Raw genomic sequence first — 72089 nt, forward strand, 5'->3', positions numbered from 1 at the left:
CGGCACATGCAAGACGACAAAATCATGTAGTTAGCATGATTTTTCAGGGGAATTTCATGCTGGAACATCACTTTAAACTCCTCTGATGAATCAACTTGACTGGTAGATGAAGGGAATATTATCTGCCTGGGCTTCAGGGAGGTTTTTGACATATCTCTACATGGCAGCACGCATCCATATGGAAGCAATAGTGCAAAGGGGAGGGAACCAGTGTCTTTTCAGTGATGCTGAGTGAAAAAACAAGAGGCAGTGGGCACTCTCTGAAATACAGGAGATTGCCATTGACCATCAGCAAATGATTCTTTACTGTGAGGGTGACTGAACCACGGCACAGACTGCCCAGAAAGATTGTGGAGCCTGGATCTTTGAAGACATTCAAAGTACACCCAGATAGACTCCTGGGCAAGAGGCTCTAGGTATCCTGGTTTAGGCAGGGGGATTGGGCCTGGTTAGCCCCACCAAGCCCTTCCACTCTCATTCATTCTGTGCTAGTGAATTCTCTTCAAGATGCATTTCAAGCACTTGCATGACAAAGTTCTGTGAAGACAGAGATCCAAATGGACACGGCATCTAAGTTCCTTAAGCAGTGTTCAAGAAGAATGCAAAACTCTGGGACGAGTGTCTCTTCCCTAACTGAATCCCTTTCATGGGAAAATTCCCAGCTCTAGAAAGATCTTCTGATACGCATGCTTAAGACTGACACTGGCTGAGCAAATTTCTCCCTATGTGTATCCAAGACCAGTTAGGATCTTCACCCAAAGTGCTGTCAACATAGTCACAGAATGTCTATTGTTAAGAAGTGACAACTTCCATCAGCATGGCAACTATTGGTCCACCAAATGGATGAATGGATGGGAATTATCTACTTGGGTTAAAAACAAAAAGAAAGAGTTGGTCTTTATTTATCAATTTCATTGCAATATTATAAGGGAAGAAAAAGACCTAAGTCCTTTTCTTTCTTAACTCGAGGAAAGATTTTAAAAATTCCTTGTAAAAATGTATGCTCACAATCAGACTATTGAAACCATTTGAGTTGGGAAAAGAGTTCACAAATTGTCTAGAGAGTGGCAAAGAAGCCAAGAAAAATAGGAAAGAAACAAAAAGAGAGCAGAAGCGTCAGCTTCATTGTACAAGCTCGTTCTAGAAGTGGTCTGCTGGGAAAAGGAAGCCCCAGTTGAATTTCCAATGTATTCCTGCGCTTGATTCAGTAACCGGTCAATGTAAAAACCAATCCTTTTGTACAACTTCTTCCAGCAACAAAAACTCCAACAGGTTGACACTACCATCATGCCTGTTCCAGACATATTTCCAAGAGAAATGATGATTTTCTTGAAAACCTACTTGCATAAAAGTTGCAAGATGGTGGAGGGATTCCCACATCCTCCTTCCTCCATCTGGCTTGAAAGTAGATTTGATAAAATATGCAACAAAGCACATGATTTATAAGGTAGAGTCAAATGGATGATTTGGGAATTGATCTCTTGTTGATAGTAAACTTCATATCCACTCTGTGTGACCTTTCTAAAACAAAATGTGGAGCTGAGGCATGAATCTGCCACAACAATTGTAAAGCAAACATACACACTCCCCTTCACATGCCCCCCTTCCACACACACCTAGGCACACACAGAGATCAGCATAGCAGATCATGAGCACCTTGGAAAAGACGGAAATGCTCAATGCCTCTCTTGATGGGCAAAAGAGCTGGTGCAGTAATTCAAATGCCTGGTACAGAAATTCTGTTTCATATTTAGCTCCTATTTAAAACACAGCTTTTCATTTCATTCTATTTACAGAATATTTTCATGTCATTTGCTTCTTTAAAATTACTTAGTTCTCACCTGTTGTATGTCTAGGAATATTTTCTTCCAAAAATAGAAAAAAATAGATGATATCTTTTCAGCAGAAAACATTGGTTGATACAATTTGAAACCATCATGATATGGAAGAATTGTTCTGTCCCTCTCGAAGGTGGAAGAAGCATTTGGATCACAGATCATCTACAATGAAATACTTGACATGTTTAAGATGCTTTCAATCAATTTTGATCGTCAATTGCTTCTTCGTTGTAAACAGTAATTTTTCAGTGAAGGGAAAGTGTGTGTGGTATATCTACACGATGTGGTCAAACCCAGTTCCTACTAATGGCCAGGCTGAACTCCAGTAAATAATGTCCCGAATGATATTTTGCCGCCTTCTTTGGCACTTTGTGAAATCTTACCATGATGAAGTGCTGAAACACAGAGATTTTCTCTTAGAGAGTGTCTCATGTTGTAACCCGTCCCATGGATTTTATGCTGTAATTCTTATCTCTTTTAAAATTTGCTATCTTCTGTACAGTTTTCATGAACCTTTCTGTTACAGTAGTGAAAATCACAGATAAATGTCATTTTGTACAACTTTGAATTTAGCCCAAGAGCTGAGAGAAAACTTGCTCCTATACTTCAATCTCAGTTTCTTCTATAGTCCAACTTTGTTTCTCTACCATCAAGCTTCTCCTTTGTTGCTGCTCCAAGCCCCGTCCAATACTTTCAGGGATGGGACACCCACAACTTCTCTGGGCAACCCGTTCCAGTGTTCCAGCACTCCCACAGTAAAGAAGGCCTTCCTTTCATCTAATATGTGTAGGAAATCATAAATCTAGGCATAGAGACTTGGAGTGCAAATTTGAAATTCTTTTGATTTCAAGCACATTTTATATGAATACTGACTTACAGATGACTAAAAGAGGTTGATGGGCATTTGAGCTGACAAGTTGTGAAAAAGTGCACGGAAATTAAAATTGAAACCAGTAAAATTAAAAACTTCTTGCCGTTTTCTTTTTCCTCTCCTATTCAAAATTGCATATGTCAGATATCAGTGCTTCATGCAAACCTCTCAGATGCTCTCAGAGAAAAAGCTTTTCTTTCAGACTAAGTTGCGGTTGACGTAGAACACTAGCAGGAGTGAAAGTTTTTCTGGGCATCGGGGCAGCACCTTCTCCTTGGATTTGTGTGCAGAAAGCATTTTATCCAAACTGCAAAATAGACCCAACTCTGTTCTATTCATCATTCTTACTGCATCAGGCCTGAAGACGCTGTGAAAAGTAGCCTGTGGACCTTGAAGATAGCGCATGTGAAACAGATGAGAGGTGATGGAGAAGTTGAGAGAAGAAAGAGCATATGGCCCAGTACGGACGCCAGAAAGTATTTCTTCATGTGATCATGGCAGATTGCAGGAGCCACTTGCTACTATCAAACCAGCCCGACGTGGCACTGGTGCCACCTTGGGTCTGGGAACCATCCTGCGTATCGTGGATTTTCAGGAGCCAGCCGGCCACTCCCAGCCACAGGCCCTTAAACACAGACCTCGGCCCTCTTACCTGGCCAAAAAAACTCACCTGCCCCGCTTCTGCATGGCACATTGCAGGAGCCACTTGGTAATATCAAACCAGCCCGACTTGGCACTGGTGCCACCTTGGGTCTGGGAACCATCCTGCGTATCATGGATTTTCAGGAGCCAGCAAGACACTCTTGGCCACAGGCCCGCAAACACAAACCTCGGCCCTTTTCCCTGGCAAAGAAAAGTCACCTGCCCTGCTTCTGGATGGCAGATTGCAGGAGCAACTTGGTACTATCAAACCAGCCCGGCTTGGCAATGTTGCTACCTTGGGTCTGAGAAACATCCTGCGTATCGTGGATTTTCAGGAGCCAGCCGGCCTCTCCCAGCCACAGGCCCCCAAACACAATCCACGGCCCTTTTCCCTGGCAAACAACACTCACCTGCCCCGCTTCTCGATGGCAGATTGCAGGAGTCCCTGGGTAATTTCAATCCAGCCCGACTTGGCATCGTTTCCACCTTGCGTCTGGGAATCATCCTGCATATCAAAGAATTTCAGGAGCCAGCCGGCACTCTCAGTCACAGGCCCCCAAACACAAACCATGGCCCTTTTCCCTTGCAAACAAAACTCACCTGCCCCGCTTCTGGATGGCAGATTGCAGCAGCCACTTAGTCCTATCAAAGCAGCCCGAATTGGCACTGTGTTGAAAGCGAAGGGAAGCCAACCCACCTTGTCGTTTATCAGCATTGACTCCAATTTATTGATTAAATCCGCCACTTTATATAACAGTGTTAATTAACTTCATGCATATTGCAAAATCCAAGCTCACTATAGGTTAACAGAGAAAACTCTAAGCCCTCCTTTTGTTTTACCATACCCATGATTGTTTCTTGCAAACAGGACCAGCGTTCCCACTGTGATATGAAAGTCAAGTATTGGAGAGTGCTTTTGTTACTCTTTAGAAGGTTAGAATATGCCGAAAAGATGCTAGCTGGGGACTTGCAATTAATGAATTATTTGCTGTAAGTAGGTCAAATGACATGAGCTTTCAAAAAGGAAAAGTAGTCTTATTCCACCTGCCAATTCTAAAGTAGATTAATAAGCCTTAAGCAGAAGATGGATGTGAAGAGGGATATGACATGAAAGGTTAAGCAACACTGCTGACAGCAAAAGGCTTACCTGCTGCAGATACGGGAGACAAAATACTATTTGGACACAAACATTGCTATTCAGACGACAGTAAAATTCTGAGTGACAGCAAAATTTACTCAGTCATCATGACAGTAAAATTTGCTCCCATCAAAATGTGCTCATCAATTCTTAGTGTAAGCTAAGCACCTTAAGCAAAGGGTAGTTCAAGCCTAACTGGTATTTGATGGCAAAAAAGGCAACTTGGCCTGCGTTTCTCACTTCTACTCCATTCAAAAGCTTACTCTGTCTCAGATTCCTTTGGTGGGATACCAACGCAAGCCGCCAAACTGCACGAAAATGATGATTTAAAGAAAGATAGATGAGAAAAATGGAATAATGGTTCATGTTCTTTTCCTTCCAACTGCTTTGTTTGCCCTTTGAATTTTTTGAAGTCCTTTCTGGTGTCACCATGGTTGCACTGCAGCAAGTGTTGGGCTGTAAGCTGTCCATATTGCCAGCTTCTGGACTGCCTTCAGAAAACTTCCCACTGGTTTTGTCTAGAAATCACAAGCAGTAGAGACGACAAAGACTGCAGAAACCTTCTCATCTCCTTCTAGAGCAAGACCATGTCTTTCACCCACTCTTAACTAGACAACTTTCATCAGTCACAAGGGAGTCTCATGTTCAAGAGCTAAGCAGTGACAGCTGTAAATGACAAAAAGCAGACTGAAATTCTCTTGGGACTCCAGCAGAGAGCAATGAAGGAGGTTGAATTCACCTTCTTGGGAAGTTCTAAAATGCACGTTCACTTGAGCACAGGAGCTAAGCCATCGTAACCTTTGTTGAGTATGTCTGCGTAGACAGACATATTTAGACCATGTTATTTAAGCCACGTTATCATCTCTAGCTGCTAAGCTGCACTTCTTGCAAAGTATCTGCAACGTATTTTACAGGGTGGGCTTTGATGTGTAATCCCTGAGTAATATTGCAAAGAGAAGTACTTGGGCTGTGGGGTGGGGGGGAGCCGCAACTCTTAGGTTTTTCAAATCATGGTTCCATTTGAAAGTCAAAAAAGATGTCAAACCTTTCTTTCCTAGACCTATTACCAGCACAAACTGTACCAGAATTTATGACCTGTAACTGTACCGTGGACGCTCTTTCTCTGGACTATTCCTTAAGAAACAAAGTCCTCACTAGAAAGAAAACAAAATTAGCCAAGTATTGGCCTGGATTAGTTCCAAGGCTCTGTACTAAAGGCCAAACACGTGTAATAATAGTAACCAGTGGACTAAAAGTTAAATCAATAGAGCATTACTCAGTTCAAAGACATCTTGTGTCCTAATGTTCTCACAGAAGACTGTCAAAACCTGTCTATTTTTGTGGGTTTCTTTTATCCATTTAGCTGTACCTTCTACTTCTCTCCACTGTCTGAGAACATTGATGATAAGGTTGGATGACCTCATGTCAACTTGTAGAAGTAAAGAAAGAGAAGCCAGGAAAGAAAGGCAAATTTGTTAATTGCAGGTGGAAAGAGGGAGGCCAACAAAAGAAAACAAAAGAACAGTACTAATGAAATGCTCCCCTGTCTTCTGTGAAAAGTAAAGGCACAGACAAGAAAGAACAAGTGCAAAATTCTCACTAGAGAAACGCACTTGATCTGACTCAAGTATTTTGCGGTACATTTCTTGCTGTTTTCTCATGCCAAACATATTAACCATTGAAGGTGTCCCTTTCCTCTCTCTGGAATACAGCTAGGAAGATGGCTGTGTCATTGCTGACAAGCTGCTATTCTCAGAGGTGCCCACCTGAAAGTCCTAGATCAATTGATTTGCTCTGTCACTTTGATATGGCATGACTTACAGTTTCAGCACCTGAACTTGCCAGCCCTACAATTCTTTGCCCCTTGAATGCTTAGATAGGCTCCTTGGCAACTGGCATTTGTAAGGACTTGAAACTATGCAGAATTTGCACCGTGAGATGATGCCAAATGAGTCACAGCAGTAGATTAACTGGGGCATGCAAGGCAGAGAGAGGGAAATGAGAGCACAAGAAGAGAGTACACAAGAAGAGAGTACAATCTCCTTTTTTCTGAAACACTGAAGAGATCAAAGTGAACACAAATCCTCCTAGGGGTAGTTCTTGCAAAAGACTAAGAGTTCTTTTTGTGTTCACAGGCCTGGAATATTTAGCTTTGGATGACGGCAAAATGCAGATGACAAAACGAGGCCTTGAAGTCACATCCAGTATGAAGCAGTAGGAAAGAGGAAAGCGGCTGAGAGCGTCAACCCTGCTAAGTAGTCTCAGTATTCTTCTTGACATGAGCAGAAATTTGAAATGAGTCTCTGAAAATGACAAAGGAGGCAGAAGAAAAGGGAGCGATGACTCCTCTGGCATAGTGCTTCCTAACAGGGATCTTCAAAATGTCAAGGTTGTATCATCCTTTCAACTGAAGGAAGGTATGAAAACAACAGGAAGGAAAAGGCATCCAATACTCTGGGCAGTGTACTTCTAGACAGAAAGGCCACTGATGGAAAACCAACTAAACTGGCACCAATGCAGCAGCATTGTACTAAAGCCAGAAACGTCCAGCGCTTCGTTCTCTGCCATTCCATTCAGATGCACACAGCAGCTCTGCAACATTCCTACTGATCGTCTCCTTGGCAAAGTGGCAATGAGGGTCCGTGGTGATGCAGAGTCCCCAGGCAGATGCAAAGGAGAGCTGCTTTCTTGCAAAAACCAGGCTTTTGAAACACTCAGGCCTTTCTCATTTCCATAGCTTTAAGCCATAACAAACACAATTCAACCAACCACCATGCACCACGCTGTGAACACACGACGCTTCTAGAACTTGTTGATCTACCTCGAAGTCAGCTGCCTCACCTTGCCACAGTCCTTTTCTACTTAGCCAAAGTAATGGGCCTCAGCCCAAGGCCTTCCTTTTGTAAGCTTCTAGCTCTATGCAGCAGCAAACCACTACTTTCTTCTGTGCCAAGACTTTAGGTAGACTATTTGCATCTGCCCTCCTTCCAGTGAAACCTAATGGCGAGAGAAAAGCCTCTCAGAGATGTTCAGTCATTCCATTTTCTAGACAGGCCAAATCCAAAGAGAAGCAAGCTATGGCATTGTGTACTTGCTCTTACAAAACACCTGCTGCCCTCTGACAATCAACTAGCAGAAAACCAGCCAAACTGAGACTTGAGGAAAACAACCCTTGGAAGGGAATAATGATGTGATCAATCAAGACAACACTTTTCCAGGCTACCGAGATACTGGAAATGTCAGCAAAGGCTTGAGAGCAAAGGCTGAACTAATGGGAAAAGGGTAAAAGAATCCCAAGAAAAACATGACCAAAGGTTAAAACAATTCCAAGAAGAACATAGGCAACTAACCTGTTGAAGCCTTCAGAAAAACAGTGGCCGCTGATTTACATAGGCCATTCAAGTTAATTGACCCGTGCACCTTCCACTCCTTTTTCGGCACCATATTGAGTGAATTGAGACCATGGAATCACAATTCCTTGGATTCTGTTCTTAACTTCAGGAGAGAAGTACAGCAGCTGAAGTACCTGTTACTGATGTGATACCCAGGAACACCGAGTTGACACATTTCTTTCTTGGCCAATCACAACAAGCAAGGCTAAGAGGATAAGGCTGGCTTATTTCCATGACACTTTTCTTGTTTTACAGCCTGCTCTGATTCCGGTGAAACTTTTTCAATAGCTTCTCTCTAAAAGGAGAAAGTCCAGTTCAATGTCCCGCCCTACTGCTGCAAGTATACCATTTGGTTTGTGGAGCCGAAAAAATTGAATTGGAAGGTACGGAGACCCCGGAGCTAAGAGCCGCTCGGGGCGTCTTTCGGCAGAAGCTGCGCTAAGAGAGCACTGCGACCAGTACAATCGTCTTTGCGCGAAGAAGCCGCTTCTTCGGCTCAGGGAGCCGGAGAGAGCGGCAGCATCGGAAAGGTGAAGAAGGAAGCTGTACAACACTGGGATTGTGTGCGCAGCTTGCCAACTGATAGAAAACAGTACCTTACCACTTTCCTGACTTTTCCAATCACATGAACATTCGATAGGAAGTTATTTTGGACAACTTTTCATTTCTTTATGGAAACACTTGGCAGACCGCCGTGCAACGTCCAGAACACGATGGGAGATGTTTTCTGCGCTGGCGCATGTTTTCCTTGCCAGACAGAGTGGAAAAGCTTTCTGCTAGGATGTAGACCACAAAAGACGCTAAAGACGAAGGTACGATGCTCTCCGGAGCTAAGCGCCGCTCCCGGGCGTCTTTCGGCAGAAGCCGCGCTAAGAGAGCACTGTGAGCGGTACAATCGTCTTTGTGCGAAGAAGCCGCTTCTTCGGCTCCGGGAGCCGGAGAGAGCGGCAGCATCGGAAAGGTGAAGAAGGAAGCTGTACAACACTGGGATTGTGTGCGCAGCTTGCCAACTGATAGAAAACAGTACCTTACCACTTTCCTGACTTTTCCAATCACATGAACATGTAGTGGGAAAGCTTTTTGCTAAGATGTAGACGACAAGAGAGGCTAAAGACTGGATGAGAGCAAATGACACCCATCTCTAAAAAAGGCAATTAGGAGGACTCGGAATAGTACAAACCAGGCAGCCTCCTTTTTATCCCCAGGAAGTTAATGAAGCAGCTCTTCCTGGAAAACCTTGCCCGGCACATGCAAGACGACAAAATCATGTAGTTAGCATGATTTTTCAGGGGAATTTCATGCTGGAACATCACTTTAAACTCCTCTGATGAATCAACTTGACTGGTAGATGAAGGGAATATTATCTGCCTGGGCTTCAGGGAGGTTTTTGACATATCTCTACATGGCAGCACGCATCCATATGGAAGCAATAGTGCAAAGGGGAGGGAACCAGTGTCTTTTCAGTGATGCTGAGTGAAAAAACAAGAGGCAGTGGGCACTCTCTGAAATACAGGAGATTGCCATTGACCATCAGCAAATGATTCTTTACTGTGAGGGTGACTGAACCACGGCACAGACTGCCCAGAAAGATTGTGGAGCCTGGATCTTTGAAGACATTCAAAGTACACCCAGATAGACTCCTGGGCAAGAGGCTCTAGGTATCCTGGTTTAGGCAGGGGGATTGGGCCTGGTTAGCCCCACCAAGCCCTTCCACTCTCATTCATTCTGTGCTAGTGAATTCTCTTCAAGATGCATTTCAAGCACTTGCATGACAAAGTTCTGTGAAGACAGAGATCCAAATGGACACGGCATCTAAGTTCCTTAAGCAGTGTTCAAGAAGAATGCAAAACTCTGGGACGAGTGTCTCTTCCCTAACTGAATCCCTTTCATGGGAAAATTCCCAGCTCTAGAAAGATCTTCTGATACGCATGCTTAAGACTGACACTGGCTGAGCAAATTTCTCCCTATGTGTATCCAAGACCAGTTAGGATCTTCACCCAAAGTGCTGTCAACATAGTCACAGAATGTCTATTGTTAAGAAGTGACAACTTCCATCAGCATGGCAACTATTGGTCCACCAAATGGATGAATGGATGGGAATTATCTACTTGGGTTAAAAACAAAAAGAAAGAGTTGGTCTTTATTTATCAATTTCATTGCAATATTATAAGGGAAGAAAAAGACCTAAGTCCTTTTCTTTCTTAACTCGAGGAAAGATTTTAAAAATTCCTTGTAAAAATGTATGCTCACAATCAGACTATTGAAACCATTTGAGTTGGGAAAAGAGTTCACAAATTGTCTAGAGAGTGGCAAAGAAGCCAAGAAAAATAGGAAAGAAGCAAAAAGAGAGCAGAAGCGTCAGCTTCATTGTACAAGCTCGTTCTAGAAGTGGTCTGCTGGGAAAAGGAAGCCCCAGTTGAATTTCCAATGTATTCCTGCGCTTGATTCAGTAACCGGTCAATGTAAAAACCAATCCTTTTGTACAACTTCTTCCAGCAACAAAAACTCCAACAGGTTGACACTACCATCATGCCTGTTCCAGACATATTTCCAAGAGAAATGATGATTTTCTTGAAAACCTACTTGCATAAAAGTTGCAAGATGGTGGAGGGATTCCCACATCCTCCTTCCTCCATCTGGCTTGAAAGTAGATTTGATAAAATATGCAACAAAGCACATGATTTATAAGGTAGAGTCAAATGGATGATTTGGGAATTGATCTCTTGTTGATAGTAAACTTCATATCCACTCTGTGTGACCTTTCTAAAACAAAATGTGGAGCTGAGGCATGAATCTGCCACAACAATTGTAAAGCAAACATACACACTCCCCTTCACATGCCCCCCCTTCCACACACACCTAGGCACACACAGAGATCAGCATAGCAGATCATGAGCACCTTGGAAAAGACGGAAATGCTCAATGCCTCTCTTGATGGGCAAAAGAGCTGGTGCAGTAATTCAAATGCCTGGTACAGAAATTCTGTTTCATATTTAGCTCCTATTTAAAACACAGCTTTTCATTTCATTCTATTTACAGAATATTTTCATGTCATTTGCTTCTTTAAAATTACTTAGTTCTCACCTGTTGTATGTCTAGGAATATTTTCTTCCAAAAATAGAAAAAAATAGATGATATCTTTTCAGCAGAAAACATTGGTTGATACAATTTGAAACCATCATGATATGGAAGAATTGTTCTGTCCCTCTCGAAGGTGGAAGAAGCATTTGGATCACAGATCATCTACAATGAAATACTTGACATGTTTAAGATGCTTTCAATCAATTTTGATCGTCAATTGCTTCTTCGTTGTAAACAGTAATTTTTCAGTGAAGGGAAAGTGTGTGTGGTATATCTACATGATGTGGTCAAACCCAGTTCCTACTAATGGCCAGGCTGAACTCCAGTAAATAATGTCCCGAATGATATTTTGCCGCCTTCTTTGGCACTTTGTGAAATCTTACCATGATGAAGTGCTGAAACACAGAGATTTTCTCTTAGAGAGTGTCTCATGTTGTAACCCGTCCCATGGATTTTATGCTGTAATTCTTATCTCTTTTAAAATTTGCTATCTTCTGTACAGTTTTCATGAACCTTTCTGTTACAGTAGTGAAAATCACAGATAAATGTCATTTTGTACAACTTTGAATTTAGCCCAAGAGCTGAGAGAAAACTTGCTCCTATACTTCAATCTCAGTTTCTTCTATAGTCCAACTTTGTTTCTCTACCATCAAGCTTCTCCTTTGTTGCTGCTCCAAGCCCCGTCCAAGCTGACCTTGAATACTTTCAGGGATGGGACACCCACAACTTCCCTGGGCAACCCGTTCCAGTGTTCCAGCACTCCCACAGTAAAAAAGGCCTTCCTTTCATCTAATATGTGTAGGAAATCATAAATCTAGGCATAGAGACTTGGAGTGCAAATTTGAAATTCTTTTGATTTCAAGCACATTTTATATGAATACTGACTTACAGATGACTAAAAGATGTGGATGGGCATTTGAGCTGACAAGTTGTGAAAAAGTGCATGGAAATTAAAATTGAAACCAGTAAAATTAAAAACTTCTTGCCATTTTCTTTTTCCTCTCCTGTTCAAAATTGCATATGTCAGATATCAGTGCTTCATGCAAACCTCTCAGATGCTCTCAGAGAGAAAGCTTTTCTTTCAGACTAAGTTGCGGTTGACGTAGAACACTAGCAGGAGTGAAAGTTTTTCTGGGCATCGGGGCAGCACCTTCTCCTTGGATTTGTGTGCAGAAAGCATTTTATCCAAACTGCAAAATAGACCCAACTCTGTTCTATTCATCATTCTTACTGCATCAGGCCTGAAGACGCTGTGAAAAGTAGCCTGTGGACCTTGAAGATAGCGCATGTGAAACAGATGAGAGGTGATGGAGAAGTTGAGAGAAGAAAGAGCATATGGCCCAGTACGGATGCCAGAAAGTATTTCTTCATGTGATCATGGCAGATTGCAGGAGCCACTTGGTAATATCAAACCAGCCCGACTTGGCACTGGTGCCACCTTGGGTCTGGGAACCATCCTGCGTATCATGGATTTTCAGGAGCCAGCAAGACACTCTTGGCCACAGGCCCCCAAACACAAACCTCGGCCCTTTTCCCTGGCAAAGAAAAGTCACCTGCCCTGCTTCTGCATGGCAGATTGCAGGAGCAACTTGGTACTATCAAACCAGCCCGACTTGGCAATGTTGCTACCTTGGGTCTGAGAAACATCCTGCGTATCGTGGATTTTCAGGGGCCAGCCGGCCTCTCCCAGCCACAGGCCCCCAAACACAATCCACGGCCATTTTCCCTGGCAAACAACACTCACCTGCCCCGCTTCTCGATGGCAGATTGCAGGAGTCCCTGGGTAATTTCAATCCAGCCCGACTTGGCAGCGTTTCCACCTTGCGTCTGGGAATCATCCTGCATATCAAAGAATTTCAGGAGCCAGCCGGCACTCTCAGTCACAGGCCCCCAAACACAAACCATGGCCCTTTTCCCTTGCAAACAAAACTCACCTGCCCCGCTTCTGGATGGCAGATTGCAGCAGCCACTTAGTCCTATCAAAGCAGCCCGAATTGGCACTGTGTTGAAAGCGAAGGGAAGCCAACCCACCTTGTCGTTTATCAGCATTGACTCCAATTTATTGATTAAATCAGCCACTTTATATAACAGTGTTAATTAACTTCATGCATATTGCAAAATCCAAGCTCACTATAGGTTAACAGAGAAAACTCTAAGCCCTCCTTTTGTTTTACCATACCCATGATTGTTTCTTGCAAACAGGACCAGCGTTCCCACTGTGATATGAAAGTCAAGTATTGGAGAGTGCTTTTGTTACTCTTTAGAAGGTTAGAATATGCCGAAAAGATGCTAGCTGGGGACTTGCAATTAATGAATTATTTGCTGTAAGTAGGTCAAATGACATGAGCTTTCAAAAAGGAAAAGTAGTCTTATTCCACCTGCCAATTCTAAAGTAGATTAATAAGCCTTAAGCAGAAGATGGATGTGAAGAGGGATATGACATGAAAGGTTAAGCAACACTGCTGACAGCAAAAGGCTTACCTGCTGCAGATACGGGAGACAAAATACTATTTGGACACAAACATTGCTATTCAGACGACAGTAAAATTCTGAGGGACAGCAAAATTTACTCAGTCATCATGACAGTAAAATTTGCTCCCATCAAAATGTGCTCATCAATTCTTAGTGTAAGCTAAGCACCTTAAGCAAAGGGTAGTTCAAGCCTAACTGGTATTTGATGGCAAAAAAGGCAACTTGGCCTGCGTTTCTCACTTCTACTCCATTCAAAAGCTTACTCTGTCTCAGATTCCTTTGGTGGGATACCAACGCAAGCCGCCAAACTGCACGAAAATGATGATTTAAAGAAAGATAGATGAGAAAAATGGAATAATGGTTCATGTTCTTTTCCTTCCAACTGCTTTGTTTGCCCTTTGAATTTTTTGAAGTCCTTTCTGGTGTCACCATGGTTGCACTGCAGCAAGTGTTGGGCTGTAAGCTGTCCATATTGCCAGCTTCTGGACTGCCTTCAGAAAACTTCCCACTGGTTTTGTCTAGAAATCACAAGCAGTAGAGACGACAAAGACTGCAGAAACCTTCTCATCTCCTTCTAGAGCAAGACCATGTCTTTCACCCACTCTTAACTAGACAACTTTCATCAGTCACGAGGGAGTCTCATGTTCAAGAGCTAAGCAGTGACAGCTGTAAATGACAAAAAGCAGACTGAAATTCTCTTGGGACTCCAGCAGAGAGCAATGAAGGAGGTTGAATTCACCTTCTTGGGAAGTTCTAAAATGCACGTTCACTTGAGCACAGGAGCTAAGCCATCGTAACCTTTGTTGAGTATGTCTGCGTAGACAGACATATTTAGACCATGTTATTTAAGCCACGTTATCATCTCTAGCTGCTAAGCTGCACTTCTTGCAAAGTATCTGCAACGTATTTTACAGGGTGGGCTTTGATGTGTAATCCCTGAGTAATATTGCAAAGAGAAGTACTTGGGCTGTGGGGTGGGGGGGGAGCCGCAACTCTTAGGTTTTTCAAATCATGGTTCCATTTGAAAGTCAAAAAAGATGTCAAACCTTTCTTTCCTAGACCTATTACCAGCACAAACTGTACCAGAATTTATGACCTGTAACTGTACCGTGGACGCTCTTTCTCTGGACTATTCCTTAAGAAACAAAGTCCTCACTAGAAAGAAAACAAAATTAGCCAAGTATTGGCCTGGATTAGTTCCAAGGCTCTGTACTAAAGGCCAAACACGTGTAATAATAGTAACCAGTGGACTAAAAGTTAAATCAATAGAGCATTACTCAGTTCAAAGACATCTTGTGTCCTAATGTTCTCACAGAAGACTGTCAAAACCTGTCTATTTTTGTGGGTTTCTTTTATCCATTTAGCTGTACCTTCTACTTCTCTCCACTGTCTGAGAACATTGATGATAAGGTTGGATGACCTCATGTCAACTTGTAGAAGTAAAGAAAGAGAAGCCAGGAAAGAAAGGCAAATTTGTTAATTGCAGGTGGAAAGAGGGAGGCCAACAAAAGAAAACAAAAGAACAGTACTAATGAAATGCTCCCCTGTCTTCTGTGAAAAGTAAAGGCACAGACAAGAAAGAACAAGTGCAAAATTCTCACTAGAGAAACGCACTTGATCTGACTCAAGTATTTTGCGGTACATTTCTTGCTGTTTTCTCATGCCAAACATATTAACCATTGAAGGTGTCCCTTTCCTCTCTCTGGAATACAGCTAGGAAGATGGCTGTGTCATTGCTGACAAGCTGCTATTCTCAGAGGTGCCCACCTGAAAGTCCTAGATCAATTGATTTGCTCTGTCACTTTGATATGGCATGACTTACAGTTTCAGCACCTGAACTTGCCAGCCCTACAATTCTTTGCCCCTTGAATGCTTAGATAGGCGCCTTGGCAACTGGCATTTGTAAGGACTTGAAACTATGCAGAATTTGCACCGTGAGATGATGCCAAATGAGTCACAGCAGTAGATTAACTGGGGCATGCAAGGCAGAGAGAGGGAAATGAGAGCACAAGAAGAGAGTACACAAGAAGAGAGTACAATCTCCTTTTTTCTGAAACACTGAAGAGATCAAAGTGAACACAAATCCTCCTAGGGGTAGTTCTTGCAAAAGACTAAGAGTTCTTTTTGTGTTCACAGGCCTGGAATATTTAGCTTTGGATGACGGCAAAATGCAGATGACAAAACGAGGCCTTGAAGTCACATCCAGTATGAAGCAGTAGGAAAGAGGAAAGCGGCTGAGAGCGTCAACCCTGCTAAGTAGTCTCAGTATTCTTCTTGACATGAGCAGAAATTTGAAATGAGTCTCTGAAAATGACAAAGGAGGCAGAAGAAAAGGGAGCGATGACTCCTCTGGCATAGTGCTTCCTAACAGGGATCTTCAAAATGTCAAGGTTGTATCATCCTTTCAACTGAAGGAAGGTATGAAAACAACAGGAAGGAAATGGCATCCAATACTCTGGGCAGTGTACTTCTAGACAGAAAGGCCACTGATGGAAAACCAACTAAACTGGCACCAATGCAGCAGCATTGTACTAAAGCCAGAAACGTCCAGCGCTTCGTTCTCTGCCATTCCATTCAGATGCACACAGCAGCTCTGCAACATTCCTACTGATCGTCTCCTTGGCAAAGTGGCAGTGAGGGTCCGTGGTGATGCAGAGCCCCAGGCAGATGCAAAGGAGAGCTGCTTTCTTGCAAAAACCAGGCTTTTGAAACACTCAGGCCTTTCTCATTTCCATAGCTTTAAGCCATAACAAACACAATTCAACCAACCACCATGCACCACGCTGTGAACACACGACGCTTCTAGAACTTGTTGATCTACCTCGAAGTCAGCTGCCTCACCTTGCCACAGTCCTTTTCTACTTAGCCAAAGTAATGGGCCTCAGCCCAAGGCCTTCCTTTTGTAAGCTTCTAGCTCTATGCAGCAGCAAACCACTACTTTCTTCTGTGCCAAGACTTTAGGTAGACTATTTGCATCTGCCCTCCTTCCAGTGAAACCTAATGGCGAGAGAAAAGCCTCTCAGAGATGTTCAGTCATTCCATTTTCTAGACAGGCCAAATCCAAAGAGAAGCAAGCTATGGTATTGTGTACTTGCTCTTACAAAACACCTGCTGCCCTCTGACAATCAACTAGCAGAAAACCAGCCAAACTGAGACTTGAGGAAAACAACCCTTGGAAGGGAATAATGATGTGATCAATCAAGACAACACTTTTCCAGGCTACCGAGATACTGGAAATGTCAGCAAAGGCTTGAGAGCAAAGGCTGAACTAATGGGAAAAGGGTAAAAGAATCCCAAGAAAAACATGACCAAAGGTTAAAACAATTCCAAGAAGAGCATAGGAAACTAACCTGTTGAAGCCTTCAGAAAAACAGTGGCCGCTGATTTACATAGGCCATTCAAGTTAATTGACCCGTGCACCTTCCACTCCTTTTTCGGCACCATATTGAGTGAATTGAGACCATGGAATCACAATTCCTTGGATTCTGTTCTTAACTTCAGGAGAGAAGTACAGCAGCTGAAGTACCTGTTAGTGATGTGATACCCAGGAACACCGAGTTGACACATTTCTTTCTTGGCCAATCACAACAAGCAAGCCTAAGAGGATAAGGCTGGCTTATTTCCATGACACTTTTCTTGTTTTACAGCCTGCTCTGATTCCGGTGAAACTTTTTCATTAGCTTCTCTCTAAAAGGAGAAAGTCCAGTTCAATGTCCCGCCCTACTGCTGCAAGTATACCATTTGGTTTGTGGAGCCGAAAAAATTGAATTGGAAGGTACGGAGACCACGGAGCTAAGAGGCGCTCGGGGCATCTTTCGGCAGAAGCCGCGCTAAGAGAACACTGTGAGCGGTACAATCGTCTTTGCGCGAAGAAGCCGCTTCTTCGGCTCCGGGAGCCGGAGAGAGCGGCAGCATCGGAAAGGTGAAGAAGGAAGCTGTACAACACTGGGATTGTGTGCGCAGCTTGCCAACTGATAGAAAACAGTACCTTACCACTTTCCTGACTTTTCCAATCACATGAATATTCGATTGGAAGCTGTTTTGGACAACTTCTCTTCTTGTCAAACACTTGGCAGACCTCTGTGCAACGTCCAGAACACGATGGGAGATGTTTTCTGTGTTCCGCAGGTTTTCCTTGCCAGACAGAGTGGAAAAGATTTCTGCTAGGATGTAGACCACAAAAGACGCTAAAGACGAAGGTACGATGCTCTCAAGAGTTAAGCGCCGCTCCCGGGCGTCTTTCGGCAGAAGACGCGCTAAGAGAGCACTGTGAGCGGTACAATCGTCTTTGCGCGAAGAAGCCGCTTCTTCGGCTCCGGGAGCCGGAGAGAGCGGCAGCATCGGAAAGGTGAAGAAGGAAGCTGTACAACACTGGGATTGTGTGCGCAGCTTGCCAACTGATAGAAAACAGTACCTAACCATTCTCCTGACTTTTCCAATCACATGAATATTCGATTGGAAGCTGTTTTGGACAACTTTTCTTTTCTTTATGCCAAACACTTGGCAGACCTCCGTGCAACGTCCATAATACGATGCGAGATGTTTCCTGTGCTCCCGCAGGTTTTCCTTGCCAGACAGAGTGGAAAAGCTTTCTACTAGTATGTAGACCACAAAAGACGCTAAAGACGAAGGTACGATGCTCTCCGGAGTTAAGCACCGCTCCCGGGCTTCTTTCGGCAGAAGCCGCGCTAAGAGAGCACTGTGAGCGGTACAATCGTCTTTGCGCGAAGAAGCCGCTTCTTCGGCTCCGGGAGCCGGAGAGAGCGGCAGCGTCGGAAAGGAGAAGAAGGAAGCTGTACAACACTGGGATTGTGTGCGCAGCTTGCCAACTGATAGAAAACAGTACCTTACACTTTCCTGACTTTTCCAATCACATGAATATTGGATTGGAAGCTGTTTTGGACAACTTTTCTTTGTTTCTTTCAAACACTTAGCAGATCTCCGTACAACGTCCAGAACACGATGGGAGATGTTTTCTGTGCTGGCGCAGGTTTTCCTTGCCAGACAGAGTGGAAAAGCTTTCTGCTAGGATGTAGACCACAAAAGACGCTACAGACGAAGGTACGATGCTCTCAAGAGTTAAGCGCCGCTCCCGGGTATCTTTCGGCAGAAGCCGCGCTAAGAGAGCACTGTGAGCGGTACAATCGTCTTTGCGCGAAGAAGCCGCTTCTTCGGCTCCGGGAGCCGGAGAGAGCGGCAGCATCGGAAAGGTGAAGAAGGAAGCTGTACAACACTGGGATTGTGTGCGCAACTTGCCAACTGATGGAAAACAGTACCTTACCATTCTCCTGACTTTTCCAATCACATGAATATTCGATTGGAAGCTGTTTTGGACAGCTTTTCTTTCTTTATGCCAAAAACTTGGCAGACCTCCGTGGAACGTCCAGAACACGATGGGAGATGTTTCCTGTGTTCCGCAGGTTTTCCTTGCCAGACAGAGTGGAAAAGCTTTCTGCTAGGATGTAGACCACAAAAGACGCTAAAGACGAAGGTACGATGCTCTCCGTATCAAAGCGCCCCTCCGGGCTTCTTTCGGCAGAAGCCGCGCTAAGAGAGCACTGTGAGCGGTACAATCGTCTTTGCGCGAAGAAGCCGCTTCTTCGGCTCAGGGAGCCGGATAGAGCGGCAGCATCGGAAAGGTGAAAAAGGAAGCTGTACAACACTGGGATTGTGTGCGCAGCTTGCCAACTGATAGAAAACAGTACCTTACCACTTTCCTGACTTTTCCAATCACATGAATATTCGATTGGAAGCTGTTTTGGACAACTTTTTTTTTCTTCTTGTCAAACACTTGGCTGACCTCCGTACAACGTCCAGAACACGAAGGGAGATGTTTTCTGTGCTGGCGCAGGTTTTCCTTGCCAGACAGAGTGGAAAAGCTTTCTGCTAGGATGTAGACCACAAAAGACGCTAAAGACGAAGGTACGATGCTCTCCGGAGTTAAGCGCCGCTCCCGGGCTTCTTTCGGCAGAAGCCGCGCTAAGAGAGCACTGTGAGCGGTACAATCGTCTTTGCGCGAAGAAGCCGCTTCTTCGGCTCCGGGAGCCGGAGAGAGCGGCAGCATCGGAAAGGTGAAGAAGGAAGCTGTACAACACTGGGATTGTGTGCGCAGCTTGCCAACTGATAGAAAACAGTACCTTACACTTTCCTGACTTTTCCAATCACATGAATATTCGATTGGAAGCTGTTTTGGACAACTTTTCTTTGTTTCTTTCAAACACTTAGCAGATCTCCGTACAACGTCCAGAACACGATGGGAGATGTTTTCTGTGCTGGCACATGTTTTCCTTGCCAGACAGAGTGGAAAAGCTTTCTGCTAGGATGTAGACCTCAAAAGACGCTAAAGACGAAGGTACGATGCTTTCCGGAGCTAAGCGCCGCTCCCGGGCTTCTTTCGGCAAAAGCCGCGCTAAGAGAGCACTGTGAGCGGTACAATCGTCTTTGCGCGAAGAAGCCGCTTCTTCGGCTCCGGGAGCCGGAGAGAGCGGCAGCATCGGAAAGGTGAAGAAGGAAGCTGTACAACACTGGGATTGTGTGCGCAGCTTGCCAACTGATAGAAAACAGTACCTAACCATTCTCCTGACTTTTCCAATCACATGAATATTCGATTGGAAGCTGTTTTGGACAGCTTTTCTTTTCTTTATGCCAAACACTTGGCAGACCTCCGTGCAACGTCCATAATACGATGCGAGATGTTTCCTGTGCTCCCGCAGGTTTTCCTTGCCAGACAGAGTGGAAAAGCTTTCTACTAGTATGTAGACCACAAAAGACGCTAAAGACGAAGGTACGATGCTCTCCGGATCAAAGCGCCCCTCCGGGCTTCTTTCGGCAGAAGCCGCGCTAAGAGAGCACTGTGAGCGGTACAATCGTCTTTGCGCGAAGAAGCCGCTTCTTCGGCTCCGGGAGCCGGAGAGAGCGGCAGCGTCGGAAAGGAGAAGAAGGAAGCTGTACAACACTGGGATTGTGTGCGCAGCTTGCCAACTGATAGAAAACAGTACCTTACACTTTCCTGACTTTTCCAATCACATGAATATTGGATTGGAAGCTGTTTTGGACAACGTTTCTTTGTTTCTTTCAAACACTTAGCAGATCTTTGTACAACGTCCAGAACACGATGGGAGATGTTTTCTGTGCTGGCGCATGTTTTCCTTGCCAGACAGAGTGGAAAAATCTTTCTGCTAGGATGTAGACTACAAAAGACGCTAAAGACGAAGGTACGATGCTCTCAAGAGTTAAGCGCCGCTCCCGGGCTTCTTTCGGCAGAAGCCGCGCTAAGAGAGCACTGTGAGCGGTACAATCGTCTTTGCGCGAAGAAGCCGCTTCTTCGGCTCCGGGAGCCGGAGAGAGCGGCAGCATCGGAAAGGTGAAGAAGGAAGCTGTACAACACTGGGATTGTGTGCGCAGCTTGCCAACTGATAGAAAACAGTACCTAACCATTCTCCTGACTTTTCCAATCACATGAATATTCGATTGGAAGCTGTTTTGGACAGCTTTTCTTTTCTTTATGCCAAACACTTGGCAGACCTCCGTGCAACGTCCATAATACGATGCGAGATGTTTCCTGTGCTCCCGCAGGTTTTCCTTGCCAGACAGAGTGGAAAAGCTTTCTGCTCGGATGTAGACCACAAAAGACGCTAAAGACAAAGGTACGATGCTCTCCGGATCAAAGCGCCCCTCCAGGCTTCTTTCGGCAGAAGCGGCGCTAAGAGAGCACTGTGAGCGGTACAATCGTCTTTGCGCGAAGAAGCCGCTTCTTCGGCTCCGGGAGCCGGAGAGAGCGGCAGCATCGGAAAGGTGAAGAAGGAAGCTGTACAACACTGGGATTGTGTGCGCAGCTTGCCAACTGATAGAAAACAGTACCTTATCATTCTCCTAACTTTTCCAATCACATGAATATTCGATTGGAAGCTGTTTTGGACAACATTTCTTCTCTTCTTTGTCAAACACTTGGCAGACCTCCGTACAACGTCCAGAAAACGATGGGAGATGATTACTCTGTTCCGCATGTTTTCCTTGCCAGACAGAGTGGAAAAGCTTTCTGCTAGGATGTAGACCACAAAAGACGCTAAAGACGAAGGTACGATGCTCTCCGGAGCTAAGCGCCGCTCCCGGGCTTCTTTCGGCAGAAGCCGCGCTAAGAGAGCACTGTGACCGGTACAATCGTCTTTGCGCGAAGAAGCCGCTTCTTCGGCTCCGGGAGCCGGAGAGAGCGGCAGCATCGGAAAGGTGAAGAAGGAAGCTGTACAACACTGGGATTGTGTGCGCAGCTTGCCAACTGATAGAAAACAGTACCTTATCATTCTCCTAACTTTTCCAATCACATGAATATTCGATTGGAAGCTGTTTTGGACAACATTTCTTCTCTTCTTTGTCAAACACTTGGCAGACCTCCGTACAACGTCCAGAAGACGATGGGAGATGATTACTCTGTTCCGCATGTTTTCCTTGCCAGACAGAGTGGAAAAGCTTTCTGCTAGGATGTAGACCACAAAAGACGCTAAAGACGAAGGTACGATGCTCTCCGGAGCTAAGCGCCGCTCCCGGGCTTCTTTCGGCAGAAGCCGCGCTAAGAGAGCACTGTGACCGGTACAATCGTCTTTGCGCGAAGAAGCCGCTTCTTCGGCTCCGGGAGCCGGAGAGAGCGGCAGCATCGCAAAGGTGAAGAAGGAAGCTGTACAACACTGGGATTGTGTGCGCAGCTTGCCAACTGATAGAAAACAGTACCTTACCACTTTCCTGACTTTTCCAATCACATGAACATTCGATAGGAAGTTATTTTGGACAACTTTTCATTTCTTTATGCAAACACTTGGCAGACCTCCGTACAACGTCCAGAACACGATGGGAGATGTTTTCTGTGCTGGCGCATGTTTTCCTTGCCAGACAGAGTGGAAAAGCTTTCTGCTAGGATGTAGACCACAAAAGACGCTAAAGACGAAGGTACGAGGCTCTCCGGAGCTAAGCACCGCTCCCGGGCTTCTTTCGGCAGAAGCGGCGCTAAGAGAGCCCTGTGAGCGGTACAATCGTCTTTGCGCGAAGAAGCCGCTTCTTCGGCTCCGGGAGCCGGAGAGAGCGGCAGCATCGGAAAGGTGAAGAAGGAAGCTGTACAACACTGGGATTGTGTGCGCAGCTTGCCAACTGATAGAAAACAGTACCTTACACTTTCCTGACTTTTCCAATCACATGAATATTCGATTGGAAGCTGTTTTGGACAACTTTTCTTTGTTTCTTTCAAACACTTGGCAGACCTCCGTACAACGTCCAGAACACGATGGGAGATGTTTTCTGTGCTGGCGCAGGTTTTCCTTGCCAGACAGAGTGGAAAAGCTTTCTGCTAGGATGTAGACCACAAAAGACGCTAAAGACGAAGGGACGATGCTCTCCGGAGTTAAGCGCCGCTCCCGGGCTTCTTTCGGCAGAAGCCGCGCTAAGAGAGCACTGTGAGCGGTGCAATCGCCTTTGCGCGAAGAAGCCGCTTCTTCGGCTCCGGGAGCCGGAGAGAGCGGCAGCATCGGAAAGGTGAAGAAGGAAGCTGTACAACACTGGGATTGTGTGCGCAGCTTGCCAACTGATAGAAAACAGTACCTTACCACTTTCCTGACTTTTCCAATCACATGAATATTCGATTGGAAGCTGTTTTGGACAACATTTCTTCTCTTCTTGTCAAACACTTGGCAGACCTTCTTACAACGTCCAGAACACGATGGGAGATGTTTTCTGCGCTGGCGCATGTTTTCCTTGCCAGACAGAGTGGAAAAGCTTTCTGCTAGGATGTAGACCACAAAAGACGCTAAAGACGAAGGTACGATGCTCTCCGGAGCTAAGCGCCGCTCCCGGGCTTCTTTGGGCAGAAGCGGCGCTAAGAGAGCACTGTGACCGGTACAATCGTCTTTGCGCGAAGAAGCCGCTTCTTCGGCTCCGGGAGCCGGAGAGAGCGGCAGCATCGGAAAGGTGAAGAAGGAAGCTGTACAACACTGGGATTGTGTGCGCAGCTTGCCAACTGATAGAAAACAGTACCTTACCACTTTCCTGAATTTTCCAATCACATGAACATTCGATAGGAAGTTATTTTGGACAACTTTTCTTCTCTTCTTGTCAAACACTTGGCAGACCTCCGTACAACGTCCAGAACACGATGGGAGATGTTTTCTGCGCTGGCGCATGTTTTCCTTGCCAGACAGAGTGGAAAAGCTTTCTGCTAGGATGTAGACCACAAAAGACGCTAAAGTGGAAGGTACGATGCTCTCCGGAGCTAAGCGCCGCTCCCGGGCTTCTTTCGGCAGAAGCCGCGCTAAGAGAGCACTGTGAGCGGTACAATCGTCTTTGCGCGAAGAAGCCGCTTCTTCGGCTCCGGGAGCCGGAGAGAGCGGCAGCATCGCAAAGGTGAAGAAGGAAGCTGTACAACACTGGGATTGTGTGCGCAGCTTGCCAACTGATAGAAAACAGTACCTTACACTTTCCTGACGTTTCCAATCACATGAATATTCGATTGGAAGCTGTTTTGGACAACTTTTCTTTGTTTCTTTCAAACACTTGGCAGACCTCCGTACAACGTCCAGAACACGATGGGAGATGTTTTCTGTGCTGGCGCAGGTTTTCTTTGCCAGACTGAGTGGAAAAGCTTTCTGCTAGGATGTAGACCACAAAAGACGCTAAAGACGAAGGTACGAGGCTCTCCGGAGCTAAGCACCGCTCCCGGGCTTCTTTCGGCAGAAGCGGCGCTAAGAGAGCACTGTGACCGGTACAATCGTCTTTGCGCGAAGAAGCCGCTTCTTCGGCTCCGGGAGCCGGAGAGAGCGGCAGCATCGGAAAGGTGAAGAAGGAAGCTGTACAACACTGGGATTGTGTGCGCAGCTTGCCAACTGATAGAAAACAGTACCTTACCACTTTCCTGACTTTTCCAATCACATGAATATTCGATTGGAAGCTGTTTTGGACAACTTTTCATTTCTTTATGGAAACACTTGGCAGACCTCCGTGCAACGTCCAGAACACGATGGGAGATATTTTCTGTGCTGGCGCATGTTTTCCTTGCCAGACAGAGTGGAAAAGCTTTCTGCTAGGATGTAGACCACAAAAGACGCTAAAGACGAAGGGACGATGCTCTCCGGAGCTAAGCGCCGCTCCCGGGCTTCTTTCGGCAGAAGCGGCGCTAAGAGAGCACTGTGAGCGGTACAATCGTCTTTGCGCGAAGAAGCCGCTTCTTCAGCTCCGGGAGCCGGAGAGAGCGGCAGCATCGGAAAGGTGAAGAAGGAAGCTGTACAACACTGGGATTGTGTGCGCAGCTTACCAACTGATAGAAAACAGTACCTTACCACTTTCCTGACTTTTCCAATCACATGAACATTCGATAGGAAGTTATTTTGGACAACTTTTCATTTCTTTATGCAAAAACTTTGCAGACCACCGTGCAACGTCCAGAACACGATGGGAGATGTTTTCTGCGCTGGCGCATGTTTTCCTTGCCAGACAGAGTGGAAAAGCTTTCTGCTAGGATGTAGACCACAAAAGACGCTAAAGACGAAGGGACGAGGCTCTCCGGAGCTAAGCGCCGCTCCCGGGCTTCTTTTGGCAGAAGCGGCGCTAAGAGAGCACTGTGAGCGGTACAATCGCCTTTGCGCGAAGAAGCCGCTTCTTCGGCTCCGGGAGCCGGAGAGAGCGGCAGCATCGGAAAGGTGAAGAAGGAAGCTGTACAACACTGGGATTGTGTGCGCAGCTTGCCAACTGATAGAAAACAGTACCTTACCACTTTCCTGACTTTTCCAATCACATGAATATTCGATTGGAAGCTGTTTTGGACAACTTTTCTTTGTTTCTTTCAAACACTTGGCAGACCTCCGTGCAACGTCCAGAACACGATGGGAGATGTTTTCTGCGCTGGCGCATGTTTTCCTTGCCAGAGAGAGTGGAAAAGCTTTCTGCTAGGATGTAGACCACAAAAGACGCTAAAGACGAAGGTACGATGCTCTCCGGAGCTAAGCGCCGCTCCCGGGCTTCTTTCGGCAGAAGCGGCGCTAAGAGAGCACTGTGACCGGTAGAATCGTCTTTGCGCGAAGAAGCCGCTTCTTCGGCTCCGGGAGCCGGAGAGAGCGGCAGCATCGGAAAGGTGAAGAAGGAAGCTGTACAACACTGGGATTGTGTGCGCAGCTTGCCAACTGATAGAAAACAGTACCTTACCACTTTCCTGACGTGTCCAATCACATGAATATTCGATTGGAAGCTGTTTTGGACAACTTTTCTTTGTTTCTTTCAAACACTTGGCAGACCTCCGTGCAACGTACAGAACACGATGGGAGATGTTTTCTGTGCTGGCGCAGGTTTTCCTTGCCAGACTGAGTGGAAAAGCTTTCTGCTAGGATGTAGACCACAAAAGACGCTAAAGACGAAGGTACGATGCTGTCCGGAGCTAAGCGCCGCTCCCGGGCTTCTTTCGGCAGAAGCAGCGCTAAGAGAGCACTGTGAGCGGTACAATCGTCTTTGCGCGAAGAAGCCGCTTCTTCGGCTCCGGGAGCCGGAGAGAGCGGCAGCATCGGAAAGGTGAAGAAGGAAGCTGTACAACACTGGGATTGTGTGCGCAGCTTGCCAACTGATAGAAAACAGTACCTTACCACTTTCCTGACTTTTCCAATCACATGAACATTCGATAGGAAGTTATTTTGGACAACTTTTCATTTCTTTATGCAAACACTTGGCAGACCTCCGTACAACGTCCAGAACACGATGGGAGATGTTTTCTGTGCTGGCGCATGTTTTCCTTGCCAGACAGAGTGGAAAAGCTTTCTGCTAGGATGTAGACCACAAAAGACGCTAAAGACGAAGGGACGATGCTCTCCGGTGCTAAGCGCCGCTCCCGGGCTTCATTCGGCAGAAGCGGCGCTAAGAGAGCACTGTGAGCGGTACAATCGTCTTTGCGCGAAGAAGCCGCTTCTTCGGCTCCGGGAGCCGGAGAGAGCGGCAGCATCGGAAAGGTGAAGAAGGAAGCTGTACAACACTGGGATTGTGTGCGCAGCTTGCCAACTGATAGAAAACAGTACCTTACCACTTTCCTGACTTTTCCAATCACATGAACATTCGATAGGCAGTTATTTTGGACAACTTTTCTTCTCTTCTTTTCAAACACTTGGCAGACCTCCGTACAACGTCCAGAACACGATGGGAGATGTTTTCTGTGCTGGCGCAGGTTTTCCTTGCCAGACAGAGTGGAAAAGCTTTCTGCTAGGATGTAGACCACAAAAGACGCTACAGACGAAGGTACGAGGCTCTCCGGAGCTAAGCACCGCTCCCGGGCTTCTTTCGGCAGAAGCGGCGCTAAGAGAGCACTGTGAGCGGTACAATCGTCTTTGCGCGAAGAAGCCGCTTCTTCGGCTCCGGGAGCCGGAGAGAGCGGCAGCATCGGAAAGGTGAAGAAGGAAGCTGTACAACACTGGGATTGTGTGCGCAGCTTGCCAACTGATAGAAAACAGTACCTTACACTTTCCTGACCTTTCCAATCACATGAATATTCGATTGGAAGCTGTTTTGGACAACTTTTCTTTGTTTCTTTCAAACACTTGGCAGACCTCCGTGCAACGTCCAGAACACGATGGGAGATGTTTTCTGTGCTGGCGCAGGTTTTCCTTGCCAGACAGAGTGGAAAAGCTTTCTGCTAGGATGTAGACCACAAAAGACGCTAAAGACGAAGGGACGATGCTCTCCGGAGTTAAGCGCCGCTCCCGGGCTTCTTTCGGCAGAAGCCGCGCTAAGAGAGCACTGTGAGCGGTGCAATCGCCTTTGCGCGAAGAAGCCGCTTCTTCGGCTCCGGGAGCCGGAGAGAGCGGCAGCATCGGAAAGGTGAAGAAGGAAGCTGTACAACACTGGGATTGTGTGCGCAGCTTGCCAACTGATAGAAAACAGTACCTTACCACTTTCCTGACTTTTCCAATCACATGAATATTCGATTGGAAGCTGTTTTGGACAACATTTCTTCTCTTCTTGTCAAACACTTGGCAGACCTTCTTACAACGTCCAGAACACGATGGGAGATGTTTTCTGCGCTGGCGCATGTTTTCCTTGCCAGACAGAGTGGAAAAGCTTTCTGCTAGGATGTAGACCACAAAAGACGCTAAAGACGAAGGTACGATGCTCTCCGGAGCTAAGCGCCGCTCCCGGGCTTCTTTGGGCAGAAGCGGCGCTAAGAGAGCACTGTGACCGGTACAATCGTCTTTGCGCGAAGAAGCCGCTTCTTCGGCTCCGGGAGCCGGAGAGAGCGGCAGCATCGGAAAGGTGAAGAAGGAAGCTGTACAACACTGGGATTGTGTGCGCAGCTTGCCAACTGATAGAAAACAGTACCTTACCACTTTCCTGAATTTTCCAATCACATGAACATTCGATAGGAAGTTATTTTGGACAACTTTTCTTCTCTTCTTGTCAAACACTTGGCAGACCTCCGTACAACGTCCAGAACACGATGGGAGATGTTTTCTGCGCTGGCGCATGTTTTCCTTGCCAGACAGAGTGGAAAAGCTTTCTGCTAGGATGTAGACCACAAAAGACGCTAAAGTGGAAGGTACGATGCTCTCCGGAGCTAAGCGCCGCTCCCGGGCTTCTTTCGGCAGAAGCCGCGCTAAGAGAGCACTGTGAGCGGTACAATCGTCTTTGCGCGAAGAAGCCGCTTCTTCGGCTCCGGGAGCCGGAGAGAGCGGCAGCATCGCAAAGGTGAAGAAGGAAGCTGTACAACACTGGGATTGTGTGCGCAGCTTGCCAACTGATAGAAAACAGTACCTTACACTTTCCTGACGTTTCCAATCACATGAATATTCGATTGGAAGCTGTTTTGGACAACTTTTCTTTGTTTCTTTCAAACACTTGGCAGACCTCCGTACAACGTCCAGAACACGATGGGAGATGTTTTCTGTGCTGGCGCAGGTTTTCTTTGCCAGACTGAGTGGAAAAGCTTTCTGCTAGGATGTAGACCACAAAAGACGCTAAAGACGAAGGTACGAGGCTCTCCGGAGCTAAGCACCGCTCCCGGGCTTCTTTCGGCAGAAGCGGCGCTAAGAGAGCACTGTGACCGGTACAATCGTCTTTGCGCGAAGAAGCCGCTTCTTCGGCTCCGGGAGCCGGAGAGAGCGGCAGCATCGGAAAGGTGAAGAAGGAAGCTGTACAACACTGGGATTGTGTGCGCAGCTTGCCAACTGATAGAAAACAGTACCTTACCACTTTCCTGACTTTTCCAATCACATGAATATTCGATTGGAAGCTGTTTTGGACAACTTTTCATTTCTTTATGGAAACACTTGGCAGACCTCCGTGCAACGTCCAGAACACGATGGGAGATATTTTCTGTGCTGGCGCATGTTTTCCTTGCCAGACAGAGTGGAAAAGCTTTCTGCTAGGATGTAGACCACAAAAGACGCTAAAGACGAAGGGACGATGCTCTCCGGAGCTAAGCGCCGCTCCCGGGCTTCTTTCGGCAGAAGCGGCGCTAAGAGAGCACTGTGAGCGGTACAATCGTCTTTGCGCGAAGAAGCCGCTTCTTCAGCTCCGGGAGCCGGAGAGAGCGGCAGCATCGGAAAGGTGAAGAAGGAAGCTGTACAACACTGGGATTGTGTGCGCAGCTTACCAACTGATAGAAAACAGTACCTTACCACTTTCCTGACTTTTCCAATCACATGAACATTCGATAGGAAGTTATTTTGGACAACTTTTCATTTCTTTATGCAAAAACTTTGCAGACCACCGTGCAACGTCCAGAACACGATGGGAGATGTTTTCTGCGCTGGCGCATGTTTTCCTTGCCAGACAGAGTGGAAAAGCTTTCTGCTAGGATGTAGACCACAAAAGACGCTAAAGACGAAGGGACGAGGCTCTCCGGAGCTAAGCGCCGCTCCCGGGCTTCTTTTGGCAGAAGCGGCGCTAAGAGAGCACTGTGAGCGGTACAATCGCCTTTGCGCGAAGAAGCCGCTTCTTCGGCTCCGGGAGCCGGAGAGAGCGGCAGCATCGGAAAGGTGAAGAAGGAAGCTGTACAACACTGGGATTGTGTGCGCAGCTTGCCAACTGATAGAAAACAGTACCTTACCACTTTCCTGACTTTTCCAATCACATGAATATTCGATTGGAAGCTGTTTTGGACAACTTTTCTTTGTTTCTTTCAAACACTTGGCAGACCTCCGTGCAACGTCCAGAACACGATGGGAGATGTTTTCTGCGCTGGCGCATGTTTTCCTTGCCAGAGAGAGTGGAAAAGCTTTCTGCTAGGATGTAGACCACAAAAGACGCTAAAGACGAAGGTACGATGCTCTCCGGAGCTAAGCGCCGCTCCCGGGCTTCTTTCGGCAGAAGCGGCGCTAAGAGAGCACTGTGACCGGTAGAATCGTCTTTGCGCGAAGAAGCCGCTTCTTCGGCTCCGGGAGCCGGAGAGAGCGGCAGCATCGGAAAGGTGAAGAAGGAAGCTGTACAACACTGGGATTGTGTGCGCAGCTTGCCAACTGATAGAAAACAGTACCTTACCACTTTCCTGACGTGTCCAATCACATGAATATTCGATTGGAAGCTGTTTTGGACAACTTTTCTTTGTTTCTTTCAAACACTTGGCAGACCTCCGTGCAACGTACAGAACACGATGGGAGATGTTTTCTGTGCTGGCGCAGGTTTTCCTTGCCAGACTGAGTGGAAAAGCTTTCTGCTAGGATGTAGACCACAAAAGACGCTAAAGACGAAGGTACGATGCTGTCCGGAGCTAAGCGCCGCTCCCGGGCTTCTTTCGGCAGAAGCAGCGCTAAGAGAGCACTGTGAGCGGTACAATCGTCTTTGCGCGAAGAAGCCGCTTCTTCGGCTCCGGGAGCCGGAGAGAGCGGCAGCATCGGAAAGGTGAAGAAGGAAGCTGTACAACACTGGGATTGTGTGCGCAGCTTGCCAACTGATAGAAAACAGTACCTTACCACTTTCCTGACTTTTCCAATCACATGAACATTCGATAGGAAGTTATTTTGGACAACTTTTCATTTCTTTATGCAAACACTTGGCAGACCTCCGTACAACGTCCAGAACACGATGGGAGATGTTTTCTGTGCTGGCGCATGTTTTCCTTGCCAGACAGAGTGGAAAAGCTTTCTGCTAGGATGTAGACCACAAAAGACGCTAAAGACGAAGGGACGATGCTCTCCGGTGCTAAGCGCCGCTCCCGGGCTTCATTCGGCAGAAGCGGCGCTAAGAGAGCACTGTGAGCGGTACAATCGTCTTTGCGCGAAGAAGCCGCTTCTTCGGCTCCGGGAGCCGGAGAGAGCGGCAGCATCGGAAAGGTGAAGAAGGAAGCTGTACAACACTGGGATTGTGTGCGCAGCTTGCCAACTGATAGAAAACAGTACCTTACCACTTTCCTGACTTTTCCAATCACATGAACATTCGATAGGCAGTTATTTTGGACAACTTTTCTTCTCTTCTTTTCAAACACTTGGCAGACCTCCGTACAACGTCCAGAACACGATGGGAGATGTTTTCTGTGCTGGCGCAGGTTTCCTTGCCAGACAGAGTGGAAAAGCTTTCTGCTAGGATGTAGACCACAAAAGACGCTACAGACGAAGGTACGAGGCTCTCCGGAGCTAAGCACCGCTCCCGGGCTTCTTTCGGCAGAAGCGGCGCTAAGAGAGCACTGTGAGCGGTACAATCGTCTTTGCGCGAAGAAGCCGCTTCTTCGGCTCCGGGAGCCGGAGAGAGCGGCAGCATCGGAAAGGTGAAGAAGGAAGCTGTACAACACTGGGATTGTGTGCGCAGCTTGCCAACTGATAGAAAACAGTACCTTACACTTTCCTGACCTTTCCAATCACATGAATATTCGATTGGAAGCTGTTTTGGACAACTTTTCTTTGTTTCTTTCAAACACTTGGCAGACCTCCGTGCAACGTCCAGAACACGATGGGAGATGTTTTCTGTGCTGGCGCAGGTTTTCCTTGCCAGACAGAGTGGAAAAGCTTTCTGCTAGGATGTAGACCATAAAAGACGCTAAAGACGAAGGGACGATGCTCTCCGGAGTTAAGCGCCGCTCCCGGGCTTCTTTCGGCAGAAGCCGCGCTAAGAGAGCACTGTGAGCGGTACAATCGTCTTTGCGCGAAGAAGCCGCTTCTTCGGCTCAGGGAGCCGGAGAGAGCGGCAGCATCGGAAAGGTGAAGAAGGAAGCTGTACAACACTGGGATTGTGTGCGCAGCTTGCCAACTGATAGAAAACAGTACCTTACCACTTTCCTGACTTTTCCAATCACATGAATATTCGATTGGAAGCTGTTTTGGACAACTTTTCTTCTCTTCTTGTCAAACACTTGGCAGACCTCCGTACAACGTCCAGAACACAATGGGAGATGTTTTCTGCGCTGGCGCATGTTTTCCTTGCCAGACAGAGTGGAAAAGCTATCTGCTAGCATGTAGACCACAAAAGACGCTAAAGACGAAGGGACGATGCTCTCCGTAGCTAAGCGCCGCTCCCGGGCTTCTTTCGGCAGAAGCCGCGCTAAGAGAGCACTGTGAGCGGTACAATCGTCTTTGCGCGAAGAAGCCGCTTCTTCGGCTCCGGGAGCCGGAGAGAGCGGCAGCATCGCAAAGGTGAAGAAGGAAGCTGTACAACACTGGGATTGTGTGCGCAGCTTGCCAACTGATAGAAAACAGTACCTTACACTTTCCTGACATTTCCAATCACATGAATATTCGATTGGAAGCTGTTTTGGACAACTTTTCTTTGTTTCTTTCAAACACTTGGCAGACCTCCGTGCAACGTCCAGAACACGATGGGAGATGTTTTCTGTGCTGGCGCAGGTTTTCCTTGCCAGACAGAGTGGAAAAGCTTTCTGCTAGGATGTAGACCACAAAAGACGCTAAAGACGAAGGGACGATGCTCTCCGGAGTTAAGCGCCGCTCCCGGGCTTCTTTCGGCAGAAGCCGCGCTAAGAGAGCACTGTGAGCGGTACAATCGTCTTTGCGCGAAGAAGCCGCTTCTTCGGCTCAGGGAGCCGGAGAGAGCGGCAGCATCGGAAAGGTGAAGAAGGAAGCTGTACAACACTGGGATTGTGTGCGCAGCTTGCCAACTGATAGAAAACAGTACCTTACCACTTTCCTGACTTTTCCAATCACATGAATATTCGATTGGAAGCTGTTTTGGACAACTTTTCTTCTCTTCTTGTCAAACACTTGGCAGACCTCTGTGCAACGTCCAGAACACGATGGGAGATGTTTTCTGCGCTGGCGCATGTTTTCCTTGCCAGACAGAGTGGAAAAGCTTTCTGCTAGGATGTAGACCACAAAAGACGCTAAAGTGGAAGGTACGATGCTCTCCGGAGCTAAGCGCCTCTCCCGGGCTTCTTTCGGCAGAAGCGGCGCTAAGAGAGCACTGTGAGCGGTACAATCGTCTTTGCGCGAAGAAGCCGCTTCTTCGGCTCCGGGAGCCGGAGAGAGCGGCAGCATCGGAAAATTGAATAAGGAAGCTGTACAACACTGGGATTGTGTGCGCAGCTTGCCAACTGATAGAAAACAGTACCTTACACTTTCCTGACGTTTCCAATCACATGAATATTCGATTGGAAGCTGTTTTGGACAACTTTTCTTTGTTTCTTTCAAACACTTGGCAGACCTCCGTACAACGTCCAGAACACGATGGGAGATGTTTTCTGTGCTGGCGCAGGTTTTCCTTGCCAGACAGAGTGGAAAAGCTTTCTGCTAGGATGTAGACCACAAAAGACTCTTAAGACGAAGGGACGATGCTCTCCGGAGTTAAGCGCCGCTCCCGGGCTTCTTTCGGCAGAAGCGGCGCTAAGAGAGCACTGTGAGCGGTACAATCGTCTTTGCGCGAAGAAGCCGCTTCTTCGGCTCCGGGAGCCGGAGAGAGCGGCAGCATCGGAAAGGTGAAGAAGGAAGCTGTACAACACTGGGATTGTGTGCGCAGCTTGCCAACTGATAGAAAACAGTACCTTACCACTTTCCTGACTTTTCCAATCACATGAACATTCGATAGGCAGTTATTTTGGACAACTTTTCTTCTCTTCTTGTCAAACACTTGGCAGACCTCCGTACAACGTCCAGAACACGATGGGAGATGTTTTCTGTGCTGGCGCAGGTTTTCCTTGCCAGACAGAGTGGAAAAGCTTTCTGCTAGGATGTAGACCACAAAAGACGCTAAAGACGAAGGGACGAGGCTCTCCGGAGCTAAGCACCGCTCCCGGGCTTCTTTCGGCAGAAGCGGCGCTAAGAGAGCACTGTGAGCGGTACAATCGTCTTTGCGCGAAGAAGCCGCTTCTTCGGCTCCGGGAGCCGGAGAGAGCGGCAGCATCGGAAAGGTGAAGAAGGAAGCTGTACAACACTGGGATTGTGTGCGCAGCTTGCCAACTGATAGAAAACAGTACCTTACACTTTCCTGACTTTTCCAATCACATGAACATTCGATAGGAAGTTATTTTGGACAACTTTTCATTTCTTTATGCAAACACTTGGCAGACCTCCGTACAACGTCCAGAACACGAAGGGAGATGTTTTCTGTGCTCCCGCAGGTTTTCCTTGCCAGACAGAGTGGAAAATCTTTCTGCTAGGATGTAGAAAACAAAAGACGCTACAGACGAAGGTACGAGGCTCTCCGGAGCTAAGCACCGCTCCCGGGCTTCTTTCGGCAGAAGCGGCGCTAAGAGAGCACTGTGAGCGGTACAATCGTCTTTGCGCGAAGAAGCCGCTTCTTCGGCTCCGGGAGCCGGAGAGAGCGGCAGCATCGGAAAGGTGAAGAAGGAAGCTGTACAACACTGGGATTGTGTGCGCAGCTTGCCAACTGATAGAAAACAGTACCTTACCACTTTCCTGACTTTTCCAATCACATGAATATTCGATTGGAAGCTGTTTTGGACAACTTTTCTTTGTTTCTTTCAAACACTTGGCAGACCTCCGTGCAACGTACAGAACACGATGGGAGATGTTTTCTGTGCTGGCGCAGGTTTTCCTTGCCAGACTGAGTGGAAAACTTTCTGCTAGTATGTAGACTACAAAAGACGCTAAAGACGAAGGGACGATGCTCTCCGGAGCTAAGCGCCGCTCCCGGGCTTCTTTCGGCAGAAGCGGCGCTAAGAGAGCACTGTGAGCGGTACAATCGTCTTTGCGCGAAGAAGCCGCTTCTTCGGCTCCGGGAGCCGGAGAGAGCGGCAGCATCGGAAAGGTGAAGAAGGAAGCTGTACAACACTGGGATTGTGTGCGCAGCTTGCCAACTGATAGAAAACAGTACCTTACCACTTTCCTGACTTTTCCAATCACATGAATATTCGATTGGAAGCTGTTTTGGACATCTTTTCTTCTCTTCTTGTCAAACACTTGGCAGACCTCCGTACAACGTCCAGAACACGATGGGAGATGTTTTCTGCGCTGGCGCATGTTTTCCTTGCCAGACAGAGTGGAAAAGCTTTCTGCTGGGATGTAGACCACAAAAGACGCTAAAGACGAAGGGACGATGCTCTCCGGAGCTAAGCGCCGCTCCCGGGCTTCTTTCGGCAGAAGCCGCGCTAAGAGAGCACTGTGAGCGGTACAATCGTCTTTGCGCGAAGAAGCCGCTTCTTCGGCTCCGGGAGCCGGAGAGAGCGGCAGCATCGCAAAGGTGAAGAAGGAAGCTGTACAACACTGGGATTGTGTGCGCAGCTTGCCAACTGATAGAAAACAGTACCTTACACTTTCCTGACGTTTCCAATCACATGAATATTCGATTGGAAGCTGTTTTGGACAACTTTTCTTTGTTTCTTTCAAACACTTGGCAGACCTCCGTACAACGTCCATAACACGATGGGAGATGTTTTCTGTGCTGGCGCAGGTTTTCCTTGCCAGACTGAGTGGAAAAGCTTTCTGCTAGGATGTAGACCACAAAAGACGCTAAAGACGAAGGGACGATGCTCTCCGGACTAAGCGCCGCTCCCGGGCTTCTTTCGGCAGAAGCCGCGCTAAGAGAGCACTGTGAGCGGTACAATCGTCTTTGCGCGAAGAAGCCGCTTCTTCGGCTCCGGGAGCCGGAGAGAGCGGCAGCATCGGAAAGGTGAAGAAGGAAGCTGTACAACACTGGGATTGTGTGCGCAGCTTGCCAACTGATAGAAAACAGTACCTTACACTTTCCTGACCTTTCCAATCACATGAATATTCGATTGGAAGCTGTTTTGGACAACTTTTCTTTGTTTCTTTCAAACACTTGGCAGACCTCCGTGCAACGTCCAGAACACGATGGGAGATGTTTTCTGTGCTGGCGCAGGTTTTCCTTGCCAGACAGAGTGGAAAAGCTTTCTGCTAGGATGTAGAAAACAAAAGACGCTAAAGTGGAAGGTACGATGCTCTCCGGAGCTAAGCGCCTCTCCCGGGCTTCTTTCGGCAGAAGCGGCGCTAAGAGAGCACTGTGAGCGGTACAATCGTCTCTGCGCGAAGAAGCCGCTTCTTCGGCTCCGGGAGCCGGAGAGAGCGGCAGCATCGGAAAATTGAAGAAGGAAGCTGTACAACACTGGGATTGTGTGCGCAGCTTGCCAACTGATAGAAAACAGTACCTTACCACTTTCCTGACTTTTCCAATCACATGAATATTCGATTGGAAGCTGTTTTGGACAACTTTTCCTCTCTTCTTGTCAAACACTTGGCAGACCTCCGTACAACGTCCAGAACACGAAGGGAGATGTTTTCTGTGCTGGCGCATGTTTTCCTTGCCAGACAGAGTGGAAAAGCTTTCTGCTAGGATGTAGACCACAAAAGACGCTAAAGACGAAGGGACGATGCTCTCCGGAGCTAAGCGCCGCTCCCGGGCTTCTTTCGGCAGAAGCGGCGCTAAGAGAGCACTGTGAGCGGTACAATCGTCTTTGCGCGAAGAAGCCGCTTCTTCGGCTCCGGGAGCCGGAGAGAGCGGCAGCATCGGAAAGGTGAAGAAGGAAGCTGTACAACACTGGGATTGTGTGCGCAGCTTGCCAACTGATAGAAAACAGTACCTTACACTTTCCTGACGTTTCCAATCACATGAATATTCGATTGGAAGCTGTTTTGGACAACTTTTCTTTGTTTCTTTCAAACACTTGGCAGACCTCCGTACAACGTCCAGAACACGATGGGAGATGTTTTCTGTGCTGGCGCAGGTTTTCCTTGCCAGACAGAGTGGAAAAGCTTTCTGCTAGGATGTAGACCACAAAAGACTCTTAAGACGAAGGGACGATGCTCTCCCGAGTTAAGCGCCGCTCCCGGGCTTCTTTCGGCAGAAGCCGCGCTAAGAGAGCACTGTGAGCGGTACAATCGTCTTTGCGCGAAGAAGCCGCTTCTTCGGCTCAGGGAGCCGGAGAGAGCGGCAGCATCGGAAAGGTGAAGAAGGAAGCTGTACAACACTGGGATTGTGTGCGCAGCTTGCCAACTGATAGAAAACAGTACCTTACCACTTTCCTGACTTTTCCAATCACATGAATATTCGATTGGAAGCTGTTTTGGACAACTTTTCTTTGTTTCTATCAAACACTTGGCAGACCTCCGTGCAACGTACAGAACACGATGGGAGATGTTTTCTGTGCTGGCGCAGGTTTTCCTTGCCAGACTGAGTGGAAAAGCTTTCTGCTAGGATGTAGACTACAAAAGACGCTAAAGACGAAGGTACGATGCTCTCCGGAGCTAAGCGCCGCTCCCGGGCTTCTTTCGGCAGAAGCCGCGCTAAGAGAGCACTGTGAGCGGTACAATCGTCTTTGCGCGAAGAAGCCGCTTCTTCGGCTCCGGGAGCCGGAGAGAGCGGCAGCATCGGAAAGGTGAAGAAGGAAGCTGTACAACACTGGGATTGTGTGCGCAGCTTGCCAACTGATAGAAAACAGTACCTTACCACTTTCCTGACTTTTCCAATCACATGAATATTCGATTGGAAGCTGTTTTGGACAACTTTTCTTTGTTTCTTTCAAACACTTGGGAGACCTCCGTGCAACGTACAGAACACGATGGGAGATGTTTTCTGTGCTGGCGCAGGTTTTCCTTGCCAGACTGAGTGGAAAAGCTTTCTGCTAGGATGTAGACTACAAAAGACGCTAAAGACGAAGGTACGATGCTCTCCGGAGCTAAGCGCCGCTCCCGGGCTTCTTTCGGCAGAAGCCGCGCTAAGAGAGCACTGTGAGCGGTACAATCGTCTTTGCGCGAAGAAGCCTCTTCTTCGGCTCCGGGAGCCCGAGAGAGCGGCAGCATCGGAAAGGTGAAGAAGGAAGCTGTACAACACTGGGATTGTGTGCGCAGCTTGCCAACTGATAGAAAACTGTACCTTACCACTTTCCTGACTTTTCCAATCACATGAATATTCGATTGGAAGCTGTTTTGGACAGCTTTTCTTCTCTTCTTTGTCAAACACTTGGCAGACCTCCGTACAACGTCCAGAAGACGATGGGAGATGATTACTCGGTTCCGCATGTTTTCCTTGCCAGACAGAGTGGAAAAGCTTTCTGCTAGGATGTAGACCACAAAAGACGCTAAAGACGAAGGTACGATGCTCTCCGGAGCTAAGCGCCGCTCCCGGGCTTCTTTCGGCAGAAGCCGCGCTAAGAGAGCACTGTGAGCGGTACAATCGTCTTTGCGCGAAGAAGCCGCTTCTTCGGCTCCGGGAGCCGGAGAGAGCGGCAGCATCGGAAAGGTGAAGAAGGAAGCTGTACAACACTGAGATTGTGTGCGCAGCTTACCAACTGATAGAAAACAGTACCTTACCACTTTCCTGACTTTTCCAATCACATGAACATTCGATAGGCAGTTATTTTGGACAACTTTTCATTTCTTTATGCAAACACTTGGCAGACCTCCGTGCAACGTCCAGAACACGATGGGAGATGTTTTCTGCGCTGGCGCATGTTTTCCTTGCCAGACAGAGTGGAAAAGCTTTCTGCTAGGATGTAGACCACAAAAGACGCTAAAGACGAAGGTACGATGCTCTCCGGAGTTAAGCGCCGCTCCCGGGCTTCTTTCGGCAGAAGCGGCGCTAAGAGAGCACTGTGAGCGGTACAATCGTCTTTGCGCGAAGAAGCCGCTTCTTCGGCTCAGGGAGCCGGAGAGAGCGGCAGCATCGGAAAGGTGAAGAAGGAAGCTGTACAACACTGGGATTGTGTGCGCAACTTCCCAACTGATAGAAAACAGTACCTTACCACTTTCCTGACTTTTCCAATCACATGAACATTCGATTGGAAGCTGTTTTGGACAACTTTTCATTTCTTTATGGAAACACTTGGCAGACCTCCGTGCAACGTCCAGAACACGATGGGAGATGTTTTCTGTGCTGGCGCAGGTTTTCCTTGCCAGACTGAGTGGAAAAGCTTTCTGCTAGGATGTAGACCACAAAAGACGCTAAAGACGAAGGGACGATGCTCTCCGGAATTAAGCGCCGCTCCCGGGCTTCTTTCGGCAGAAGCCGCGCTAAGAGAGCACTGTGAGCGGTACAATCGTCTTTGCGCGAAGAAGCCGCTTCTTCGGCTCAGGGAGCCGGAGAGAGCGGCAGCATCGGAAAGGTGAAGAAGGAAGCTGTACAACACTGGGATTGTGTGCGCAGCTTGCCAACTGATAGAAAACAGTACCTTACACTTTCCTGACGTTTCCAATCTCATGAATATTCGATTGGAAGCTGTTTTGGACAACTTTTCTTTGTTTCTTTCAAACACTTGGCAGACCTCCGTGCAACGTCCAGAACACGATGGGAGATGTTTTCTGTGCTGGCGCATGTTTTCCTTGCCAGACAGAGTGGAAAAGCTTTCTGCTAGGATGTAGACCACAAAAGACGCTAAAGACGAAGGGACGATGCTCTCCGGAGCTAAGCGCCGCTCCCGGGCTTCTTTCGGCAGAAGCGGCGCTAAGAGAGCACTGTGAGCGGTACAATCGTCTTTGCGCGAAGAAGCCGCTTCTTCGGCTCCGGGAGCCGGAGAGAGCGGCAGCATCGGAAAGGTGAAGAAGGAAGCTGTACAACACTGGGATTGTGTGCGCAGCTTGCCAACTGATAGAAAACAGTACCTAACCGCTTTCCTGACTTTTCCAATCACATGAACATTCGATAGGAAGTTATTTTGGACAACTTTTCTTTTCTTTATGCAAACACTTGGCAGACCTCCGTGCAACGTCCAGAACACGATGGGAGATGTTTTCTGCGCTGGCGCATGTTTTCCTTGCCAGACAGAGTGGAAAAGCTTTCTGCTAGGATGTAGACCACAAAAGACGCTAAAGACGAAGGTACGAGGCTCTCCGGAGCTAAGCACCGCTCCCGGGCTTCTTTCGGCAGAAGCTGCGCTAAGAGAGCACTGTGAGCGGTACAATCGTCTTTGTGCGAAGAAGCCGCTTCTTCGGCTCCGGGAGCCGGAGAGAGCGGCAGCATCGGAAAGGTGAAGAAGGAAGCTGTACAACACTGGGATTGTGTGCGCAGCTTGCCAACTGATAGAAAACTGTACCTTACCACTTTCCTGACTTTTCCAATCACATGAATATTCGATTGGAAGCTGTTTTGGACAGCTTTTCTTCTCTTCTTTGTCAAACACTTGGCAGACCTCCGTACAACGTCCAGAAGACGATGGGAGATGATTACTCGGTTCCGCATGTTTTCCTTGCCAGACAGAGTGGAAAAGCTTTCTGCTAGGATGTAGACCACAAAAGACGCTAAAGACGAAGGTACGATGCTCTCCGGAGCTAAGCGCCGCTCCCGGGCTTCTTTCGGCAGAAGCGGCGCTAAGAGAGCACTGTGAGCGGTACAATCGTCTTTGCGCGAAGAAGCCGCTTCTTCGGCTCCGGGAGCCGGAGAGAGCGGCAGCATCGGAAAGGTGAAGAAGGAAGCTGTACAACACTGAGATTGTGTGCGCAGCTTGCCAACTGATAGAAAACAGTACCTTACCACTTTCCTGACTTTTCCAATCACATGAACATTCGATAGGCAGTTATTTTGGACAACTTTTCATTTCTTTATGCAAACACTTGGCAGACCTCCGTGCAACGTCCAGAACACGATGGGAGATGTTTTCTGCGCTGGCGCATGTTTTCCTTGCCAGACAGAGTGGAAAAGCTTTCTGCTAGGATGTAGACCACAAAAGACGCTAAAGACGAAGGGACGATGCTCTCCGGAGTTAAGCGCCGCTCCCGGGCTTCTTTCGGCAGAAGCGGCGCTAAGAGAGCACTGTGAGCGGTACAATCGTCTTTGCGCGAAGAAGCCGCTTCTTCGGCTCAGGGAGCCGGAGAGAGCGGCAGCATCGGAAAGGTGAAGAAGGAAGCTGTACAACACTGGGATTGTGTGCGCAACTTCCCAACTGATAGAAAACAGTACCTTACCACTTTCCTGACTTTTCCAATCACATGAACATTCGATTGGAAGCTGTTTTGGACAACTTTTCATTTCTTTATGGAAACACTTGGCAGACCTCCGTGCAACGTCCAGAACACGATGGGAGATGTTTTCTGTGCTGGCGCAGGTTTTCCTTGCCAGACTGAGTGGAAAAGCTTTCTGCTAGGATGTAGACCACAAAAGACGCTAAAGACGAAGGTACGATGCTCTCCGGAATTAAGCGCCGCTCCCGGGCTTCTTTCGGCAGAAGCGGCGCTAAGAGAGCACTGTGAGCGGTACAATCGTCTTTGCGCGAAGAAGCCGCTTCTTCGGCTCAGGGAGCCGGAGAGAGCGGCAGCATCGGAAAGGTGAAGAAGGAAGCTGTACAACACTGGGATTGTGTGCGCAGCTTGCCAACTGATAGAAAACAGTACCTTACACTTTCCTGACGTTTCCAATCTCATGAATATTCGATTGGAAGCTGTTTTGGACAACTTTTCTTTGTTTCTTTCAAACACTTGGCAGACCTCCGTGCAACGTCCAGAACACGATGGGAGATGTTTTCTGTGCTGGCGCATGTTTTCCTTGCCAGACAGAGTGGAAAAGCTTTCTGCTAGGATGTAGACCACAAAAGACGCTAAAGACGAAGGGACGATGCTCTCCGGAGCTAAGCGCCGCTCCCGGGCTTCTTTCGGCAGAAGCCGCGCTAAGAGAGCACTGTGAGCGGTACAATCGTCTTTGCGCGAAGAAGCCGCTTCTTCGGCTCCGGGAGCCGGAGAGAGCGGCAGCATCGGAAAGGTGAAGAAGGAAGCTGTACAACACTGGGATTGTGTGCGCAGCTTGCCAACTGATAGAAAACAGTACCTAACCGCTTTCCTGACTTTTCCAATCACATGAACATTCGATAGGAAGTTATTTTGGACAACTTTTCTTTTCTTTATGCAAACACTTGGCAGACCTCCGTGCAACGTCCAGAACACGATGGGAGATGTTTTCTGCGCTGGCGCATGTTTTCCTTGCCAGACAGAGTGGAAAAGCTTTCTGCTAGGATGTAGACCACAAAAGACGCTAAAGACGAAGGTACGAGGCTCTCCGGAGCTAAGCACCGCTCCCGGGCTTCTTTCGGCAGAAGCGGCGCTAAGAGAGCACTGTGAGCGGTACAATCGTCTTTGCGCGAAGAAGCCGCTTCTTCGGCTCCGGGAGCCGGAGAGAGCGGCAGCATCGGAAAGGTGAAGAAGGAAGCTGTACAACACTGGGATTGTGTGCGCAGCTTGCCAACTGATAGAAAACAGTACCTTACACTTTCCTGACATTTCCAATCACATGAATATTCGATTGGAAGCTGCTTTGGACAACTTTTTTTTTCTTCTTGTCAAACACTTGGCTGACCTCCGTACAACGTCCAGAACACGAAGGGAGATGTTTTCTGTGCTGGCGCAGGTTTTCCTTGCCAGACAGAGTGGAAAAGCTTTCTGCTAGGATGTAGACCACAAAAGACGCTAAAGACGAAGGGACGATGCTCTCCGGAGCTAAGCGCCGCTCCCGGGCTTCTTTCGGCAGAAGCGGCGCTAAGAGAGCACTGTGAGCGGTACAATCGTCTTTGCGCGAAGAAGCCGCTTCTTCGGCTCCGGGAGCCGGAGAGAGCGGCAGCATCGGAAAGGTGAAGAAGGAAGCTGTACAACACTGGGATTGTGTGCGCAGCTTGCCAACTGATAGAAAACAGTACCTTACCACTTTCCTGACTTTTCCAATCTCATGAACATTCGATAGGAAGTTATTTTGGACAACTTTTCATTTCTTTATGCAAACACTTGGCAGACCTCCGTGCAACGTCCAGAACACGATGGGAGATGTTTTCTGCGCTGGCGCATGTTTTCCTTGCCAGACAGAGTGGAAAAGCTTTCTGCTAGGATGTAGACCACAAAAGACGCTAAAGACGAAGGGACGATGCTCTCCGGAGCTAAGCGCCGCTCCCGGGCTTCTTTCGGCAGAAGCCGCGCTAAGAGAGCACTGTGAGCGGTACAATCGTCTTTGTGCGAAGAAGCCGCTTCTTCGGCTCCGGGAGCCGGAGAGAGCGGCAGCATCGGAAAGGTGAAGAAGGAAGCTGTACAACACTGGGATTGTGTGCGCAGCTTGCCAACTGATAGAAAACAGTACCTTACCACTTTCCTGACGTTTCCAATCTCATGAACATTCGATTGGAAGCTGTTTTGGACAACTTTTCATTTCTTTATGCAAACACTTGGCAGACCTCCGTGCAACGTCCAGAACACGATGGGAGATGTTTTCTGTGCTGGCGCAGGTTTTCCTTGCCAGACTGAGTGGAAAAGCTTTCTGCTAGGATGTAGACCACGAAAGACGCTAAAGACGAAGGTACGAGGCTCTCCGGAGCTAAGCACCGCTCCCGGGCTTCTTTCGGCAGAAGCGGCGCTAAGAGAGCACTGTGAGCGGTACAATCGTCTTTGCGCGAAGAAGCCGCTTCTTCGGCTCCGGGAGCCGGAGAGAGCGGCAGCATCGGAAAGGTGAAGAAGGAAGCTGTACAACACTGGGATTGTGTGCGCAGCTTGCCAACTGATAGAAAACAGCACCTTAAGCTTTCCTGACGTTTCCAATCACATGAATATTCGATTGGAAGCTGTTTTGGACAACTTTTCTTCGTTTCTTTCAAACACTTGGCAGACCTCCGTACAACGTCCAGAACACGATGGGAGATGTTTTCTGTGCTGGCGCAGGTTTTCCTTGCCAGACAGAGTGGAAAAGCTTTCTGCTAGGATGTAGACCACAAAAGACGCTAAAGACGAAGGTACGATGCTCTCCGGAGTTAAGCGCCGCTCCCGGGCTTCTTTCGGCAGAAGCCGCGCTAAGAGAGCACTGTGAGCGGTACAATCGTCTTTGCGCGAAGAAGCCGCTTCTTCGGCTCCGGGAGCCGGAGAGAGCGGCAGCATCGGAAAGGTGAAGAAGGAAGCTGTACAACACTGGGATTGTGTGCGCAGCTTGCCAACTGATAGAAAACAGCACCTTAAGCTTTCCTGACGTTTCCAATCACATGAATATTCGATTGGAAGCTGTTTTGGACAACTTTTCTTCGTTTCTTTCAAACACTTGGCAGACCTCCGTACAACGTCCAGAACACGATGGGAGATGTTTTCTGTGCTGGCGCAGGTTTTCCTTGCCAGACAGAGTGGAAAAGCTTTCTGCTAGGATGTAGACCACAAAAGACGCTAAAGACGAAGGGACGATGCTCTCCGGAGTTAAGCGCCGCTCCCGGGCTTCTTTCGGCAGAAGCCGCGCTAAGAGAGCACTGTGAGCGGTACAATCGTCTTTGCGCGAAGAAGCCGCTTCTTCGGCTCCGGGAGCCGGAGAGAGCGGCAGCATCGGAAAGGTGAAGAAGGAAGCTGTACAACACTGGGATTGTGTGCGCAGCTTGCCAACTGATAGAAAACAGTACCTTACCACTTTCCTGACTTTTCCAATCACATGAATATTCGATTGGAAGCTGTTTTGGACAGCTTTCCTTTTCTTTATGCCAAACACTTGGCAGACCTTCGTGCAACGTCCATAATACGATGCGAGATGTTTCCTGTGCTCCCGCAGGTTTTCCTTGCCAGACAGAGTGGAAAAGCTTTCTGCTAGGATGTAGACCACAAAAGACGCTAAAGACGAAGGTACGATGCTCTCCGGAGTTAAGCACCGCTCCCGGGCTTCTTTCGGCAGAAGCCGCGCTAAGAGAGCACTGTGAGCGGTACAATCGTCTTTGCGCGAAGAAGCCGCTTCTTCGGCTCCGGGAGCCGGAGAGAGCGGCAGCATCGGAAAGGTGAAGAAGGAAGCTGTACAACACTGAGATTGTGTGCGCAGCTTGCCAACTGATAGAAAACAGTACCTTACCACTTTCCTGACTTTTCCAATCACATGAATCTTCGATTGGAAGCTGTTTTGGACGACTTTTCTTTGTTTCTTTCAAACACTTGGCAGACCTCCGTGCAACGTCCAGAACACGATGGGAGATGTTTTCTGTGCTGGCGCAGGTTTTCCTTGCCAGACAGAGTGGAAAAGCTTTCTGCTAGGATGTAGACCACAAAAGACGCTAAAGACGAAGGGACGATGCTCTCCGGAGTTAAGCGCCGCTCCCGGGCTTCTTTCGGCAGAAGCCGCGCTAAGAGAGCACTGTGAGCGGTACAATCGTCTTTGCGCGAAGAAGCCGCTTCTTCGGCTCCGGGAGCCGGAGAGAGCGGCAGCATCGGAAAGGTGAAGAAGGAAGCTGTACAACACTGGGATTGTGTGCGCAGCTTGCCAACTGATAGAAAACAGTACCTTACCACTTTCCTGACTTTTCCAATCACATGAATATTCGATTGGAAGCTGTTTTGGACAGCTTTTCTTCTCTTCTTGTCAAACACTTGGCAGACCTCCGTACAACGTCCAGAACACGATGGGAGATGTTTTCTGTGCTGGCGCATGTTTTCCTTGCCAGACAGAGTGGAAAAGCTTTCTGCTAGGATGTAGACCACAAAAGACGCTAAAGACGAAGGTACGATGCTCTCCGGAGCTAAGCGCCGCTCCCGGGCTTCTTTCGGCAGAAGCCGCGCTAAGAGAGCACTGTGAGCGGTACAATCGTCTTTGCGCGAAGAAGCCGCTTCTTCGGCTCCGGGAGCCGGAGAGAGCGGCAGCATCGGAAAGGTGAAGAAGGAAGCTGTACAACACTGAGATTGTGTGCGCAGCTTGCCAACTGATAGAAAACAGTACCTTACCACTTTCCTGACTTTTCCAATCACATGAACATTCGATAGGAAGTTATTTTGGACAACTTTTCATTTCTTTATGCAAACACTTGGCAGACCTCCGTGCAACGTCCAGAACACGATGGGAGATGTTTTCTGTGCTGGCGCAGGTTTTCCTTGCCAGACAGAGTGGAAAAGCTTTCTGCTATGTTGTAGACCACAAAAGACGCTAAAGACGAAGGGACGATGCTCTCCGGAGTTAAGCGCCGCTCCCGGGCTTCTTTCGGCAGAAGCCGCGCTAAGAGAGCACTGTGAGCGGTACAATCGTCTTTGCGCGAAGAAGCCGCTTCTTCGGCTCCGGGAGCCGGAGAGAGCGGCAGCATCGGAAAGGTGAAGAAGGAAGCTGTACAACACTGGGATTGTGTGCGCAGCTTGCCAACTGATAGAAAACAGTACCTTACACTTTCCTGACGTTTCCAATCTCATGAATATTCGATTGGAAGCTGTTTTGGACAACTTTTCTTTGTTTCTTTCAAACACTTGGCAGACCTCCGTGCAACGTCCAGAACATGATGGGAGATGTTTTCTGTGCTGGCGCATGTTTTCCTTGCCAGACAGAGTGGAAAAGCTTTCTGCTAGGATGTAGACCACAAAAGACGCTAAAGACGAAGGGACGATGCTCTCCGGAGCTAAGCGCCGCTCCCGGGCTTCTTTCGGCAGAAGCGGCGCTAAGAGAGCACTGTGAGCGGTACAATCGTCTTTGCGCGAAGAAGCCGCTTCTTCGGCTCCGGGAGCCGGAGAGAGCGGCAGCATCGGAAAGGTGAAGAAGGAAGCTGTACAACACTGGGATTGTGTGCGCAGCTTGCCAACTGATAGAAAACAGTACCTTACACTTTCCTGACTTTTCCAATCACATGAACATTCGATAGGAAGTTATTTTGGACAACTTTTCTTTTCTTTATGCAAACACTTGGCAGACCTCCGTGCAACGTCCAGAACACGATGGGAGATGTTTTCTGCGCTGGCGCATGTTTTCCTTGCCAGACAGAGTGGAAAAGCTTTCTGCTAGGATGTAGACCACAAAAGACGCTAAAGACGAAGGTACGAGGCTCTCCGGAGCTAAGCACCGCTCCCGGGCGTCTTTCGGCAGAAGCGGCGCTAAGAGAGCACTGTGAGCGGTACAATCGTCTTTGTGCGAAGAAACCGCTTCTTCGGCTCCGGGAGCCGGAGAGAGCGGCAGCATCGGAAAGGTGAAGAAGGAAGCTGTACAACACTGGGATTGTGTGCGCAGCTTGCCAACTGATAGAAAACAGTACCTTACACTTTCCTGACATTTCCAATCACATGAATATTCGATTGGAAGCTGTTTTGGACAACTTTTTTTTTCTTCTTGTCAAACACTTGGCTGACCTCCGTACAACGTCCAGAACAACATGGGAGATGTTTTCTGTGCTGGCGCGGGTTTTCCTTGCCAGACAGAGTGGAAAAGCTTTCTGCTAGGATGTAGACCACAAAAGACGCTAAAGACGAAGGTACGATGCTCTCCGGAGCTAAGCGCCGCTCCCGGGCTTCTTTCGGCAGAAGCCGCGCTAAGAGAGCACTGTGAGCGGTACAATCGTCTTTGCGCGAAGAAGCCGCTTCTTCGGCTCCGGGAGCCGGAGAGAGCGGCAGCATCGGAAAGGTGAAGAAGGAAGCTGTACAACACTGGGATTGTGTGCGCAGCTTGCCAACTGATAGAAAACAGTACCTTACCACTTTCCTGACATTTCCAATCACATGAACATTCGATAGGAAGTTATTTTGGACAACTTTTCATTTCTTTATGCAAACACTTGGCAGACCTCCGTGCAACGTCCAGAACACGATGGGAGATGTTTTCTGCGCTGGCGCATGTTTTCCTTGCCAGACAGAGTGGAAAAGCTTTCTGCTAGGATGTAGACCACAAAAGACGCTAAAGACGAAGGTACGATGCTCTCCGGAGCTAAGCGCCGCTCCCGGGCGTCTTTCGGCAGAAGCCGCGCTAAGAGAGCACTGTGAGCGGTACAATCGTCTTTGTGCGAAGAAGCCGCTTCTTCGGCTCCGGGAGCCGGAGAGAGCGGCAGCATCGGAAAGGTGAAGAAGGAAGCTGTACAACACTGGGATTGTGTGCGCAGCTTGCCAACGGATAGAAAACAGTACCTTACCACTTTCCTGACTTTTCCAATCACATGATCATGTAGTGGAAAAGCTTTTTGCTAAGATGTAGACGACAAGAGAGGCTAAAGACTGGATGAGAGCAAATGACACCCATCTCTAAAAAAGGCAATTAGGAGGACTCGGAATAGTACAAAGCAGGCAGCCTCCTTTTTATCCCCAGGAAGTTGATGAAGCAGCTCTTCCTGGAAAACCTTGCCAGGCACATGCAAGACGACAAAATCATGTAGTTAGCATGATTTTTCAGGGGAATTTCATGCTGGAACATCACTTTAAACTCCTCTGATGAATCAACTTGACTGGTAGATGAAGGGAATATTATCTGCCTGGGCTTCAGGGAGGTTTTTGACATATCTCTACATGGCAGCACGCATCCATATGGAAGCAATAGTGCAAAGGGGAGGGAACCAGTGTCTTTTCAGTGATGCTGAGTGAAAAAACAAGAGGCAGTGGGCACTCTCTGAAATACAGGAGATTGCCATTGACCATCAGCAAATGATTCTTTACTGTGAGGGTGACTGAACCACGGCACAGACTGCCCAGAAAGATTGTGGAGCCTGGATCTTTGAAGACATTCAAAGTACACCCAGATAGACTCCTGGGCAAGAGGCTCTAGGTATCCTGGTTTAGGCAGGGGGATTGGGCCTGGTTAGCCCCACCAAGCCCTTCCACTCTCATTCATTCTGTGCTAGTGAATTCTCTTCAAGATGCATTTCAAGCACTTGCATGACAAAGTTCTGTGAAGACAGAGATCCAAATGGACACGGCATCTAAGTTCCTTAAGCAGTGTTCAAGAAGAATGCAAAACTCTGGGACGAGTGTCTCTTCCCTAACTGAATCCCTTTCATGGGAAAATTCCCAGCTCTAGAAAGATCTTCTGATACGCATGCTTAAGACTGACACTGGCTGAGCAAATTTCTCCCTATGTGTATCCAAGACCAGTTAGGATCTTCACCCATAGTGCTGCCAACATAGTCACAGAATGTCTATTGTTAAGAAGTGACAACTTCCATCAGCATGGCAACTATTGGTCCACCAAATGGATGAATGGATGGGAATTATCTACTTGGGTTAAAAACAAAAAGAAAGAGTTGGTCTTTATTTATCAATTTCATTGCAATATTATAAGGGAAGAAAAAGACCTAAGTCCTTTTCTTTCTTAACTCGAGGAAAGATTTTAAAAATTCCTTGTAAAAATGTATGCTCACAATCAGACTATTGAAACCATTTGAGTTGGGAAAAGAGTTCACAAATTGTCTAGAGAGTGGCAAAGAAGCCAAGAAAAATAGGAAAGAAACAAAAAGAGAGCAGAAGCGTCAGCTTCATTGTACAAGCTCGTTCTAGAAGTGGTCTGCTGGGAAAAGGAAGCCCCAGTTGAATTTCCAATGTATTCCTGCGCTTGATTCAGTAACCGGTCAATGTAAAAACCAATCCTTTTGTACAACTTCTTCCAGCAACAAAAACTCCAACAGGTTGACACTACCATCATGCCTGTTCCAGACATATTTCCAAGAGAAATGATGATTTTCTTGAAAACCTACTTGCATAAAAGTTGCAAGATGGTGGAGGGATTCCCACATCCTCCTTCCTCCATCTGGCTTGAAAGTAGATTTGATAAAATATGCAACAAAGCACATGATTTATAAGGTAGAGTCAAATGGATGATTTGGGAATTGATCTCTTGTTGATAGTAAACTTCATATCCACTCTGTGTGACCTTTCTAAAACAAAATGTGGAGCTGAGGCATGAATCTGCCACAACAATTGTAAAGCAAACATACACACTCCCCTTCACATGCCCCCCCTTCCACACACACCTAGGCACACACAGAGATCAGCATAGCAGATCATGAGCACCTTGGAAAAGACGGAAATGCTCAATGCCTCTCTTGATGGGCAAAAGAGCTGGTGCAGTAATTCAAATGCCTGGTACAGAAATTCTGTTTCATATTTAGCTCCTATTTAAAACACAGCTTTTCATTTCATTCTATTTACAGAATATTTTCATGTCATTTGCTTCTTTAAAATTACTTAGTTCTCACCTGTTGTATGTCTAGGAATATTTTCTTCCAAAAATAGAAAAAAATAGATGATATCTTTTCAGCAGAAAACATTGGTTGATACAATTTTAAACCATCATGATATGGAAGAATTGTTCTGTCCCTCTCGAAGGTGGAAGAAGCATTTGGATCACAGATCATCTACAATGAAATACTTGACATGTTTAAGATGCTTTCAATCAATTTTGATCGTCAATTGCTTCTTCGTTGTAAACAGTAATTTTTCAGTGAAGGGAAAGTGTGTGTGGTATATCTACACGATGTGGTCAAACCCAGTTCCTACTAATGGCCAGGCTGAACTCCAGTAAATAATGTCCCGAATGATATTTTGCCGCCTTCTTTGGCACTTTGTGAAATCTTACCATGATGAAGTGCTGAAACACAGAGATTTTCTCTTAGAGAGTGTCTCATGTTGTAACCCGTCCCATGGATTTTATGCTGTAATTCTTATCTCTTTTAAAATTTGCTATCTTCTGTACAGTTTTCATGAACCTTTCTGTTACAGTAGTGAAAATCACAGATAAATGTCATTTTGTACAACTTTGAATTTAGCCCAAGAGCTGAGAGAAAACTTGCTCCTATACTTCAATCTCAGTTTCTTCTATAGTCCAACTTTGTTTCTCTACCATCAAGCTTCTCCTTTGTTGCTGCTCCAAGCCCCGTCCAATACTTTCAGGGATGGGACACCCACAACTTCTCTGGGCAACCCGTTCCAGTGTTCCAGCACTCCCACAGTAAAGAAGGCCTTCCTTTCATCTAATATGTGTAGGAAATCATAAATCTAGGCATAGAGACTTGGAGTGCAAATTTGAAATTCTTTTGATTTGAAGCACATTTTATATGAATACTGACTTACAGATGACTAAAAGAGGTTGATGGGCATTTGAGCTGACAAGTTGTGAAAAAGTGCACGGAAATTAAAATTGAAACCAGTAAAATTAAAAACTTCTTGCCGTTTTCTTTTTCCTCTCCTATTCAAAATTGCATATGTCAGATATCAGTGCTTCATGCAAACCTCTCAGATGCTCTCAGAGAAAAAGCTTTTCTTTCAGACTAAGTTGCGGTTGACGTAGAACACTAGCAGGAGTGAAAGTTTTTCTGGGCATCGGGGCAGCACCTTCTCCTTGGATTTGTGTGCAGAAAGCATTTTATCCAAACTGCAAAATAGACCCAACTCTGTTCTATTCATCATTCTTACTGCATCAGGCCTGAAGACGCTGTGAAAAGTAGCCTGTGGACCTTGAAGATAGCGCATGTGAAACAGATGAGAGGTGATGGAGAAGTTGAGAGAAGAAAGAGCATATGGCCCAGTACGGACGCCAGAAAGTATTTCTTCATGTGATCATGGCAGATTGCAGGAGCCACTTGCTACTATCAAACCAGCCCGACGTGGCACTGGTGCCACCTTGGGTCTGGGAACCATCCTGCGTATCGTGGATTTTCAGGAGCCAGCCGGCCACTCCCAGCCACAGGCCCTTAAACACAGACCTCAGCCCTCTTACCTGGCCAAAAAAACTCACCTGCCCCGCTTCTGCATGGCAGATTGCAGGAGCCACTTGGTAATATCAAACCAGCCCGACTTGGCACTGGTGCCACCTTGGGTCTGGGAACCATCCTTCGTATCATGGATTTTCAGGAGCCAGCAAGACACTCTTGGCCACAGGCCCCCAAACACAAACCTCGGCCCTTTTCCCTGGCAAAGAAAAGTCACCTGCCCTGCTTCTGCATGGCAGATTGCAGGAGCAACTTGGTACTATCAAACCAGCCCGACTTGGCAATGTTGCTACCTTGGGTCTGAGAAACATCCTGCGTATCGTGGATTTTCAGGAGCCAGCCGGCCTCTCCCAGCCACAGGCCCCCAAACACAATCCACGGCCCTTTTCCCTGGCAAACAACACTCACCTGCCCCGCTTCTCGATGGCAGATTGCAGGAGTCCCTGGGTAATTTCAATCCAGCCCGACTTGGCATCGTTTCCACCTTGCGTCTGGGAATCATCCTGCATATCAAAGAATTTCAGGAGCCAGCCGGCACTCTCAGTCACAGGCCCCCAAACACAAACCATGGCCCTTTTCCCTCGCAAACAAAACTCACCTGCCCCGCTTCTGGATGGCAGATTGCAGCAGCCACTTAGTCCTATCAAAGCAGCCCGAATTGGCACTGTGTTGAAAGCGAAGGGAAGCCAACCCACCTTGTCGTTTATCAGCATTGACTCCAATTTATTGATTAAATCAGCCACTTTATATAACAGTGTTAATTAACTTCATGCATATTGCAAAATCCAAGCTCACTATAGGTTAACAGAGAAAACTCTAAGCCCTCCTTTTGTTTTACCATACCCATGATTGTTTCTTGCAAACAGGACCAGCGTTCCCACTGTGATATGAAAGTCAAGTATTGGAGAGTGCTTTTGTTACTCTTTAGAAGGTTAGAATATGCCGAAAAGATGCTAGCTGGGGACTTGCAATTAATGAATTATTTGCTGTAAGTAGGTCAAATGACATGAGCTTTCAAAAAGGAAAAGTAGTCTTATTCCACCTGCCAATTCTAAAGTAGATTAATAAGCCTTAAGCAGAAGATGGATGTGAAGAGGGATATGACATGAAAGGTTAAGCAACACTGCTGACAGCAAAAGGCTTACCTGCTGCAGATACGGGAGACAAAATACTATTTTGACACAAACATTGCTATTCAGACGACAGTAAAATTCTGAGGGACAGCAAAATTTACTCAGTCATCATGACAGTAAAATTTGCTCCCATCAAAATGTGCTCATCAATTCTTAGTGTAAGCTAAGCACCTTAAGCAAAGGGTAGTTCAAGCCTAACTGGTATTTGATGGCAAAAAAGGCAACTTGGCCTGCGTTTCTCACTTCTACTCCATTCAAAAGCTTACTCTGTCTCAGATTCCTTTGGTGGGATACCAACGCAAGCCGCCAAACTGCACGAAAATGATGATTTAAAGAAAGATAGATGAGAAAAATGGAATAATGGTTCATGTTCTTTTCCTTCCAACTGCTTTGTTTGCCCTTTGAATTTTTTGAAGTCCTTTCTGGTGTCACCATGGTTGCACTGCAGCAAGTGTTGGGCTGTAAGCTGTCCATATTGCCAGCTTCTGGACTGCCTTCAGAAAACTTCCCACTGGTTTTGTCTAGAAATCACAAGCAGTAGAGATGACAAAGACTGCAGAAACCTTCTCATCTCCTTCTAGAGCAAGACCATGTCTTTCACCCACTCTTAACTAGACAACTTTCATCAGTCACGAGGGAGTCTCATGTTCAAGAGCTAAGCAGTGACAGCTGTAAATGACAAAAAGCAGACTGAAATTCTCTTTGGACTCCAGCAGAGAGCAATGAAGGAGGTTGAATTCACCTTCTTGGGAAGTTCTAAAATGCACGTTCACTTGAGCACAGGAGCTAAGCCATCGTAACCTTTGTTGAGTATGTCTGCGTAGACAGACATATTTAGACCATGTTATTTAAGCCACGTTATCATCTCTAGCTGCTAAGCTGCACTTCTTGCAAAGTATCTGCAACGTATTTTACAGGGTGGGCTTTGATGTGTAATCCCTGAGTAATATTGCAAAGAGAAGTACTTGGGCTGTGGGGTGGGGGGGAGCCGCAACTCTTAGGTTTTTCAAATCATGGTTCCATTTGAAAGTCAAAAAAGATGTCAAACCTTTCTTTCCTAGACCTATTACCAGTACAAACTGTACCAGAATTTATGACCTGTAACTGTACCGTGGACGCTCTTTCTCTGGACTATTCCTTAAGAAACAAAGTCCTCACTAGAAAGAAAACAAAATTAGCCAAGTATTGGCCTGGATTAGTTCCAAGGCTCTGTACTAAAGGCCAAACACGTGTAATAATAGTAACCAGTGGACTAAAAGTTAAATCAATAGAGCATTACTCAGTTCAAAGACATCTTGTGTCCTAATGTTCTCACAGAAGACTGTCAAAACCTGTCTATTTTTGTGGGTTTCTTTTATCCATTTAGCTGTACCTTCTACTTCTCTCCACTGTCTGAGAACATTGATGATAAGGTTGGATGACCTCATGTCAACTTGTAGAAGTAAAGAAAGAGAAGCCAGGAAAGAAAGGCAAATTTGTTAATTGCAGGTGGAAAGAGGGAGGCCAACAAAAGAAAACAAAAGAACAGTACTAATGAAATGCTCCCCTGTCTTCTGTGAAAAGTAAAGGCACAGACAAGAAAGAACAAGTGCAAAATTCTCACTAGAGAAACGCACTTGATCTGACTCAAGTATTTTGCGGTACATTTCTTGCTGTTTTCTCATGCCAAACATATTAACCATTGAAGGTGTCCCTTTCCTCTCTCTGGAATACAGCTAGGAAGATGGCTGTGTCATTGCTGACAAGCTGCTATTCTCAGAGGTGCCCACCTGAAAGTCCTAGATCAATTGATTTGCTCTGTCACTTTGATATGGCATGACTTACAGTTTCAGCACCTGAACTTGCCAGCCCTACAATTCTTTGCCCCTTGAATGCTTAGATAGGCTCCTTGGCAACTGGCATTTGTAAGGACTTGAAACTATGCAGAATTTGCACCGTGAGATGATGCCAAATGAGTCACAGCAGTAGATTAACTGGGGCATGCAAGGCAGAGAGAGGGAAATGAGAGCACAAGAAGAGAGTGCACAAGAAGAGAGTACACAAGAAGAGAGTACAATCTCCTTTTTTCTGAAACACTGAAGAGATCAAAGTGAACACAAATCCTCCTAGGGGTAGTTCTTGCAAAAGACTAAGAGTTCTTTTTGTGTTCACAGGCCTGGAATATTTAGCTTTGGATGACGGCAAAATGCAGATGACAAAACGAGGCCTTGAAGTCACATCCAGTATGAAGCAGTAGGAAAGAGGAAAGCGGCTGAGAGCGTCAACCCTGCTAAGTAGTCTCAGTATTCTTCTTGACATGAGCAGAAATTTGAAATGAGTCTCTGAAAATGACAAAGGAGGCAGAAGAAAAGGGAGCGATGACTCCTCTGGCATAGTGCTTCCTAACAGGGATCTTCAAAATGTCAAGGTTGTATCATCCTTTCAACTGAAGGAAGGTATGAAAACAACAGGAAGGAAATGGCATCCAATACTCTGGGCAGTGTACTTCTAGACAGAAAGGCCACTGATGGAAAACCAACTAAACTGGCACCAATGCAGCAGCATTGTACTAAAGCCAGAAACGTCCAGCGCTTCGTTCTCTGCCATTCCATTCAGATGCACACAGCAGCTCTGCAACATTCCTACTGATCGTCTCCTTGGCAAAGTGGCAGTGAGGGTCCGTGGTGATGCAGAGTCCCCAGGCAGATGCAAAGGAGAGCTGCTTTCTTGCAAAAACCAGGCTTTTGAAACACTCAGGCCTTTCTCATTTCCATAGCTTTAAGCCATAACAAACACAATTCAACCAACCACCATGCACCACGCTGTGAACACACGACGCTTCTAGAACTTGTTGATCTACCTCGAAGTCAGCTGCCTCACCTTGCCACAGTCCTTTTCTACTTAGCCAAAGTAATGGGCCTCAGCCCAAGGCCTTCCTTTTGTAAGCTTCTAGCTCTATGCAGCAGCAAACCACTACTTTCTTCTGTGCCAAGACTTTAGGTAGACTATTTGCATCTGCCCTCCTTCCAGTGAAACCTAATGGCGAGAGAAAAGCCTCTCAGAGATGTTCAGTCATTCCATTTTCTAGACAGGCCAAATCCAAAGAGAAGCAAGCTATGGTATTGTGTACTTGCTCTTACAAAACACCTGCTGCCCTCTGACAATCAACTAGCAGAAAACCAGCCAAACTGAGACTTGAGGAAAACAACCCTTGGAAGGGAATAATGATGTGATCAATCAAGACAACACTTTTCCAGGCTACCGAGATACTGGAAATGTCAGCAAAGGCTTGAGAGCAAAGGCTGAACTAATGGGAAAAGGGTAAAAGAATCCCAAGAAAAACATGACCAAAGGTTAAAACAATTCCAAGAAGAACATAGGCAACTAACCTGTTGAAGCCTTCAGAAAAACAGTGGCCGCTGATTTACATAGGCCATTCAAGTTAATTGACCCGTGCACCTTCCACTCCTTTTTCGGCACCATATTGAGTGAATTGAGACCATGGAATCACAATTCCTTGGATTCTGTTCTTAACTTCAGGAGAGAAGTACAGCAGCTGAAGTACCTGTTACTGATGTGATACCCAGGAACACCGAGTTGACACATTTCTTTCTTGGCCAATCACAACAAGCAAGGCTAAGAGGATAAGGCTGGCTTATTTCCATGACACTTTTCTTGTTTTACAGCCTGCTCTGATTCCGGTGAAACTTTTTCAATAGCTTCTCTCTAAAAGGAGAAAGTCCAGTTCAATGTCCCGCCCTACTGCTGCAAGTATACCATTTGGTTTGTGGAGCCGAAAAAATTGAATTGGAAGGTACGGAGACCCCGGAGCTAAGAGCCGCTCGGGGCGTCTTTCGGCAGAAGCCGCGCTAAGAGAGCACTGTGACCAGTACAATCGTCTTTGCGCGAAGAAGCCGCTTCTTCGGCTCAGGGAGCCGGAGAGAGCGGCAGCATCGGAAAGGTGAAGAAGGAAGCTGTACAACACTGGGATTGTGTGCACATCTTGCCAACTGATAGAAAACAGTACGTTAACATTCTCCTGACTTTTCCAATCACATGAATATTCGATTGGAAGCTGTTTTAAACAGCTTTTCTTCTCTTTTTGCCAAACACTTGGCAGACCTCCGTGCAACGTCCAGAACACGATGGGAGATGTTTTCTGTGCTGGCGCAGGTTTTCCTTGTGAGACATAGTGGAAAAGCTTTCTGCTAGGATGTAGACCACAAAAGACGCTAAAGACGAAGGTACGATGCTCTCCGGAGCTAAGCGCCGCTCCCGGGCTTCTTTCGGCAGAAGCCGCGCTAAGAGAGCACTGTGAGCGGTACAATCGTCTTTGCGCGAAGAAGCCGCTTCTTCGGCTCCGGGAGCCGGAGAGAGCGGCAGCATCGCAAAGGTGAAGAAGGAAGCTGTACAACACTGGGATTGTGTGCGCAGCTTGCCAACTGATAGAAAACAGTACCTTACACTTTCCTGACTTTTCCAATCACATGAACAATCGATAGGAAGTTATTTTGGACAACTTTTCTTTTCTTTATGCAAACACTTGGCAGACATCAGTACAACGTCCAGAACACGATGGGAGATGTTTTCTGTGCTGGCGCATGTTTTCCTTGCCAGACAGAGTGGAAAAGCTTTCTGCTAGGATGTAGACCACAAAAGACGCTAAAGACGAAGGTACGATGCTCTCCGGAGCTAAGCGCCGCTCCCGGGCTTCTTTCGGCAGAAGCCGCGCTAAGAGAGCACTGTGAGTGGTACAATCGTCTTTGCGCGAAGAAGCCGCTTCTTCGGCTCCGGGAGCCGGAGAGAGCGGCAGCATCACAAAGGTGAAGAAGGAAGCTGTACAACACTGGGATTGTGTGCGCAGCTTGCCAACTGATAGAAAACAGTACCTTACACTTTCCTGACTTTTCCAATCACATGAACAATCGATAGGAAGTTATTTTGGACAACTTTTCTTTTCTTTATGCAAACACTTGGCAGACCTCCGTACAACGTCCAGAACACGATGGGAGATGTTTTCTGTGCTGGCGCAGGTTTTCCTTGCCAGACAGAGTGGAAAAGCTTTCTGCTAGGATGTAGACCACAAAAGACGCTAAAGACGAAGGGACGATGCTCTCCGGAGCTAAGCGCCGCTCCCGGGCTTCTTTTGGCAGAAGCCGCGCTAAGAGAGCACTGTGACCATTACAATCGTCTTTGCACGAAGAAGCCGCTTCTTCGGCTCCGGGAGCCGGAGAGAGCGGCAGCATCACAAAGGTGAAGAAGGAAGCTGTACAACACTGGGATTGTGTGCGCAGTTTGCCGACTGATAGAAAACAGTACCTTACCATTCTCCTGACTTTTCCAATCACATGAATATTCGATTGGAAGCTGTTTTGGACAACTTTTCTTCTCTTCTTGTCAAACACTTGGCAGACCTCCGTACAACGTCCAGAACACGATGGAAGATGTTTTCTGTGTTCCGCAGGTTTTCCATGCCAGACAGAGTGGAAAAGCTTTCTGCTAGGATGTAGACCACAAAAGTCGCTAAAGACGAAGGTACGATGCTCTCCGGAGCTAAGCGCCGCTCCCGGGCTTCTTTCGGCAGAAGCCGCGCTAAGAGAGCACTGTGAGCGGTACAATCGTCTTTGCGCGAAGAAGCCGCTTCTTCGGCTCCGGGAGCCGGAGAGAGCGGCAGCATCGGAAAGGTGAAGAAGGAAGCTGTACAACACTGGGATTGTGTGCGCAGCTTGCCAACTGATAGAAAACAGTACCTTACCACTTTCCTGACTTTTCCAATCACATGAATATTCGATTGGAAGCTGTTTTGGACAACTTTTCTTCTCTTCTTGTCAAACACTTGGCAGACCTCCGTACAACGTCCAGAACACGATGGGAGATGTTTTCTGTGTTCCGCAGGTTTTCCTTGTGAGACATAGTGGAAAAGCTTTCTGCTACGATGTAGACCACAAAAGACGCTAAAGACGAAGGGACGATGCTCTCCGGAGCTAAGCACCGCTCCCGGGCTTCTTTCAGCACAAGCCGCGCTAAGAGAGCACTGTGAGCGGTACAATCGTCTTTGCGCGAAGAAGCCGCTTCTTCGGCTCCGGGAGCCGGAGAGAGCGGCAGCATCGGAAAGGTGAAGAAGGAAGCTGTACAACACTGGGATTGTGTGCGCAGCTTGTTAACTGATAGAAAACAGTACCTTACCACTTTCCTGACGTTTCCAATCACATGACCATGTAGTGGAAAAGCTTTTTGCTAAGATGTAGACGACAAGAGAGGCTAAAGACTGGATGAGAGCAAATGACACCCATCTCTAAAAAAGGCAATTAGGAGGACTCGGAATAGTACAAACCAGGCAGCCTCCTTTTTATCCCCAGGAAGTTGATGAAGCAGCTCTTCCTGGGAAACCTTGCCAGGCACATGCAAGACGACAAAATCATGTAGTTAGCATGATTTTTCAGGGGAATTTCATGCTGGAACATCACTTTAAACTCCTCTGATGAATCAACTTGACTGGTAGATGAAGGGAATATTATCTGCCTGGGCTTCAGGGAGGTTTTGGACATATCTCTACATGGCAGCACGCATCCATATGGAAGCAATAGTGCAAAGGGGAGGGAACCAGTGTCTTTTCAGTGATGCTGAGTGAAAAAACAAGAGGCAGTGGGCACTCTCTGAAATACAGGAGATTGCCATTGACCATCAGCAAATGATTCTTTACTGTGAGGGTGACTGAACCACGGCACAGACTGCCCAGAAAGATTGTGGAGCCTGGATCTTTGAAGACATTCAAAGTACACCCAGATAGACTCCTGGGCAAGAGGCTCTAGGTATCCTGGTTTAGGCAGGGGGATTGGGCCTGGTTAGCCCCACCAAGCCCTTCCACTCTCATTCATTCTGTGCTAGTGAATTCTCTTCAAGATGCATTTCAAGCACTTGCATGACAAAGTTCTGTGAAGACAGAGATCCAAATGGACACGGCATCTAAGTTCCTTAAGCAGTGTTCAAGAAGAATGCAAAACTCTGGGACGAGTGTCTCTTCCCTAACTGAATCCCTTTCATGGGAAAATTCCCAGCTCTAGAAAGATCTTCTGATACGCATGCTTAAGACTGACACTGGCTGAGCAAATTTCTCCCTATGTGTATCCAAGACCAGTTAGGAACTTCACCCAAAGTGCTGTCAACATAGTCACAGAATGTCTATTGTTAAGAAGTGACAACTTCCATCAGCATGGCAACTATTGGTCCACCAAATGGATGAATGGATGGGAATTATCTACTTGGGTTAAAAACAAAAAGAAAGAGTTGGTCTTTATTTATCAATTTCATTGCAATATTATAAGGGAAGAAAAAGACCTAAGTCCTTGACTTTCTTAACTCGAGGGAAGATTTTAAAAATTCCTTGTAAAAATGTATGATCACAATCAGACTATTGAAACCATTTGAGTTGGGAAAAGAGTTCACAAATTGTCTAGAGAGTGGCAAAGAAGCCAAGAAAAATAGGAAAGAAACAAAAAGAGAGCAGAAGCGTCAGCTTCATTGTACAAGCTCGTTCTAGAAGTGGTCTGCTGGGAAAAGGAAGCCCCAGTTGAATTTCCAATGTATTCCTGCGCTTGATTCAGTAACCGGTCAATGTAAAAACCAATCCTTTTGTACAACTTCTTCCAGCAACAAAAACTCCAACAGGTTGACACTACCATCATGCCTGTTCCAGACATATTTCCAAGAGAAATGATGATTTTCTTGAAAACCTACTTGCATAAAAGTTGCAAGATGGTGGAGGGATTCCCACATCCTCCTTCCTCCATCTGGCTTGAAAGTAGATTTGATAAAATATGCAACAAAGCACATGATTTATAAGGTAGAGTCAAATGGATGATTTGGGAATTGATCTCTTGTTGATAGTAAACTTCATATCCACTCTGTGTGACCTTTCTAAAACAAAATGTGGAGCTGAGGCATGAATCTGCCACAACAATTGTAAAGCAAACATACACACTCCCCTTCACATGCCCCCCCTTCCACACACACCTAGGCACACACAGAGATCAGCATAGCAGATCATGAGCACCTTGGAAAAGACGGAAATGCTCAATGCCTCTCTTGATGGGCAAAAGAGCTGGTGCAGTAATTCAAATGCCTGGTACAGAAATTCTGTTTCATATTTAGCTCCTATTTAAAACACAGCTTTTCATTTCATTCTATTTACAGAATATTTTCATGTCATTTGCTTCTTTAAAATTACTTAGTTCTCACCTGTTGTATGTCTAGGAATATTTTCTTCCAAAAATAGAAAAAAATAGATGATATCTTTTCAGCAGAAAACATTGGTTGATACAATTTTAAACCATCATGATATGGAAGAATTGTTCTGTCCCTCTCGAAGGTGGAAGAAGCATTTGGATCACAGATCATCTACAATGAAATACTTGACATGTTTAAGATGCTTTCAATCAATTTTGATCGTCAATTGCTTCTTCGTTGTAAACAGTAATTTTTCAGTGAAGGGAAAGTGTGTGTGGTATATCTACACGATGTGGTCAAACCCAGTTCCTACTAATGGCCAGGCTGAACTCCAGTAAATAATGTCCCGAATGATATTTTGCCGCCTTCTTTGGCACTTTGTGAAATCTTACCATGATGAAGTGCTGAAACACAGAGATTTTCTCTTAGAGAGTGTCTCATGTTGTAACCCGTCCCATGGATTTTATGCTGTAATTCTTATCTCTTTTAAAATTTGCTATCTTCTGTACAGTTTTCATGAACCTTTCTGTTACAGTAGTGAAAATCACAGATAAATGTCATTTTGTACAACTTTGAATTTAGCCCAAGAGCTGAGAGAAAACTTGCTCCTATACTTCAATCTCAGTTTCTTCTATAGTCCAACTTTGTTTCTCTACCATCAAGCTTCTCCTTTGTTGCTGCTCCAAGCCCCGTCCAAGCTGACCTTGAATACTTTCAGGGATGGGACACCCACAACTTCTCTGGGCAACCTGTTCCAGTGTTCCAGCACTCCCACAGTAAAAAAGGCCTTCCTTTCATCTAATATGTGTAGGAAATCATAAATCTAGGCATAGAGACTTGGAGTGCAAATTTGAAATTCTTTTGATTTGAAGCACATTTTATATGAATACTGACTTACAGATGACTAAAAGATGTGGATGGGCATTTGAGCTGACAAGTTGTGAAAAAGTGCACGGAAATTAAAATTGAAACCAGTAAAATTAAAAACTTCTTGCCGTTTTCTTTTTCCTCTCCTATTCAAAATTGCATATGTCAGATATCAGTGCTTCATGCAAACCTCTCAGATGCTCTCAGAGAAAAAGCTTTTCTTTCAGACTAAGTTGCGGTTGACGTAGAACACTAGCAGGAGTGAAAGTTTTTCTGGGCATCGGGGCAGCACCTTCTCCTTGGATTTGTGTGCAGAAAGCATTTTATCCAAACTGCAAAATAGACCCAACTCTGTTCTATTCATCATTCTGACTGCATCGGGCCTGAAGACGCTGTGAAAAGTAGCCTGTGGACCTTGAAGATAGCGCATGTGAAACAGATGAGAGGTGATGGAGAAGTTGAGAGAAGAAAGAGCATATGGCCCAGTACGGACGCCAGAAAGTATTTCTTCATGTGATCATGGCAGATTGCAGGAGCCACTTGCTACTATCAAACCAGCCCGACTTGGCACTGGTGCCACCTTGGGTCTGGGAACCATCCTGCGTATCATGGATTTTCAGGAGCCAGCAAGACACTCTTGGCCACAGGCCCCCAAACACAAACCTCGGCCCTTTTCCCTGGCAAAGAAAAGTCACCTGCCCTGCTTCTGCATGGCAGATTGCAGGAGCAACTTGGTACTATCAAACCAGCCCGACTTGGCAATGTTGCTACCTTGGGTCTGAGAAACATCCTGCGTATCGTGGATTTTCAGGAGCCAGCCGGCCTCTCCCAGCCACAGGCCCCCAAACACGATCCACGGCCATTTTCCCTGGCAAACAACACTCACCTGCCCCGCTTCTCGATGGCAGATTGCAGGAGTCCCTGGGTAATTTCAATCCAGCCCGACTTGGCAGCGTTTCCACCTTGCGTCTGGGAATCATCCTGCATACCAAAGAATTTCAGGAGCCAGCCGGCACTCTCAGTCACAGGCCCCCAAACACAAACCATGGCCCTTTTCCCTTGCAAACAAAACTCACCTGCCCCACTTCTGGATGGCAGATTGCAGCAGCCACTTAGTCCTATCAAAGCAGCCCGAATTGGCACTGTGTTGAAAGCGAAGGGAAGCCAACCCACCTTGTCGTTTATCAGCATTGACTCCAATTTATTGATTAAATCAGCCACTTTATATAACAGTGTTAATTAACTTCATGCATATTGCAAAATCCAAGCTCACTATAGGTTAACAGAGAAAACTCTAAGCCCTCCTTTTGTTTTACCATACCCATGATTGTTTCTTGCAAACAGGACCAGCGTTCCCACTGTGATATGAAAGTCAAGTATTGGAGAGTGCTTTTGTTACTCTTTAGAAGGTTAGAATATGCTGAAAAGATGCTAGCTGGGGACTTGCAATTAATGAATTATTTGCTGTAAGTAGGTCAAATGACATGAGCTTTCAAAAAGGAAAAGTAGTCTTATTCCACCTGCCAATTCTAAAGTAGATTAATAAGCCTTAAGCAGAAGATGGATGTGAAGAGGGATATGACATGAAAGGTTAAGCAACACTGCTGACAGCAAAAGGCTTACCTGCTGCAGATACGGGAGACAAAATACTATTTGGACACAAACATTGCTATTCAGACGACAGTAAAATTCTGAGTGACAGCAAAATTTACTCAGTCATCATGACAGTAAAATTTGCTCCCATCAAAATGTGCTCATCAATTCTTAGTGTAAGCTAAGCACCTTAAGCAAAGGGTAGTTCAAGCCTAACTGGTATTTGATGGCAAAAAAGGCAACTTGGCCTGCGTTTCTCACTTCTACTCCATTCAAAAGCTTACTCTGTCTCAGATTCCTTTGGTGGGATACCAACGCAAGCCGCCAAACTGCACGAAAATGATGATTTAAAGAAAGATAGATGAGAAAAATGGAATAATGGTTCATGTTCTTTTCCTTCCAACTGCTTTGTTTGCCCTTTGAATTTTTTGAAGTCCTTTCTGGTGTCACCATGGTTGCACTGCAGCAAGTGTTGGGCTGTAAGCTGTCCATATTGCCAGCTTCTGGACTGCCTTCAGAAAACTTCCCACTGGTTTTGTCTAGAAATCACAAGCAGTAGAGATGACAAAGACTGCAGAAACCTTCTCATCTCCTTCTAGAGCAAGACCATGTCTTTCACCCACTCTTAACTAGACAACTTTCATCAGTCACAAGGGAGTCTCATGTTCAAGAGCTAAGCAGTGACAGCTGTAAATGACAAAAAGCAGACTGAAATTCTCTTGGGACTCCAGCAGAGAGCAATGAAGGAGGTTGAATTCACCTTCTTGGGAAGTTCTAAAATGCACGTTCACTTGAGCACAGGAGCTAAGCCATCGTAACCTTTGTTGAGTATGTCTGCGTAGACAGACATATTTAGACCATGTTATTTAAGCCACGTTATCATCTCTAGCTGCTAAGCTGCACTTCTTGCAAAGTATCTGCAATGTATTTTACAGGGTGGGCTTTGATGTGTAATCCCTGAGTAATATTGCAAAGAGAAGTACTTGGGCTGTGGGGTGGGGGGGGAGCCGCAACTCTTAGGTTTTTCAAATCATGGTTCCATTTGAAAGTCAAAAAAGATGTCAAACCTTTCTTTCCTAGACCTATTACCAGCACAAACTGTACCAGAATTTATGACCTGTAACTGTACCGTGGACGCTCTTTCTCTGGACTATTCCTTAAGAAACAAAGTCCTCACTAGAAAGAAAACAAAATTAGCCAAGTATTGGCCTGGATTAGTTCCAAGGCTCTGTACTAAAGGCCAAACACGTGTAATAATAGTAACCAGTGGACTAAAAGTTAAATCAATAGAGCATTACTCAGTTCAAAGACATCTTGTGTCCTAATGTTCTCACAGAAGACTGTCAAAACCTGTCTATTTTTGTGGGTTTCTTTTATCCATTTAGCTGTACCTTCTACTTCTCTCCACTGTCTGAGAACATTGATGATAAGGTTGGATGACCTCATGTCAACTTGTAGAAGTAAAGAAAGAGAAGCCAGGAAAGAAAGGCAAATTTGTTAATTGCAGGTGGAAAGAGGGAGGCCAACAAAAGAAAACAAAAGAACAGTACTAATGAAATGCTCCCCTGTCTTCTGTGAAAAGTAAAGGCACAGACAAGAAAGAACAAGTGCAAAATTCTCACTAGAGAAACGCACTTGATCTGACTCAAGTATTTTGCGGTACATTTCTTGCTGTTTTCTCATGCCAAACATATTAACCATTGAAGGTGTCCCTTTCCTCTCTCTGGAATACAGCTAGGAAGATGGCTGTGTCATTGCTGACAAGCTGCTATTCTCAGAGGTGCCCACCTGAAAGTCCTAGATCAATTGATTTGCTCTGTCACTTTGATATGGCATGACTTACAGTTTCAGCACCTGAACTTGCCAGCCCTACAATTCTTTGCCCCTTGAATGGTTAGATAGGCTCCTTGGCAACTGGCATTTGTAAGGACTTGAAACTATGCAGAATTTACACCGTGAGATGATGCCAAATGAGTCACAGCAGTAGATTAACTGGGGCATGCAAGGCAGAGAGAGGGAAATGAGAGCACAAGAAGAGAGTGCACAAGAAGAGAGTACACAAGAAGAGAGTACAATCTCCTTTTTTCTGAAACACTGAAGAGATCAAAGTGAACACAAATCCTCCTAGGGGTAGTTCTTGCAAAAGACTAAGAGTTCTTTTTGTGTTCACAGGCCTGGAATATTTAGCTTTGGATGACGGCAAAATGCAGATGACAAAACGAGGCCTTGAAGTCACATCCAGTATGAAGCAGTAGGAAAGAGGAAAGCGGCTGAGAGCGTCAACCCTGCTAAGTAGTCTCAGTATTCTTCTTCTATACATGAGCAGAAATTTGAAATGAGTCTCTGAAAATGACAAAGGAGGCAGAAGAAAAGGGAGCGATGACTCCTCTGGCATAGTGCTTCCTAACAGGGATCTTCAAAATGTCAAGGTTGTATCATCCTTTCAACTGAAGGAAGGTATGAAAACAACAGGAAGGAAATGGCATCCAATACTCTGGGCAGTGTACTTCTAGACAGAAAGGCCACTGATGGAAAACCAACTAAACTGGCACCAATGCAGCAGCATTGTACTAAAGCCAGAAACGTCCAGCGCTTCGTTCTCTGCCATTCCATTCAGATGCACACAGCAGCTCTGCAACATTCCTACTGATCGTCTCCTTGGCAAAGTGGCAGTGAGGGTCCGTGGTGATGCAGAGTCCCCAGGCAGATGCAAAGGAGAGCTGCTTTCTTGCAAAAACCAGGCTTTTGAAACACTCAGGCCTTTCTCATTTCCATAGCTTTAAGCCATAACAAACACAATTCAACCAACCACCATGCACCACGCTGTGAACACACGACGCTTCTAGAACTTGTTGATCTACCTCGAAGTCAGCTGCCTCACCTTGCCACAGTCCTTTTCTACTTAGCCAAAGTAATGGGCCTCAGCCCAAGGCCTTCCTTTTGTAAGCTTCTAGCTCTATGCAGCAGCAAACCACTACTTTCTTCTGTGCCAAGACTTTAGGTAGACGATTTGCATCTGCCCTCCTTCCAGTGAAACCTAATGGCGAGAGAAAAGCCTCTCAGAGATGTTCAGTCATTCCATTTTCTAGACAGGCCAAATCCAAAGAGAAGCAAGCTATGGCATTGTGTACTTGCTCTTACAAAACACCTGCTGCCCTCTGACAATCAACTAGCAGAAAACCAGCCAAACTGAGACTTGAGGAAAACAACCCTTGGAAGGGAATAATGATGTGATCAATCAAGACAACACTTTTCCAGGCTACCGAGATACTGGAAATGTCAGCAAAGGCTTGAGAGCAAAGGCTGAACTAATGGGAAAAGGGTAAAAGAATCCCAAGAAAAACATGACCAAAGGTTAAAACAATTCCAAGAAGAACATAGGCAACTAACCTGTTGAAGCCTTCAGAAAAACAGTGGCCGCTGATTTACATAGGCCATTCAAGTTAATTGACCCGTGCACCTTCCACTCCTTTTTCGGCACCATATTGAGTGAATTGAGACCATGGAATCACAATTCCTTGGATTCTGTTCTTAACTTCAGGAGAGAAGTACAGCAGCTGAAGTACCTGTTAGTGATGTGATACCCAGGAACACCGAGTTGACACATTTCTTTCTTGGCCAATCACAACAAGCAAGCCTAAGAGGATAAGGCTGGCTTATTTCCATGACACTTTTCTTGTTTTACAGCCTGCTCTGATTCCGGTGAAACTTTTTCATTAGCTTCTCTCTAAAAGGAGAAAGTCCAGTTCAATGTCCCGCCCTACTGCTGCAAGTATACCATTTGGTTTGTGGAGCCGAAAAAATTGAATTGGAAGGTACGGAGACCCCGGAGCTAAGAGCCGCTCGGGGCGTCTTTCGGCAGAAGCTGCGCTAAGAGAGCACTGCGACCAGTACAATCGTCTTTGCGCGAAGAAGCCGCTTCTTCGGCTCAGGGAGCCGGAGAGAGCGGCAGCATCGGAAAGGTGAAGAAGGAAGCTGTACAACACTGGGATTGTGTGCGCAGCTTGCCAACTGATAGAAAACAGTACCTTACACTTTCCTGACTTTTCCAATCACATAAACATGTAGTGGAAAAGCTTTTTGCTAAGATGTAGACGACAAGAGAGGCTAAAGACTGGATGAGAGCAAATGACACCCATCTCTAAAAAAGACAATTAGGAGGACTCGGAATAGTACAAACCAGGCAGCCTCCTTTTTATCCCCAGGAAGTTGATGAAGCAGCTCTTCCTGGAAAACCTTGCCAGGCACATGCAAGACGACAAAATCATGTAGTTAGCATGATTTTTCAGGGGAATTTCATGCTGGAACATCACTTTAAACTCCTCTGATGAATCAACTTGACTGGTAGATGAAGGGAATATTATCTGCCTGGGCTTCAGGGAGGTTTTGGACATATCTCTACATGGCAGCACGCATCCATATGGAAGCAATAGTGCAAAGGGGAGGGAACCAGTGTCTTTTCAGTGATGCTGAGTGAAAAAACAAGAGGCAGTGGGCACTCTCTGAAATACAGGAGATTGCCATTGACCATCAGCAAATGATTCTTTACTGTGAGGGTGACTGAACCACGGCACAGACTGCCCAGAAAGATTGTGGAGCCTGGATCTTTGAAGACATTCAAAGTACACCCAGATAGACTCCTGGGCAAGAGGCTCTAGGTATCCTGGTTTAGGCAGGGGGATTGGGCCTGGTTAGCCCCACCAAGCCCTTCCACTCTCATTCATTCTGTGCTAGTGAATTCTCTTCAAGATGCATTTCAAGCACTTGCATGACAAAGTTCTGTGAAGACAGAGATCCAAATGGACACGGCATCTAAGTTCCTTAAGCAGTGTTCAAGAAGAATGCAAAACTCTGGGACGAGTGTCTCTTCCCTAACTGAATCCCTTTCATGGGAAAATTCCCAGCTCTAGAAAGATCTTCTGATACGCATGCTTAAGACTGACACTGGCTGAGCAAATTTCTCCCTATGTGTATCCAAGACCAGTTAGGAACTTCACCCAAAGTGCTGTCAACATAGTCACAGAATGTCTATTGTTAAGAAGTGACAACTTCCATCAGCATGGCAACTATTGGTCCACCAAATGGATGAATGGATGGGAATTATCTACTTGGGTTAAAAACAAAAAGAAAGAGTTGGTCTTTATTTATCAATTTCATTGCAATATTATAAGGGAAGAAAAAGACCTAAGTCCTTGACTTTCTTAACTCGAGGGAAGATTTTAAAAATTCCTTGTAAAAATGTATGATCACAATCAGACTATTGAAACCATTTGAGTTGGGAAAAGAGTTCACAAATTGTCTAGAGAGTGGCAAAGAAGCCAAGAAAAATAGGAAAGAAACAAAAAGAGAGCAGAAGCGTCAGCTTCATTGTACAAGCTCGTTCTAGAAGTGGTCTGCTGGGAAAAGGAAGCCCCAGTTGAATTTCCAATGTATTCCTGCGCTTGATTCAGTAACCGGTCAATGTAAAAACCAATCCTTTTGTACAACTTCTTCCAGCAACAAAAACTCCAACAGGTTGACACTACCATCATGCCTGTTCCAGACATATTTCCAAGAGAAATGATGATTTTCTTGAAAACCTACTTGCATAAAAGTTGCAAGATGGTGGAGGGATTCCCACATCCTCCTTCCTCCATCTGGCTTGAAAGTAGATTTGATAAAATATGCAACAAAGCACATGATTTATAAGGTAGAGTCAAATGGATGATTTGGGAATTGATCTCTTGTTGATAGTAAACTTCATATCCACTCTGTGTGACCTTTCTAAAACAAAATGTGGAGCTGAGGCATGAATCTGCCACAACAATTGTAAAGCAAACATACACACTCCCCTTCACATGCCCCCCCTTCCACACACACCTAGGCACACACAGAGATCAGCATAGCAGATCATGAGCACCTTGGAAAAGACGGAAATGCTCAATGCCTCTCTTGATGGGCAAAAGAGCTGGTGCAGTAATTCAAATGCCTGGTACAGAAATTCTGTTTCATATTTAGCTCCTATTTAAAACACAGCTTTTCATTTCATTCTATTTACAGAATATTTTCATGTCATTTGCTTCTTTAAAATTACTTAGTTCTCACCTGTTGTATGTCTAGGAATATTTTCTTCCAAAAATAGAAAAAAATAGATGATATCTTTTCAGCAGAAAACATTGGTTGATACAATTTTAAACCATCATGATATGGAAGAATTGTTCTGTCCCTCTCGAAGGTGGAAGAAGCATTTGGATCACAGATCATCTACAATGAAATACTTGACATGTTTAAGATGCTTTCAATCAATTTTGATCGTCAATTGCTTCTTCGTTGTAAACAGTAATTTTTCAGTGAAGGGAAAGTGTGTGTGGTATATCTACACGATGTGGTCAAACCCAGTTCCTACTAATGGCCAGGCTGAACTCCAGTAAATAATGTCCCGAATGATATTTTGCCGCCTTCTTTGGCACTTTGTGAAATCTTACCATGATGAAGTGCTGAAACACAGAGATTTTCTCTTAGAGAGTGTCTCATGTTGTAACCCGTCCCATGGATTTTATGCTGTAATTCTTATCTCTTTTAAAATTTGCTATCTTCTGTACAGTTTTCATGAACCTTTCTGTTACAGTAGTGAAAATCACAGATAAATGTCATTTTGTACAACTTTGAATTTAGCCCAAGAGCTGAGAGAAAACTTGCTCCTATACTTCAATCTCAGTTTCTTCTATAGTCCAACTTTGTTTCTCTACCATCAAGCTTCTCCTTTGTTGCTGCTCCAAGCCCCGTCCAAGCTGACCTTGAATACTTTCAGGGATGGGACACCCACAACTTCTCTGGGCAACCTGTTCCAGTGTTCCAGCACTCCCACAGTAAAAAAGGCCTTCCTTTCATCTAATATGTGTAGGAAATCATAAATCTAGGCATAGAGACTTGGAGTGCAAATTTGAAATTCTTTTGATTTGAAGCACATTTTATATGAATACTGACTTACAGATGACTAAAAGATGTGGATGGGCATTTGAGCTGACAAGTTGTGAAAAAGTGCACGGAAATTAAAATTGAAACCAGTAAAATTAAAAACTTCTTGCCGTTTTCTTTTTCCTCTCCTATTCAAAATTGCATATGTCAGATATCAGTGCTTCATGCAAACCTCTCAGATGCTCTCAGAGAAAAAGCTTTTCTTTCAGACTAAGTTGCGGTTGACGTAGAACACTAGCAGGAGTGAAAGTTTTTCTGGGCATCGGGGCAGCACCTTCTCCTTGGATTTGTGTGCAGAAAGCATTTTATCCAAACTGCAAAATAGACCCAACTCTGTTCTATTCATCATTCTGACTGCATCAGGCCTGAAGACGCTGTGAAAAGTAGCCTGTGGACCTTGAAGATAGCGCATGTGAAACAGATGAGAGGTGATGGAGAAGTTGAGAGAAGAAAGAGCATATGGCCCAGTACGGACGCCAGAAAGTATTTCTTCATGTGGTCATGGCAGATTGCAGGAGCCACTTGCTACTATCAAACCAGCCCGACTTGGCACTGGTGCCACCTTGGGTCTGGGAACCATCCTGCGTATCATGGATTTTCAGGAGCCAGCAAGACACTCTTGGCCACAGGCCCCCAAACACAAACCTCGGCCCTTTTCCCTGGCAAAGAAAAGTCACCTGCCCTGCTTCTGCATGGCAGATTGCAGGAGCAACTTGGTACTATCAAACCAGCCCGACTTGGCAATGTTGCTACCTTGGGTCTGAGAAACATCCTGCGTATCGTGGATTTTCAGGAGCCAGCCGGCCTCTCCCAGCCACAGGCCCCCAAACACGATCCACGGCCATTTTCCCTGGCAAACAACACTCACCTGCCCCGCTTCTCGATGGCAGATTGCAGGAGTCCCTGGGTAATTTCAATCCAGCCCGACTTGGCAGCGTTTCCACCTTGCGTCTGGGAATCATCCTGCATACCAAAGAATTTCAGGAGCCAGCCGGCACTCTCAGTCACAGGCCCCCAAACACAAACCATGGCCCTTTTCCCTTGCAAACAAAACTCACCTGCCCCACTTCTGGATGGCAGATTGCAGCAGCCACTTAGTCCTATCAAAGCAGCCCGAATTGGCACTGTGTTGAAAGCGAAGGGAAGCCAACCCACCTTGTCGTTTATCAGCATTGACTCCAATTTATTGATTAAATCAGCCACTTTATATAACAGTGTTAATTAACTTCATGCATATTGCAAAATCCAAGCTCACTATAGGTTAACAGAGAAAACTCTAAGCCCTCCTTTTGTTTTACCATACCCATGATTGTTTCTTGCAAACAGGACCAGCGTTCCCACTGTGATATGAAAGTCAAGTATTGGAGAGTGCTTTTGTTACTTCTTTAGAAGGTTAGAATATGCCGAAAAGATGCTAGCTGGGGACTTGCAATTAATGAATTATTTGCTGTAAGTAGGTCAAATGACATGAGCTTTCAAAAAGGAAAAGTAGTCTTATTCCACCTGCCAATTCTAAAGTAGATTAATAAGCCTTAAGCAGAAGATGGATGTGAAGAGGGATATGACATGAAAGGTTAAGCAACACTGCTGACAGCAAAAGGCTTACCTGCTGCAGATACGGGAGACAAAATACTATTTGGACACGAAACATTGCTATTCAGACGACAGTAAAATTCTGAGGGACAGCAAAATTTACTCAGTCATCATGACAGTAAAATTTGCTCCCATCAAAATGTGCTCATCAATTCTTAGTGTAAGCTAAGCACCTTAAGCAAAGGGTAGTTCAAGCCTAACTGGTATTTGATGGCAAAAAAGGCAACTTGGCCTGCGTTTCTCACTTCTACTCCATTCAAAAGCTTACTCTGTCTCAGATTCCTTTGGTGGGATACCAACGCAAGCCGCCAAACTGCACGAAAATGATGATTTAAAGAAAGATAGATGAGAAAAATGGAATAATGGTTCATGTTCTTTTCCTTCCAACTGCTTTGTTTGCCCTTTGAATTTTTGAAGTCCTTTCTGGTGTCACCATGGTTGCACTGCAGCAAGTGTTGGGCTGTAAGCTGTCCATATTGCCAGCTTCTGGACTGCCTTCAGAAAACTTCCCACTGGTTTTGTCTAGAAATCACAAGCAGTAGAGATGACAAAGACTGCAGAAACCTTCTCATCTCCTTCTTAGAGCAAGA

Source organism: Ammospiza nelsoni, chromosome 12 (genome assembly GCF_027579445.1).
Source record: "Ammospiza nelsoni isolate bAmmNel1 chromosome 12, bAmmNel1.pri, whole genome shotgun sequence".
NCBI classification, from domain to species: domain Eukaryota; kingdom Metazoa; phylum Chordata; class Aves; order Passeriformes; family Passerellidae; genus Ammospiza; species Ammospiza nelsoni.